General features: G+C 48.1%; 3 protein-coding genes across 8 annotated transcripts; 1 reads left to right on the top strand and 2 right to left on the bottom strand.

Annotated features, from left to right (window-relative positions):
• Positions 1-6,852: 6,852 nt before the first annotated feature.
• On the top strand, positions 6,853-8,752 carry LOC100491920 (E3 ubiquitin/ISG15 ligase TRIM25). The gene has a single exon (XM_031894623.1). The coding sequence runs from the start codon at positions 6,890-6,892 to the stop codon at positions 8,513-8,515; it is 1,626 nt and encodes a 541-aa protein (XP_031750483.1). The 5' UTR covers positions 6,853-6,889; the 3' UTR covers positions 8,516-8,752.
• A 4,316-nt stretch (positions 8,753-13,068) lies between these two features.
• kcnq2 (potassium channel, voltage gated KQT-like subfamily Q, member 2) lies at positions 13,069-47,053 on the bottom strand. Of its 5 annotated transcripts, none has more exons than XM_031894621.1 (17): positions 46,607-47,053; positions 31,392-31,482; positions 30,616-30,742; positions 30,351-30,526; positions 29,302-29,427; positions 28,836-28,946; positions 28,549-28,644; positions 27,432-27,526; positions 25,892-25,915; positions 23,977-24,045; positions 22,795-22,824; positions 21,573-21,614; positions 20,259-20,482; positions 19,386-19,497; positions 19,097-19,228; positions 14,579-14,702; positions 13,069-14,457 (listed from the first exon to the last, which is right to left on the bottom strand). In XM_031894621.1, exons 1-17 carry the CDS (start codon positions 46,894-46,896, stop codon positions 13,735-13,737), a joined length of 2,592 nt encoding a protein of 863 aa, XP_031750481.1. In that variant the 5' UTR covers positions 46,897-47,053; the 3' UTR covers positions 13,069-13,734. The 5 variants fall into 5 exon arrangements, with proteins under 5 accessions (XP_031750481.1, XP_031750477.1, XP_031750480.1 ...); XM_031894617.1 differs by lacking the exon at positions 21,573-21,614 and adding an exon at positions 17,690-17,797; XM_031894620.1 differs by lacking the exon at positions 21,573-21,614.
• Positions 47,054-49,585: 2,532 nt separating this feature from the next.
• On the bottom strand, positions 49,586-62,720 carry eef1a2 (eukaryotic translation elongation factor 1 alpha 2). 2 transcript variants are annotated; one of them, XM_031894067.1, is made up of 8 exons: positions 62,600-62,720; positions 56,174-56,353; positions 53,902-54,081; positions 53,445-53,741; positions 51,094-51,244; positions 50,759-51,015; positions 50,194-50,428; positions 49,586-49,934 (listed from the first exon to the last, which is right to left on the bottom strand). In XM_031894067.1, the coding sequence occupies exons 2-8, from the start codon at positions 56,315-56,317 to the stop codon at positions 49,807-49,809; spliced, it is 1,392 nt and encodes a 463-aa protein (XP_031749927.1). In that variant the 5' UTR covers positions 56,318-56,353; positions 62,600-62,720; the 3' UTR covers positions 49,586-49,806.
• Positions 62,721-71,053: the final 8,333 nt, after the last annotated feature.

Below are 71,053 nucleotides of genomic sequence, written 5' to 3'. Positions count from 1 at the left end.
TAGAGCAACCGTTGGCACGACTCCCGGCACGACTCCCCGGCACGACTCCCCGGCACGAGTCCCGGCACGACTCCCGGCACGACTCCCGGCACGACTCCCCGCACGACTCCCCGGCACGACTCCCGGCACGACTCCCCGGCACGACTCCCGGCACGACTCCCCGGCACGACTCCCCGCACGACTCCCGGCACGACTCCCGGCACGGCTCCCCGGCACGACTCCCCGGCACGACTCCCCGGCACGACTCCCCGGCACGACTCCCGGCACGACTCCCCGCACGACTCCCGGCACGACTCCCGGCACGGCTCCCCGGCACGACTCCCCGGCACGACTCCCCGGCACGACTCCCCGGCACGACTCCCGGCACGACTCCCCCGGCACGACTCCCGGCACGACTCCCCGGCACGACTCCCCGGCACGACTCCCCGGCACGACTCCCCGGCACGACTCCCCAGGACGGCTCACCGGCACGACTCCCCGGGACGGCTCACCGGCACGACTCCCCGGCACGACTCCCGGCACAACTCCCGGTGGGCACAGATGTCGGTGGCCCTCCTGCTTCCAACCGTTTGGCCTGTATCATGGCCATTCCTTATTTCTGTAGGGAGAACAGAGAATCTAAATAGAAGAAGATCAGAGTAGAGAGAGAAGGAGAATAAAGAGGCTGAGTGAAAGTGGGGCGTATGGAATAAGGTTTTCTGGGGGGCCCTGACGTCCCAGTCTGACACAGCTTTAGCATCAATTTATCTTTCCCCCCATTCCCCCCCTCTGCCCCCCTCTATCTTCCTTTGTACCTGTAAAGTTCCCACCCCCCTCTTTCCAGTCCCTTCTTCTCTCTCCATCTCCTTCTCTCTACAACTTCCCCCCAAACATCTGCCCCCTTACAGCCTCCTTCCCATTCCTCTCTACCTTAGTCTCCTCCCACCTACTTATGCCCCGCCTCTCCTCTTTACATGCCTCTTCCCTATCCCTAGCTCCAGCTTCCTCCCTGTGGGTGCCCTGTGCCCCTTCCTGTACTCTACAACCCCCTAAGCTAATTGCTTAACCTTCGTACTCTGCCCTCCTCCTCTTCCTCCTCTTCCTCCTCTTCCTCCTCTCTGCTTGGGTCTCAACCTTTTATTGTCCTCCAGTCAGACAGTGACATTAAGGGGCAGTTACTGATTACACATGTTAGAAGAGGGGCACTACTAAGTACCCCTGGACTGGCAATCTGTGTTTCCAGGCAAATAGCCATATACAGACACTATTTACTGGGCCAGTGGGGGGCTGTTTGTGCCTCTGGGTACTGGGAATGCCAGGGGGGCTGTAAGGTGCCACAGACAGTCACTATTTATTGGGCTGGGGGGGCTGTTTGTACCTCTGGGTACTGGGAATGCCAGGGGGGGCTGTAAGGTGCCACAGACAGTCACTATTTATTGGGCTGGGGGGGGGCTGTTTGTGCCTCTGGGTACTGGGAATGCCAGGGGGGCTGTAAGGTGCCACAGACAGTCACTATTTATTGGGCTGGGGGGGGCTGTTTGTGCCTCTGGGTACTGGGAATGCCAGGGGGGGCTGTAAGGTGCCACAGACAGTCACTATTTATTGGGCTGGGGGGGGGCTGTTTGTGCCTCTGGGTACTGGGAATGCCAGGGGGGCTGTAAGGTGCCACAGACAGTCACTATTTATTGGGCTGGGGGGGCTGTTTGTGCCTCTGGGTACTGGGAATGCCAGGGGGGGTGTAAGGTGCCACAGACAGTCACTATTTATTGGGCTGGGGGGGCTGTTTGTGCCTCTGGGTACTGGGAATGCCGGGGGGCTGTAAGGTGCCACAGACAGTCACTATTTATTGGGCTGGGGGGGCTGTTTGTGCCTCTGGGTACTGGGAATGCCGGGGGGGCTGTAAGGTGCCACAGACAGTCACTATTTATTGGGCTGGGGGGGGCTGTTTGTGCCTCTGGGTACTGGGAATGCCGGGGGGGCTGTAAGGTGCCACAGACAGTCACTATTTATTGGGCTGGGGGGGCTGTTTGTGCCTCTGGGTACTGGGAATGCCAGGGGGGCTGTAAGGTGCCACAGACAGTCACTATTTATTGGGCTGGGGGGCTGTTTGTGCCTCTGGGTACTGGGAATGCCAGGGGGCTGTAAGGTGCCACAGACAGTCACTATTTATTGGGCTGGGGGGGGCTGTTTGTGCCTCTGGGTACTGGGAATGCCAGGGGGGCTGTAAGGTGCCACAGACAGTCACTATTTATTGGGCTGGGGGGGGGGCTGTTTGTGCCTCTGGGTACTGGGAATGCCAGGGGGGCTGTAAGGTGCCACAGACAGTCACTATTTATTGGGCTGGGGGGGGCTGTTTGTGCCTCTGGGTACTGGGAATGCCAGGGGGGCTGTAAGGTGCCACAGACAGTCACTATTTATTGGGCTGGGGGGGGGCTGTTTGTGCCTCTGGGTACTGGGAATGCCAGGGGGGCTGTAAGGTGCCACAGACAGTCACTATTTATTGGGCTGGGGGGGGGCTGTTTGTGCCTCTGGGTACTGGGAATGCCAGGGGGGCTGTAAGGTGCCACAGACAGTCACTATTTATTGGGCTGGGGGGGGGGGCTGTTTGTGCCTCTGGGTACTGGGAATGCCAGGGGGGCTGTAAGGTGCCACAGACAGTCACTATTTATTGGGCTGGGGGGGGGGGCTGTTTGTGCCTCTGGGTACTGGGAATGCCAGGGGGGCTGTAAGGTGCCACAGACAGTCACTATTTATTGGGCTGGGGGGGCTGTTTGTGCCTCTGGGTACTGGGAATGCCAGGGGGGCTGTAAGGTGCCACAGACAGTCACTATTTATTGGGCTGGGGGGGCTGTTTGTGCCTCTGGGTACTGGGAATGCCAGGGGGGCTGTAAGGTGCCACAGACAGTCACTATTTATTGGGCTGGGGGGGGGGGCTGTTTGTGCCTCTGGGTACTGGGAATACCAGGGGGGCTGTAAGGTGCCACAGACAGTCACTATTTATTGGGCTGGGGGGGGCTGTTTGTGCCTCTGGGTACTGGGAATGCCAGGGGGGCTGTAAGGTGCCACAGACAGTCACTATTTATTGGGCTGGGGGGCTGTTTGTGCCTCTGGGTACTGGGAATGCCAGGGGGGCTGTAAGGTGCCACAGACAGTCACTATTTATTGGGCTGGGGGGGGCTGTTTGTGCCTCTGGGTACTGGGAATGCCGGGGGGGCTGTAAGGTGCCACAGACAGTCACTATTTATTGGGCTGGGGGGGCTGTTTGTGCCTCTGGGTACTGGGAATGCCAGGGGGGCTGTAAGGTGCCACAGACAGTCACTATTTATTGGGCTGGGGGGGGGGCTGTTTGTGCCTCTGGGTACTGGGAATGCCAGGGGGGCTGTAAGGTGCCACAGACAGTCACTATTTATTGGGTTGGGGGGGCTGTTTGTGCCTCTGGGTACTGGGAATGCCAGGGGGGCTGTAAGGTGCCACAGACAGTCACTATTTATTGGGCTGGGGGGGCTGTTTGTGCCTCTGGGTACTGGGAATGCCGGGGGGCTGTAAGGTGCCACAGACAGTCACTATTTATTGGGCTGGGGGGGCTGTTTGTGCCTCTGGGTACTGGGAATGCCAGGGGGGCTGTAAGGTGCCACAGACAGTCACTATTTATTGGACTGGGGGGGGTGTTTGTGCCTCTGGGTACTGGGAATGCCAGGGGGGCTGTAAGGTGCCACAGACAGTCACTATTTATTGGGCTGGGGGGGGGGGCTGTTTGTGCCTCTGGGTACTGGGAATGTGGGGGGGTTATTTTGAATCCCAGCTAATAAGAATAATCCACAGAATCAGCTGGGAAAGTTCACCTTGTTCTGCAATGAGCTGTTATTGCCCCTCTGTGGTCATGACTCCTCTCTTGCCCAATGAGTGACGCCTTTATGGTGAGTAAGTCTCTCCTGCCATCTAGTGGCCACTCTTGGGTTCTGCATCACTGATTAGTTAATAATGTTTTATGCAGTTATTCCAATTATTCAATGTTTTGTAGCATGAAAATAATCTGCGTTTTATGGAGTGGAATTAATTTGTGTTATGAGATTTATGGTGTTAAGTGAGCAGTGGTTACCGGGAGTATTGTACCCGCAATTGGCGGTTACCGGGCGTATTGTACCCGCGAGTGGCGGTTACCGGGCGTATTGTACCCGCGAGTGGCGGTTACCGGGAGTATTGTACCCGCGAGTGGCGGTTACCGGGAGTATTGTACCCGCGAGTGGCGGTTACCGGGAGTATTGTACCCGCGAGTGGCGGTTACCGGGAGTATTGTACCCGCGAGTGGCGGTTACCGGGAGTATTGTACCCGCGAGTGGCGGTTACCGGGAGTATTGTACCCGCGAGTGGCGGTTACCGGGAGTATTGTACCCGCGAGTGGCGGTTACCGGGAGTATTGTACCCGCGAGTGGTGGTTACCGGGAGTATTGTACCCGCGAGTGGTGGTTACCGGGAGTATTGTACCCGCGAGTGGCGGTTACCGGGAGTATTGTACCCGCGAACCCTGGGAAATTAGTTACAAATCCATGTCTGGCAAATAAATTCACTCATCACTACTGACAAGGAAATTCCCTCCAGAAATTCCTCTTTCCCACCCACAATAACAGAGAGATTAAAAAGGGGGAGGGGTTTGTCTCTATGTAAAGTCAGGTTTAAAGCCATGTAATAAAGACATTACCAATGAAAACGTTGAATCTCTTTGGGTAGAAATTTCAGTAGGGCTGCCCACCCTGACCCGGATCTGTTTGGCGCTGATCCTAATTATCCCCAGTTGTTTGCTCGGGCTCTCCGGCTGCACATAGGACATAGGCATAGTATTCCTTCTGAAAGTGTTGTTTTCCTTTAATATACCAAAAAGATGAACCGTGCATACGTACTAAAAAACAAAACAAAACAAAAATACATATATGAAATATACAGAAACCATAGAAAATCATAGAAGGAAAGTTTATCCTTCCCAGAATCCCTCAGAGGGCTGCTGAGTAGTGATGGGCGAAATGTGATGGGAAATGGGATGAAAACATTCACCGCGGAAAAATTCGCCGGCGTCAAAAAAGAATAGTCGCAGGCATCAAAAGAATAGCCACGTGACGAAATAATAGCCGCGGGCAACAAAATAATAGCGTGCGACAAAATAATAGCTGCGGGCGACAAATTAATAGCCGTGCAACAAAATAATAGCCGCGGGCGACAAAAAATTAGCCGTGCGACAAAATAATAGCCGTGGGCGACAAAATAATAGCCGTGTGACAAAATAATAGCCGCGGGCAACAAAATAATAGCCGTGCGACAAAATAATAGCCGCGGGCGACAAAATAATAGCCGTGTGACAAAATAATAGCCGCGGGCAACAAAATAATAGCAGTGCGACAAAATAATAGCCGCGGGTGACAAAATAATAGCAGAGGACAACAAAATAATAACCGTGCGACAAAATAATAGCCGCGGGCGACAAAATAATAGCCACGGGCAACAAAATAATAGCCGTGCAACAAAATAATAACCGCGGGCGACAAAATAATAGCCGTGCGACAAAATAATAGCCGCAGGCAACAAAATAATAGCCGTGCGACAAAAAAAAAGCAGCGGGCGACAAAATAATAGCCGAGGACGACAAAATAATAGCCGCGGGCGACAAAATAATAGCCGCGGGCAACAAAATAATAGCCGTGGACGACAAAATAATAGCCACGGGCAACAAAATAATAGCTGTGCGACAAAATAATAGCCGTGCGACAAAATAATAGCCGCGGGCGACAAAATAATAGCCGTGCGACAAAATAATAGCGGCAGGCAACAAAATAATAGCGGCGGGCAACAAAATAATAGCGGCGGGCAACAAAATAATAGCTGTGCCGCTTCGCAGATCTTTTGAAAGACTCGAAGCGAAAGCGAAATGGAACAGATTTGCTCATCACTACTGCTGAGGCGTGAGGTCTGATTGGGCTTAGCCAAATAGGTGGGTCTGGGAGTAATTGACTCTGGGAGTAGCAAGGGCTGGCTCCTAACTGCCCCCCTAAAGCCTTGGGGGACTACTGCTAAGAAAGCACAGGGAATCTCTAAGGGGACCCCCAATGGAACTGGGTTCCCAAGTATATGCTCCAGAGCCCCAGACCTCCACCCTTCTTATTCCCCTGCTGGGACATCTCGTTACCTATACAGGAGTGTGTCATTAGCGATTGGTATGCAAATATAGTGGCGCAGTCGGGGCCAAGAGGTGCAATGCGGTTGGGGCTGGGAAGGGTGGGGGGGGGTAGAAGGGACTGGTCACGCTGGGCCCTCTCAAAAGATTTTACCTGCAGGGAGGCCAGGTGTGACCCATCAGTTAATAGAGCTTCTCCAGCAGAATCCTGCATTGTAATCTGTTTTTCCCATGGGACTAGCCATATTCTTCATTTCCCAGGGTGCCACAGCCATGTGACCTGTGCTCTGGTAAACTTCAGTCACACTTTACTGCTGCGCTGCAAGTTGGAGTGATATCCCCTCCCCCCCAGCAGCCGATCATCAGAACAATGGGAAGGGAGCAAGATAGCAGCTCCCAGTAGGTATCAGAATAGCACTCAATAGTAAGAAATCCAAGTCCGGCTTGGGACTCCTCCAGTTACATGGGAGTAGGAGAAACAATAGGTTAGCTGAGATGGCGCCTAAAAATCCTGACAGAATCCATTTAAGGGTTTCTGGCAAAGCCTCAGATTAGTTGAAGATGATATTATTATGGAAAAATAAGTAGTGACAGTGTTAACAGGTTAAATCTAAAGTCCAGGTGACAACTTGTTACACCCTGTTTGTGTGTTTCTGTGGGGGGGGGGGGGGGGAGAAGAACAAAGTCTACTGGATTCAGAAAGAAAGAAGAACTTTCTGTTTCGTTTCCCTGTTCCTGCTCTGAGCGATGGCGGCTGCGGATCTGAGAGACGAGCTGAGCTGCTCCATCTGCCTGAGCATTTATACTGACCCGGTGTCCCTGCCCTGTGGCCACTACTTCTGCCGGGGCTGCATTGGGGCAGCATGGGACACCCAGGGGGGGTCTGGGGCTTATTCCTGCCCTGAATGCAGAGCCGAGTATCGGGAGCGCCCTGCCCTGCAGAACATCAGGAAGCTGAGTAACATAGCGGAGCGATTCCTTTCTACTCACCCAGAGCATGATGGGACGGGGATCCTCTGCACTTACTGTGTCCATTCCCCTGTCCCTGCCGCTAAATCCTGTCTGCAGTGTGAGACCTCCATGTGTGACGTGCATCTCGCTGCTCACAACCAATCAGTGACGCACGTCCTAACCGAGCCCACCGCTTCCTTCTGCGACAGAAAATGCTCCGCCCACAATGAGCCCCTAAAGTATCACTGCTGTGAGGATGGGGCCCCTATCTGTGTGTCCTGCTGCCTGGCCGGGGGGCACCGGGGCCACGGGGTGGAGCTGCTGAGTGAGGCCTCTGAGAAGAAGAAAGAGAAACTGAGGAAAGTTCTGGAGAAACTGAGCCCAGAGAGAGAGGAGACTGAGAGAGGAGCCCAGAGGCTGCAGGAGCGCAGGGGAGAATTAGAGGAAAAAGCCGCCATTGAGACAGAGAGAGTCACTGCCCTGTTTAGGGGCATCAGGGAAGAGCTGGAAGCCCTAGAGAAGCGACTCCTGAGTGACATCTCCAGGCAGAAAGAGGAGCTCACACTCACACTCACTGAGCTGATCCAACAGCTGGAAATAAAGAAGGACGAGCTGTCCAGGGAGATCCGGCACATTGAGGAGCTGTGCAACATGGCAGATCCACTCACTGTCCTACAGGAACAATGGGAATCCCATGGAGCTGCCTTTTGTGGGGCTGAGGGGGCAGATACTGAGGGCAGAGAGGGTACTGAGGGGGCAGATACTGAGGGCAGAGAGAGAGGGGGTATAAAGGACCCGGCTGTAGGGGATCTGGATGTGGGTGGGATCTCAGAGACATTACTCACAGGCTTAGCTGGGATTGTCACTGGGGTAGAGGGAAGGTGGATCTATGGGTTGGAGGCTACAGAGCTGGTACTGGATAGGAACACGGCTGGGAATAATGTATCTGTATCAGGGGACGGGAAATCTGCCTCCTACTCACATACAGACCAGTGTTACCCCCCGAAACCAGAAAGGTTTCAGATTTACCCCCAGGTTTTAAGCACCAGGAGTTTCCCCTCAGGGCGACATTACTGGGAAGTGGGGGGCAGTGAATCAGCGGAGTGGTGCATAGGGGCGGCCTATCCCAGTATAGCGAGGGGAGGGAGACAGTCCTGTATTGGGGATAATGGCAAGTCCTGGTGTTTGTGCATAGAGAACAATACCTACTCGGTCAGACATGACAGCAAACAAACCGATTTACCCCACGTCCCTTCCTGCAGGAGAATCAGGATCTCATTGGACTATGAGGCCGGACGCCTGTCCTTCTATGAGCTGAGTGAGCCAATCAGGCACTTACACACCTTCTCTGCCTCCTTCACTGAGCCCCTTCATGCCGCATTCTGGGTATGGTGTGATGCTTGGGGGAGAATAATCAGCTAAATCAGTGCTGTCCAACTTCTGTGGTACCGAGGGCTGGAATAGGATACAGGATAGATGGGTGGCTTCTAGAAGTTTCTAGAAGTCTCTCCTGATTGGTTCATTTGAATAATACTAGCATATACCAGTTGGTTGCAGGAAGTTACCCATCAGCCATTAAGGGTATTTCAGTCTCCATGTCTGCACCTTTCCAAGACCAATACCATTGTTTTCTAAATTATGGATAACTCCTATTGTTTGGACCAGACAACCAGGTTACAATATTAATAATAAAATGTAGGAACCCATATCATTATTAAAATATATGTATATTTTACAATAATTTTACAGTCCCCACCTAGAGGGTGAATGAAGCCTATGCGATATGATAAAATTGTGCAAATTGGAAGTTTTGAGGGAATATTCGGAAGTCAAAATCTGCAATTTTAGAAAAGCTTGCAGTAATTGAAATGACAGAAATGATACACCATATGGGGGTATTTTCATTTTGGGGCCCCTACATGCCACATACTTAGCTAAACCTATACATATTGGGCATCAAACTGTTCAGGGGACCCCTGGGGTACATATTTAGGGTGTTTTATCTTGGTACCTAATGATATGTGGGAGTTAAGAAGCTGTAGATTGGAAACTCTGAAACAATTTTTCAAAAATTTCACAACATTTTATTAAAACTGGTTAGGAAAGCATTGCAACTTGGTAGGTTGTGACAGTTATGCCCATTTTGGATTCATCACAATCTGTTCTTTCCAAAAATGTATATTTTTAGGGTAAACCTGCTCTAAGTGGAATATTTGGCCTTGAAATCTACAGCATGCAGCTTTCTGGAGCGGTGCTTTGGGGAGTTAGTAGGTACTGCTGGGAGTTACTTAGTGTGGTGATGGGAGTTTTTGACCTATACAAGTGAGAAATCTCCATAAAACTCTATATATTTGGTATTGGTGCATTCAGGAGACATGGGGCTTTCCAAATCAGTTGTATTTTCATGCATAAAATAATTCAAGTTTCTGATATATATGTTTATATTATGGAAAATATTATATTTCTTCCTTCAATAGCACCTTAAGCACTGAAAGTCTTCATTCCTTTAATCCAAATGCCTGGCCAAGGGTGCTGGGAGTTGTAGTTTAGAGCAGTAGTTGGACTACAACTCCCACAAGCAACACATACCTGCTCTTGTCTTTATCCTTTATTACTACGGATATTTTACTGCACCAATGGATAGCGGTAACGATTTCCCAGAATGCACGGCCAACCTCTTGCTCGTTACAGATCTCCCATTGGAGATGTTTCCAACCTGACCAGCAGGGGGCAGTAGAAAGAGAACGACACACACGACACACTGTATAAAGGTGTTTAATGTTATACAATCAATGCATTTGCAAAGCCACCTCTCTGCGCTCACAATGGCTCCGCCCACTCCCACATCTCTGGGTCACTTACTTTTATAAGGAACACAGCACTGATGGAGTTAAAATATCTCAACTGGACTGAGAGGGGAGTCTTATTCTAACCAGTAGGGGGAGCCCTATGGAATCTTTCTCTATAGCAGCGAATGGGTTAATAACAGTCTATCCTGTTCACATATTGGGGGGCTCAGTCCAAACCATAGAGCAAAGGAATAAACCATCTGTGATACCATTTATTGTGCTGACCCCGCCCCCCCCCCCAGCGCAGCCATTGGGCCCCCGGTGCCCCCGAATAATCTGTATGGACTAAACTCCTATAGAATCACTTACAGCTCCATGTTAAAGGGACATTGACATCAAATAAATAGGGTTCTCGTTCATCTCTCATTGGGTAACACAGTTCCTGGAAGTCATGTGACTTTCTTCCTCCTTTCTGGCATAAACACAGCCACCCAGTCTTGCTTTATGGCAGAGATTGAAGATCAACGCTGACTATTTCAACAAAAGGCTCATTTATGGCCCTGATGGACAGATGCCTAGGACTATTGATGAGCGAATCAATAGTGGCCCCTAGGGGCCAATGGGCAAATGACATAGGGGCCCCATGCAGAGCAGTCTCTGTAGGGACCCCCCAAATAGGTGATAGAGGTTGTTTATATATGTGGGTGACAGGTTCCCTTTAATAAGTTCTACAACTCCATTGATACAGCAGCCAACTCCCAGCATCCCCCCCTAACAAGCTGCGCTGGACATAATATAAATGGTATCACAGATGGGCGATTACATTGCATTACATTTCCCCGATAGGGAAAGGGGCGAGACTTTACCTTCCCACAGATTGTGAGCAGCTTAAACAGTGGGATATTTGGCGCATTAAAGGAGAAGGAAAGCTAAAAACTAAGAAAGCTTTATTAGAAAAGCTGTAAATACAGCCATAGGCTGTATGTGAAAACACCACATTTCTTTCCTTCTATTCTGTACACATGATCTTCTGTATCAGACTTCCTGCTCACATAAAAATCCTTCAGGGCACATCACAAGCATGCTCAGTTTGCTCCTGTCTCCCCCTCCCTTCTCCTCCTTCCCCCTCCCCTCTCTGCTGTAATCTGAGCTGAGAGCTGTTTTCTGCCTGGAAGTGACATTAGACCAAGCTGAAATAGCAGCTGCTACCTTAAACAAACAGAGGGAGCTTCTAGGGCTGTTACTCAGGCAGGTAAAGCTTTCTGTGGAATAAAGCGTTCTAGGTGGCACTAATGTGGGTAATCTATTGGCAGTAAAATGCCTCAGTAGCTTTCCTTCTCCTTTAATGAACTTCTAGCCCATCTGGCAGAATAAGGGGTGGAGCTGAGCTCATTATGCATGCAATTCTGGCTGCAAATGTGTCAGGCCAACAAATAAGAGAACTGGGCACCATGTCCCATCACCCCCCTTGCACGAGCGAGTCGCCGAGCACTGGCACACAAAACCCAAGATGCAGGTAGGTTGGCGAGGCTGCCATTGCCACCCCCACCCACGGAGGTACACAGAGCCATAAACCCCCTCTCTTAGAGAACTTGAACAATAGGCATTTGTGTAAAACATTTCTTTGGAGAGCAAAAGTGCAACAGAAGCCAAGGCCATAAAGCAAAGAAATTCAGGCAAAGCCAGAGAGCAGGCGTGGTGTGCACGTGGGGCGATTAAACAAAGAGGGGCAGGTAAAGAAAGCCCCCAAGAGTCTCAATAAGTAAAAAATTGGTTTCTCCCAACGGTCTCTTGAAGTCCCAGATGTAAGAAATGCCTGAAAACTTAGCAATTCCACAGCCGCTTGAGCAGCCAAAAAAACGGGTCCATGTTCCAACCCAACCAGGAGAACTTGCACTTTAGTGTTTTAACCATAAAAAAATCAAGGTGCAACCAAGTTCTCTGCGCGGTGGGAATTCTGGGGCTTTTGCTGCAGAAAATAGATGAAAATGAGAAGATGCCTGAATCTTTATGATTGGATATGTGGAATTGAGGTAAGTCATCTCCTGGGTCCTTGGAAGAGTTGGAAATATAAGTTCAGCTGGGATGGGCCTGATGGAATCTTCCTGGGGGCAATTAATAATATTGCAGGCCTGAAGGAAAACTCAAGGAACCTGTGATAAATTCTTCCAATGGGACAGAGGCTTTCATACATCTACTTGTAGAAGGAAAGAAGATCTTCTACACCCCCATCATTTAAGCATTACTCCCCACTAACTAGGGAGCAAAAATATCAGGTTGGTAAAATAATGTCAGATTCCAGGGTCCTGGCACCCTAATAACTTATGGAGGCACCAGTGGTCACACTTGTGGGAGATGGATGGGAAGGAGGAAGGGGAGATGGATGGGAAGGAGGAAGGGGAGATGGATGGGAAGGAGGAAGGGGAGATGGATGGGAAGGAGGAAGGGGAGATGGATGGGAAGGAGGAAGGGGAGATGGATGGGAAGGAGGAAGGGGAGATGGATGGGAAGGAGGAAGGAGAGATGGATGGGAAGGAGGGAGGAGAGATGGATGGGAAGGAGGAAGGGGAGATGGATGGGAAGGAGGGAGGGGAAATGGATGGGAAGGAGGAAGGGGAGATGGATAGGAAGGAGGAAGGGGAAATGGAGGATAAGAATGAGGAAGGGGAGATGGATAGGAAGGAGTGAAGGTGAAAAGAGAAAGAAAAGACATCAATGACTTTGGAGAGTGCAACCTTGGTTTAGTTTTCCTTGCTGGGCCCCTGGAATCCCCAACCTAAAACGTCTGGGAGCTGAAATTCAGACATATGTAAAGAGCCAAAATATTGGTTCTGGTTCCATCAGCCTTCCCATCCCTGATTTATAGTAAGTGGAGAAGGTACCTGCATGGGAGGGTGAAGCCTGAGAACATCAAGAAGGAACATTCCGAGGACCCAGCAGTTATTTTGGGGTAACTTATCTAAACCTAATGGGGATTTTCTTGGAATGGACAGCCAAGTCCTCCGTGGTCTGAGCTCCCAAACCCACAAGGTGCCCATATACTGGTGCACTGAGTAAATATCATAAGAAAATGTCAGTGTAGTGGGAACGGACAGCCAAGTCCTCCGTGGTCTGAGCTCCCAAACCCACAAGGTGCCCCTATACTGCTGCACCAAGTAAATATCATAAGAACAAGTCAGTGTTGGGGGAATGGACAGCCAAGTCCTCCAAGGTCTGAGCTCCCAAACCCACAAGGTGCCCCTATACTGGTGCACCAAGTAAATATTATAAGAACAAGTCAGTGTTGGGGGAACATTGAAGGAATTGGGAAGATTTGTATTCCGAGATCTTTATTATGGAACTAAACTCAAACGTCTGTGTAATATGTCGATATTAGGCACTATACGGAATCTCGATATCGGTATATATGGATGTGCTCTCGATGTGCGGAAATTCATCGTTTCCAAAACATATTTCCCAGAAATAATCTACATTCAAGAAAGAAGACGGCTGCCCCAAATACGAAACATGTGTGTATACAATAGCCCCGTAGGAACCTGGTCTTCCAAAGCCAATAATGGCAAAGATTAGACTGTTTAGTATATGAACAGAGACAGCAGTGGGATGTGCCCGTGGGCAGCTCATAGTAGCCACTAATAGAGATGATTAAGGGTTGCAGGACCAGCCTGAAATAAAAACCACCGATGCAGCACTGGATTCGCCCCCTCACCTGGTGGCAACTGGTGCCCAAGCCGCCTTTTCTATGGTTGCACCTTTTCTAAAGAAAAAAAGAGCTTGGTTAGGATGCATAACCAAGATGCAATGCAGGCTGCCAATGTTTATAAAACTTTCAACAAACCCCCCCCCAAGTTTTCACTTGCTACTGGGCCACCCCATATCACCGTATGGTCCTTCTCCAGTAGTTGACCTGGCCGGTGGGCCACAAGGGGTGCAGAGATCAGAGTCTGTGTCTGACTCGCCCTCGGCAATATAAGGGCGGACCTTGTGACAAGGGCCAGGACCTGCTACTGCTCCATTGTTCAAAATTTCAAGGTTTTCCTTCGACTGAGAGATGCTAAAGCCGCTGAATGAGCGCTCCAGTTCCTCGTGGTCCACAGATGGGATTGATATCGATGTGTCGCTATCTCTCAGGGCTGCCGGGTCCCGATGTTTGCCAGATCCTTCCTCGACTCCCACCATCCTGCTGACTCCATATGCAGAGAGCGAGCGCTCATGGGACGGGGGTGGTGGGATCCTGACCAGAGAGCCTGGATCCCCCACTGGAGAGGAGCCGTGGCTGTGCCGGTGATAGGGCTGCTGCTGTTGCCACGATGTCGATGGAGGGCAGTGAGTGGTAGGAGTCAACTGGGCAGGTGGAGCACTGAAATTCTTTTGACCCATTGAACTAGAAGAACGGATAATCTTTGTAATGCAGCTCTTGTCGACTGGATCCCTGCTGTCTTCTGGGCTGTGGTAAGGAGGTGCCGGTTCCCTATCCTTGGCCCCAAAGTAAGCTTCTGTCTCAGAAGGTGGGATTCCCATCCTCTGCATGTAGATGTTGACTAGAAAGTCCAGCTTCTTCTCCATGGACAACACCTTCAAATAGGGATTCAATAAGCAACAACTTTAATGTCCACATTAACCATAAAAATAACAATTTATTAGATTCCTTGTTGATTTGTATGTGCACCACTTTTATAGGTAGAAGATATCTCACCTGCTTCTCAACCTTGCCCAGTCGGCCCATCATGCTCGGGTCATCTGGAATCTCCGTTTCAGCGCCCCCTTTGGCTCTGTCTTTATCCGTGATTGATCCTCCTCGTCCAACAATCTGGTCAACTCTAACAGGAACACAAACACACCCCCAAATAGCCAACAGTTAGTCACAAACTAGGAAGACCCCCTCTTTCTGCCGCTTTAGTGGATGAAGAGAAGACTCTCATCTCTCACCCAGAGAGAAGTCCACCACCAAGAAAAGTAGCTCCTCTACACCAAAAGCTGCAGCAAATGATCACCCTAAAGGGCAGAGTGTTGGATTTTTTTTTTTTTCTCCATGAAAATTTATCACTGGACTTCATCTCAATAGGTCCTTCAAAAGCTCATGGAGAAAAGTGGACACAAAGCCAGCTATAAATTTTCATGTTTAATAGAATCTAGTTCATTGGGTGGACTGAAATTCCTAGATTCCACCAGTTGACTGGTGGTCTTCCCGGGGCTATGAAGAGTTAAACATGAATGCTTTGTCTAGGCAGTTCCAACAATAAATACATCTAATCACCAGCCTTTTCTGTAAACCTTCAACAACGTTGGAAAGCTGGCATGGAACGACTATGCATTAATGGATGGAAGCTTCATCTTTCTTAGTCATTGTCACATTGGGGTGAAACTGGAACCTTCTAAAGCATCTCCAAGTCCTTCATCAATGCCTAGCATTTCATGTGTAACTCTTCCAGCCCCTGCTCAGGGGCCACGGATGATGTTTAAGGGAATATATTTCCATATATTTTCGCAGTGCACTCTTCATTGGGTCTGTGTCACGCTCGGATGCATCACGGTTCCCACAGGCCACCGTTACATGTGATAGGACATCGTGCGCTAAATGGGAAGGTGAGGGAAATGCAGGATGAAGAGGACACAGACAAACACAGGGACAGCAGTGATAATGACGGGCCAAGGCAGAAAGCAAAAGCCTACACCAACTGCCTAGTTGGTCCATTGGGACAGCCATTGATGTGCGCCTAACTATGGCCAACAGCCAAGAACTCTTGAGAGGACCCATTGACTTTTCTCTTGTTACTAAGAGCCATAGATCTAACCATCACCACATACTGGTGAATTGTTGCCCCCGGGCTATTCCTTTGGGCTATTTTTATTGCATTTACCACCTAGTGATGCCTAAATATCAAAGAAACTAACATTTTTAAAAAATGAGATGAGATAACAATGAAATAACATCTATTTAACGTTGCATTTTCCTGTCTATTTGGAGATGGATTTAAGTGAAATGGAAAGTCCTCAAGACCTGGAGGTAAATTTTGGGGTTATTATAAGAGCGTGGAACTAAGGGGGCAGTTGTTTTGGGGCCATACCCAGGGAAATGGGACGTGCTAGACCTGAACGTTAGTCTGAAAATGGAAACATGAGAGTTTATGTGCTGAGCTACTGCTTCCCATTGGGTTTAGAACTGACTACAATGTATTTGAAATGATGTCATATCAAAGGGGCAATTTATATGCAAATTGAAGCGTCGCCATTGGAAGCCAACCGCAACCACTTTCATTTGTAGCTAAAAAATTCATCTGCTAAGAGTAATTATGTTGAGTAATGGCTACGCGGGAACATATTAAACTGTATTTGATTTGATAGAGATTCACAGGGCAAGATAGAGCTGAAGGATCTCCAAGATCATAGGCCTCTCAAACCCAAGGCTGCATTTGGCTGAATTACATGTTGGCTTTCATTATCTCAACTGCCCTGAATGAATAAATAAAAAGCATCAGATTTACTTTAGTTGATCTAAATTGCATTTTCATGCCACGCTTGACCTAAAATGATCTTCAATTGCTTGTTGAGATGCTTTCAGTGGAAGGTCACAACAAACTGGAGACAACAATTCTCTTGGATGGCTTTGCTTCCAAGAAAACAGTCGCAACAAGTAGTAAATGCCCGAGGCTTATGTTTCCCAGGTGATACTACCCACTCAACCTTAACTCAAACCTTACTCCGGCCAATTCAATGGCTGTCAGGGTATTTGAGATGTCCTCTTCTCCAGTAGAGAGTGGGTAATGTACTGTAGTAGGTGCACATGAAATACAATGTGTGTTGGTGTAGATCTAGACATGGCTACATGGGAGCTTATAGGTGGATATTATCTCCCACTCATCCAAGTTTGAGGACTTGGAAATCATTCTTGGTCGGATCCCAAGACCTAATTTTTGGAAAGCTAAAAGAAAAACATAAAAAATACTGCAGCCACGATGCCATCTCTGTCATGCTGCATATATCACATGCGGGCATGCAAAAAAACAAGGTAAGACCCCCAGAGCAGATAATGACCATCACCAAACTGCTAGCAACAACCAAAAGAAAAGGATGCTCGTCTTATGCCCTCGATGCAGCGCATTCAGCAAACCCCTTTCACCCACATTTGTGATGGACACTTGCCTCTTGCTTGGGGGCACATAGGAAGGCTCTATCTGACCATTTAGCTTGTATTGATTTGTTCATGACCTCATGAGCTTGTCCACCCCCAACATTACTGCTCATATTTATAGGTACATCCCCCCATACCTCCATTTCTATATATCCCTTCCCTAGATCCAGCAGAGGCATGTTCTTGGCTGCAGTAGGTGCTTATTGGACATTCTTGGATACTGTTCAACACCTGCAGGGGGTTGGCCAACATTCTTTAAAGATACAGAGCTTAGGGGACTAACCTATACTTGCCCTAAACCCAACAAGCCACCGATTATCTAATGAAATGTGTTACTGCCAAGAACTTTTGATCTAACCAATAGTATAATAGTAATACCACATTTTGTATAACTAGACTGAGTGGTGATATCTCTTAATTTGATACCCAAGGCAGATCAGTCCAACCCTCCTTCTCACATGGTGGACAACCCCTACATAAGACATGACCCTATCTGATTCTGGATAGGTTATACCAGTTGGGAGTCGAGCCTTTTCCAGCTGTGCTGCCCATCTCTGTGCAATTAGTGCCCTGGGTATTAGATGCCATCACATTCCGTGGACTGGAAGGGGTTCACTTTTAAAGAAAGAAAATAAAAAGAAGTCCAGACAAAGAGGCATTTTGCTGAATCCTAACCTAGGAGAGTGCTGGGGAGATTCTTTGGTAGAATGGATTGATCCTTTGGTTGGATACTTCTTATGCCGGGGTGTTGAAGGGGGTGGGGGACCCACAATCATATCTATCCTGGCAAAGTAAATAGAAAACAAAATACCAGCAAAATGCATAATGAAGCAACGTGGGAGAAGGAGAGGGGGAAAAAACCATGTTTGTCTCATACTGTGTTCCACCAGGCTACGATGAGCTGTGTCAATGTGTCGGTCGTTGGAAGCCCCACCAATTACGAAAGGATGGCTTACAATGCTGGAATATATTTGCAAATGTCTATGTGGCAATATCCAGTGGGGAATATTGGATATAGATCAGCATATATTCCTGGGTTTAGCAGTGAAGGAAGCCTCGTACCGTGTAGAAAGGGCTAGAAACTCTCGTGACAAAGGGCGGACAAAGAACAAGTATGGCTCCAACTCAAACAAAATTGGTCACAAGAGACAGAGTGTTTAGTACACACGTGTATGCCAGAGTGTTCCGGGTGATGGAACCATACATTGAACTGGTACCGTCTCTCACACCCTCAACGCCAACAAGAAAAAACACCATATCAAGAGGTGTTTCTCATGCAGCTTTTGGCTCATCGTCAACCCAAGTCTTCGTCTTGCTGAGATCAATACCAGAAGCAGTAACCATTCAACATATGTACTTACTAACCCCTTTTACAGATATCAGATTCATTATATTGAATCTTTTGGTACGACCCACCCATGATGCCCTGCTCTCTGCCCAGTCCAACCTATACATCATCGGCTTACTTACTACCTTTGTAGAGAAGACTATTGGCACCTTTGACTCGCCCAAATTAACATTACAATTTGATATCTCTCAAAAAGTTGTGTGATCTCTCAACTCTTCAGCTTGTCCAATGTAAAGGGTCCGTTATCATCTATACCCTGATACTTGCTAAATGGATCCTATAGAAAGAACTATGCTCTACAGATCTATAGAACTCTTAGCTACAACACAGAAAACCCTTCGGCAACACCATTGTTCAGTTTCCATTCACCCAAACACTCTGATATGCACAGACTCCCACAATGAACAATGTGAGGAAATTGTTATGATACAAAAGGTAATATGCAACCCATTTATATCCATGGTGCGACGGCCATTTGCGCTCTGGTACTGAAGCAGAGTAAATTACTCCTGTAGTTGGGGCAATAATTCTCACCCCCCAAAATCAGTACCAACTTTACTTTGCTTAGTACACTGTGATAGTTTCCCCAGCATTACATGGCCCATAACAATTTGACTCCATTTTACTGGAAAAATGGTGTTACTACAATGGCACGTGGCATGGATGACCACTATATACGTTTTTGTGTGCTTGTGTGACGTGTTGTAAATGTAAAGTCCGGGAGGATGCCTTGCCTTGACTGAAGGTTTTTGATCCTGGCAAGCATGTCCAGGTGTCCTGCTGAGTACTGCTCTATCACATCCATTACGTCATAGGGTCTAAGGCTCTCTTTGAACTTGCGTTTGGCCACCAGAAAACGCATGATGCTGCAATGGAAGAGAATGGCTCAGAAACTCAATCACACCAATTCAACACTATACTTCTCTCTAGTTGACAGAGTGGAGGATCTGTCTTCAAACCTTAAGCTGCTGAGATATTCCTTATTCTTCCTCAATTGCCCCTCTTGGGATCATTGGGACTCACCACACAGCTCGGATGGAAGCCTTGAGACCGGGAGTTAGATCTTCCGCCAGGAATTCACAGTTACAGCTCCTGTTCTCTTCAGGCACAGCCACCTCTTCTTCAGGGAGACTTACTATAGAGGGAGACATATCCATCAATAATTGAAAGAAGTAAAGACTATGTTCTTTAGCTCAGGTACTCTACCCGGGGCTCATATTATTTCAATAACCAACCAGCCTTGACCATTCCAAACCACTGCCAAAATGACTACTTGGGTTACGATGTCTGCAAACAATACTATTTCTTTTTCTGTCCTACTATTGCTCTATTGGTGGGTGCAGCCAACAACCAGGCCAAGGTCTGTTTGGATAAAAATGTTGTGTTCCTCAAGCCCAGTGTCAGAATCAGAGAAAAAATTAAAGAAGCCTCTACCGAGTCTGGTTGTAATAAACATTAGACAACGGCTCCTTCAAGAATTGACACTTTTGTGCCCTAGGGCAGTTTTTATTATGATAAGTATAAAAGAGATGTGTTCCCTCCTTTCATGGGGTAGTTTGAGTATTATGTCAATTTTTGAGGGTGGCATGTAATGAAGATAGAGTATCTACCCCCTCAAAACATCAACACCCATGCAGACTGGTTGAATACCTGGTTAACACCCATTGGCATTACTGTTGGCCTTCTTGCTTGCCCCTCTTACCTTCAGAATTTTGCATGGATGCTGAGATGTGTTCCCTCCTTTCATGGAGTAGTTTGAGTTGAATGTAATATTTTTGTGGGTGGCATGTAATGAAGATAGAGTACCTACCACCTCAAAACCCATTCAGACTAGTTGAATACCTGGTTAACACCCATTGGCATTAACATTGCCCTTCTTGCTTGCCCTCTTCTCACCTTCAGAATTTTGCCTGGATGCTGACCCCTTGATGCGGAACGCTTGCCGTGTACGGCTCCTGTCTCCAAAACTCCAACTCTTGGGCACCTTGCTAGGACTCTCCTCCAGGCTCTGGTCAGCACTCGGTGATCGACGCATCCCTTGGGACTGGGGTGAGCCTTTGCCCTTAGTCGCAACCCCTCTGGGGCTGGAGAAAACTCTCTCCTTGAGGCTCACCTTCTGGCTGTTGGCAGATATAAGAGAAAGACTAACCAAGAGGTCAGCAGTTTTGGAGAACATTCATAGAGACACAGTGAGGTTGAACCTATTGTGATGCTCTCAAGCAGTGATGTACAAACATGGGCTAAGGGTGCTACGGTCTTCTTCATGTCTTTCTGATCTATTGTCACCCTTATCTATCAAAACTGGGGCTGTGGGGAGGATTGGAAACGAATATAAACCACCCATGCATTCAGCCATGATAATTCTTCTGTCCTTTGTTCCCCTAGACCCCCAGTCATGGCCTTGGGGTCTTCCCCCTCTATAGTCATGTCACTGTTGGTACTGGGCTTTTTCATTATTGGGCATCACAGCATGAAAATATTTTATATGGGTATCAGTGTTTTCTCTGATCTAGTTGCCCGGTCAATATGCCCCAGGCACCTTGGGTTGAGTTCACATGCAAGTCATCCTCTCTATGTACGAAGGCATTTTCCTTTGTAAATGACAAAGTTAATAATAAATGGGACATAATGATGGAGGATTATTATTTAGTAGGGTAAAGCCGTCATGCAAAATACAAGGAATTGTCTCAGAGCTGGTGGGATGCTATAACTGCAGAAGTAGCCGATAGGTCCAGATGGATTAAGTAGACCTGTTAGTTAGGGGGACATCTACCTTCTAATTTGCTGCATTTCCCTACTGGAGAACCTTAATCGTCTGCATAATACTATAAGCTAATGTTATGGTGAAGCCCCCGTTGTCCTATTTGAGCTTCTTCTTTAGTTCTTGATGATGACGAAGAACCTTTGAAGGCTACCAATCCCCCCAAGCTCTGTTCAACCAGCATGCAATATGAGAAGCTTCATACCCTTACATTAGTTCCTTAGCGAAGGGCCAGTGGGGTATTTGTATATTTAGTGGAGGGATATTCTATTGAAGACCTGAGAAAGGACTAAGGACTCTGGATCGTGTTCTCTAAGATCTGGTTGAGGACGTTAGAGAGTGGAACAAGGAGATATAGGAGGGCAGGTTAGCGGGGGGTAAAGGAGATAGACGGGGGTCCACATGGTTAGTAGGGCAGTTCGTGCAGCAGGAGAAGGATCTCACAGTACCTATTGTCCCCTGCACAGCAACCGCACAGCTGTTTCCCTTTACTGGAAACCGAGGGGGGGGGGTGGAGAGTAAAATAATTAATCTCAAAGAAAAGAGACAAACTGTGAATAAATCAAGGAGAAACAAGTGAGTGAGGAGAGATTGTCACACAAACACCTTTGAGTCATGACCTGAAGCTCATTGTACCTTCAGGTTATTGCATCGCGGTGTTTTTCTAAATAAGGTTCATGTTTAATTAAACGGTCTCACTAGATCCTTCCTTATTGTCACCCATAGCCCTCCTGATGTGTTATAATCCTATTACAAGATGCCGGGCAGGGGATGGAGGCTAATAGTTCATGGTTGCGGTTGGACTCGACGGGAAGTCTCAGTAGGAATAATCCCCTGTACTCTGATTGGCAGAAATCTGCACCCACCCACATGATATTGACAAGGGGGTCACAGAGGGAGGGGGGGCAGTCTATTTCATAGAGGATCTGTCCCTTTAGTCATTACTCTGGGAAACAGTGAGATTCAGCTTTTGGCTCAGCTCTATTTCTGCAGCTGCAGATACAGTTCATGGCACCAAAAAGAATCACCAACTGCCGGCCTAGGAGCCCCAGCAATCCCAATAGCATCATGGGACAATGACCAAGGTTGCCTACGGCCGGAGGAACAAACTTCTATCAGTTATGGATCATGAACTTGAACCTTTTGGTTTCATCCCCAAATCAGCTCCGTATCTCCAGCCCTACATGGACCTTACAGACCCCATGCCCAACTGAACCGTCAGCTCTTTGGACCCTCTGTCTGGACTTGAAGCACAAGTCTCTTTACTTTATTAGTTTTGGTACCAGCAAAGACCCCCAGTGTTATAGATGAGCAAATATTCATGATCTGACAGTCACAGTAGACAAGGCTACTCTAGAATCTGGAAGGTGAAGGACTGAATTGTTGCTGGTAGAACAGAAAAGGGTTAAGAACAGTTGACAAATGGAGGGGTGGGGGCAGAAGAAGAAACAGAGGAACAGCAGAAGCAGAATGAGGGGGGGATGTCCAACCTGCGGCCCTGTTGTTGACCCAAGACTACCAGCCCTCAGGTACGAAGGTTGGACTTCCCAAAGAAGGCAGTAAATGGAGGTTACGTAGATGACAAACAGCCACCAAAGGCAGTTGAGGGTTAGTAGATTAGTACAAAGGGAACACAAAGATGGGATGAAGGCCACTCCGGGATATACCAACCTTGAAGGAGGCTCAGCCTGCTGCTCTTTCCTTAAAACAAGAAGCAATATCGTGTTAGATGAGATGCCATGAAGGATGGAGCCGTCTTGGTTAATATTCTACTGCCAACAAAAACTCCAGGCAGAAGCACATTGAGGCTGATGGACATCGGGGGAAGAAAGGGAGGGCAGGGAGGAGGCAATGGGCAGACTGGGAAATGTCTGTGTAACTAAGACCAAGTACAAAGCTAGGGTTTCTAGAAATATAGACGAGATCGGCTTCACCTTGGCTGCCCTATTGCATGTTGGGTAATTCAGCCCTGGCCCTAATCTGATATCAGTCCCAAAGGCTTCACGCTGGGGGTGGGGGCCTCTTTCTTGGCTCCACACTGGTCCCCTCTCAGCACAAAGAGCTTGGAGACGGACGTGATCATTCGCTGAATGAGGAGGCTGCATTGTCATGGAAACAACTCTAACCGGGAGCCATGGTAACAGCATACCGATTGGCTGACACGGAGAGAACCTAAAGGAAAACTTTTAGCAAAACTCCTATTTCCGTGTCTGTTCCTCTAGAGGCCAAAACCGAGACAGGCTGTCTCTAGACTGTCTAATCTGTTACCTGTATAACCACCAGGTGGCAGCATTCATGTTGTGCAGGGATTGGGGGCTACAGCTACAAGATGTTAATGCACACAATAAGCTGTACCCCCATACTGTACTGTCTAAGGGAAAAACTATGGCACCTCATACCCATATGTATAAATACAAATATACAGAGAAGGAATGTTCTGGGCACACAATAAGCTGTACCCCCATACTCTACTGTCTAAGGGAAACACTATGGCACCTCCTACCCATATGTATAAATACAAATATACAGAGAAGGAATGTTCTGGGCACACAATAAGCTGTACCCCCATACTGTACTGTCTAAGGGAAACACTATGGCACCTCCTACCCATATGTATAAATACAAATATACAGAGAAGGAATGTTCTGGGCACACAATAAGCTGTACCCCCATACTGTACTGTCTAAGGGAAACACTATGGCACCCCCTACCCATATGTATAAATACAAATATACAGAGAAGGAATGTTCTGGGCACACAATAAGCTGTACCCCCATACTATACTGTCTAAGGAAACAATATGCAAGCAAAGGACACTCCAACATTCACTCACACTCCCCCGGCCCATCTGACCTGAACGTGAGTCCTGATTTGCTCTTCAAGTTGCGCAGAAGGTCCAGCTGGTTCAGGGGGGGAATCAACCTGCAGTGATTGAGTAAAAAACAACTGGTAAATGCCCGGCCTATCAAAAAAGTATAATTAACAATCAATTTTAGTGAGTAATGGAGAACTTATGATGTTCCTATGTAGATATGGAGAGAATTATTCCATATGACAAACAGACAGGCAACAACTTCTCACAAATACACGGTCCCAATGGAGAGCGGAACCCATGCAGGGACTACAAGCGACGCTTGCGTTTGCCCTCTGGATAAAGGAGGCCGGGGGCTGTCTCTGAATGAGGCCTCTTTATTCCTGAGTTGGGAAAGAGGAATTCTGAGAAGTGAAATGGGGTGGAATTCATTCCATGACCAACGCGTTCAACCAGGAACATTCGCCGTAACACTCAACTCAATGGGAATCTTCTAAAGCTCGGACCAGTCCAAAGTTAGTGGCTCACAAATATAAATAACACTAATGAACAAAAATAAACCACAGAGTTACAACACAAACAAAAACCAAATGCATTTACACAACGTCACAACAGTAAAGCTGGCCATACACCAGAAGATCTGCTCATTGGGTCCATAAATGAGTAGATCTTTCCAAGAACTTGCTCCAAATTGAGCTTATCCAGTCGTTTGGCCTTTCTGCCAACTCTCAGATCACATGGGACCTTGTGCAATCAGTACCCAACCGGATTTTTTAGCTTTACAACGTATATTTGGCCCCCATGTTCAAGCAGAAAACCATTGTCACCAACCCTTGCCCTATATGGACAGCTTTAGACCATTTCATTTCTGGGGTTAGTAGATCAATCAGTTACAGAAAAAACATTCCCCAAAAAAAGGTGAGCCATTTTGCCCCAGGGCATTAGGGTACATTGAGTGAGGTCTCCCTACAGTGATCTACAAATTAGCTAAGGATGAAAGTCTTCCACCAGATTTGGTTCGGGATTCGGATCCAATTCATGTTGATTTATCCACACCTCTCTTTTTGAAAATTCACGGGAATCCCAGGGTCCTACAAAACTATTTTCATTCCCATTTTCAGAAATTCCTGGCATTAACTATCACGCAAACTACTGTGAATTTTTGTAGGATTAGACTAAGTCTAGAATCTAGTTTGGGATTTTATTTTTAGGATGAATCGTTATGATCTCCCTAAGCTGAAACAATTTCCTCTGGGAGACATTTTTTATTGGGTCGTTGGTATCGACTGAGCTCAAAGTTTAACATGCAAACTATGATTTGTATAGGGATGCACCATATCTACAATTTTTGGATTTGGGCAAATACTACAGTAGATTCAACCGAACACCAAATTGAATCCTAACCTTAATTTGCATAGTCCAATTTAAGTAAATTACCATAGGGGCTTTAGAGTAGGGATGCACCGAACCCACTTTTTTGGGTTCGCCAAACCCCCGAACCCACCCTGACGGATTCTGCCGAATGCTAATTAGGATCGGGAAGGGTCAAAAGTTTTTTCCCCTTACCATTTAACCCTTTCTGAATGCTAATTAGCATATGCTAATCCATGCTAATTAGGATTCCGATTTGGTTCGGCCAAAACTGAATCCATCGAAAAAAGGCTGGATTCGGCCCGAACCCCAAACCGAATCCGGTGCATCCCTACTTTAGAGTAACATAAAGAAAGTTGGTTCAGTAACCCTTAGTAACAGGGGTGGGGGGATACAAACAGTCAAAAGTGGTAGAAGTACTGTGCATGCTTTTGAACACGACTTGTGTCATCTGTACGATAACGGCAATAATCACAAATTTCACAATTCTTGTGCAAACACAAACCCACAACTGTGACACGACAACAGAGGCACAACGCAAGGCACCGGTGAGGAAAACAGCCCCACATACGAGCGCAAGCATACCTGGATGCACCGTACGTTTGAGAGCTGCTCACCCAACAGAGGTGAAGTGGGAGTGGAAGATTGTCGTGAAAGGAAAGAAAAATAAAGTGAAAGGATCAGAAGTGCTCGTGGCTCGGAAATGTCCTCATATTGTAGGACAGACAGTGGGACAAAATCCAGACTTGGCGGTGAAGCAGTGCAGTCCTAATGCCAAACTCTATGTGGAATTATCTAAGGTGTGATCAAACTTTGGGTTGTGAGAAGGTCTTATCAGAAATGTCAAAAAAGTAGGAGAAAAGCATTGTGGGTATGGGGCACGTCCAATCTCTGGCCAGCTTAGCTTTAACACCTTCCTACTTCTCTTATTTCTTAATCCATTTGCCCATGGCGCCACCCACGTAACACCCTCTTGTTATTATCTGTCTCAGTGACTAACAAAAAATAGAATTTACAAAAAAGTCTAATTTTACCAAATAAAAGGAAAAACATTTTCAGAAAATATTTTTAAAATTGATTAACAATTCAGTCCAAGTTTTTGAACCACTCAATCAATCAATTATGCACATACACACAAAATCCATGTTACAGCAACGGGGTTGAAGCGTACATTTGAAAGCATTAACATGAAAAAGAAGACCAAAAACTGCAGTGAAATTGACTTTTCCAGGAAAATTTGCCAAAAAGTAAAGGTAGGAAGGTCAACTCTGTGACTGGAAAGGCCAAATAAACATTTTTCTAGGATGGTATCAAATGAAATGTCTACTTTATAGTATTAGTTGCAAGAAATAGAGTTTTAAAAACTCTGACTTTGCCAAATAAGAAAATTAAACAATCAAAAAAATGTGCAGAGTTCACAAAATTCTACCCTCATTTTTTTCTAAACCAATAATAGAAATGGAAAATAATTAAAAATTCTGTCAAAAATTCTTCTGTTTGAATTAATCACAGGAAAGAACAGACTTAATGTTGCAAGAACTGGGTTGAGCCATACATTTAAAAGGATTAACCTTCATTAAAAAGTATATGAGAAATGGGCGTAAAATTGACTCTGAATCTTCCCAAAAGCAAAAGGAAGAAAAAGTCACCTCTGTGGGCAGAAAAGAAATATAATTAACTGAAATGGGCTTTTATCACTATAAATATTTATTATAAGCCAATTATTATGGAGACCAGTTTCCACAGCACACATACCCTATAACTTGATGGGGAGTTACCAAGAATCCAATGTTGGCCGAGACGTCTTCAGATGTAGGAATGATAAAACAAAAGGCTACGAGCAATGGGGGGAGGTGAGAAGAGCAATGGGGAGAGGTGAGAAGATGAAAAAAAGAAACAAAGAAAGGAAGGAAAAGGGAAAATTAAGGGGAAACAAACGAAAAAAAAAAGCAGAAAATTAATGTAATGTTCTCAACAAAACAAGGATGTAAAAACACAGAATCAAATTAAAATCAACTTAAAATGATTATAAGATTGAAGGTGTGGCCACCGGCAACAAGGATCATGGTGCAGGTAACCTATTGGGAAATGACGTTAGAGAGGGGCGGGATTTCGGATGGGTTACCTGTACATCGGCACAGTGACGGTGCGCTCGTAATACTGCCAGGTGGAGTGGAGGTCCATCCGCGAGAGGTTAGTGGCATAAAATCTCCATGCACACTAGAAAGAGAAACAACACAGGAGCGCTGAGCATGATGGGATTGCAAACACTGCCCCACAATCCCATGAAGCCTGGATTTGGCCAAAGTCCACCAGTCTGCAAGCCTTGGCACAGAAATCTCTGGACTCCACATTAGTCCTTGCTGTTATAAACCCTTTTCTTATCCTGCCTTTTTCCATGTTCTCCTGATGAAGACCCCCTTGATTTTGCGGGGTCGAAGCGCGTTGGGTCTATTTATATATTTTTTGATGTAAATAAAAGATTTTTTTATTGAATACCCAAGTGCCCTGCAATGTCTCTTCTGTGCTACAAGTGGGGACCCTCCCTTCCTACACACGGAGTAAAAGCAGGTAGTAGCAGCAGAACCCCTGAACCCCAATACTTACACATCAACCCATTGCTTATTCTGTTTTCTTTTTCCTGATTGGGTGAAAACACTTTAACCAGTCCTAGGCTAAATGGCAGAAACTGCAATGTTTTCAAGTATCTAAACGCCTTTTTTGAGTGGGGCTTATGCGTTAAGTGTAGTAAATCCCTCCTTCTCCTAGATCTTGGCAGCTATTCTAGATATATCCTCAGCCTCACAGCCTCTCACCAACCACGAAGCAGAATAAATTGCTTGTAATCTGATCTGTAATGATTATTTCTGTTAACTACAAGGCTGGTTTCACAGGTCAGTGACTCAAGGAGCTCGGGGAGTGGGAGGGATACGAATGATCTTGGCTGGGGCAGAACAAACACTACGCGGTGCCTTTTCATGTAATAAATGCTTATTTCTTAATTATTTTTATTATAAAGCAGTAACAGTAACTATTTCAATAGCGGATTTGGTTGAACTAGAGATACTGAGCTTTGTATAAACAACCCCCTGCCTTGACCCTTTATTGTGTTATGGATTCTGAAGAGAAAGCTCTATGCTTAATCCCTTGGACAATGGCAATGGTGCAAAGGCTCCAAACAAGGAGATGAACACATTTTTATCTCCTGGGACATCCAGGTTGCACTTTCATATTGCCCCTACCTGTATGAGTCCAGCAGCTGGATTTCGCCTCTTCTCAAAATGCTTCTGCCTGTGCTGTTCTTGAACCTTCAGGGCAAATCCAGAGCCCAGGATCCCCTGCAGTCACCACAGAAACATTGTAACAAACCTAGCTAAGAGGAAAACTACCAACCAAGGTTTCTCTCAATGCCCAACAGAACTTGTCTGATCATCTGACCCCAGATGGGATAATAAGACCATGTGCTACAACTCAATTCATCCTTGAAGAAGGACAAAACATAGCCCTGAGGAGCCTAGCAAGGACTTACCGCAGGAAGAGCAAAGAACGAGACGCCAATGAGAGTAAACGTGGCAGCCAGGAGACGCCCATTCCACGTCTTTGGATACTTATCTCCATAACCAATGGTAGTCAACGTGATCTGGGGAAAAGAGATGAATGGGGGGGCGTTTTGCACTATTTGTCTTTCCAAGTGATGGATTTGGACCTAAAAGAACCTCATTAAATGTTTTCAGAAGACACCATTATCAACTTCAAATGGCTTGGGAGCTGCCTTTGGTCTTGGAAGGTCAACCTGTATCATGATTGGTGCTCCACTCTTCCAATGGAAAGCTGTACACTCTTAAACCCTGTAATGCCAAATATTCCTGACCAAAAGCAAGGAATCTTGGGAACCATAACCATCTCTACAGTCTGCTACAACCAGCCGAGGCTCCATCCTGCCAAGTTCCCATAACCCTATCTTGTTCTGCAATAACCAGAGGTCAACGGCTTACCAAGCCCCACCACAAGGCATCTGCGTAGGTATCGAACATGTCGTTGTCCTCTTTCTCCGCCAGATACACCAGAAAAGAAGCCAGAATGAGGCACAGAAATCCGATGTACCAAGCCGTTATCAGTTCCTGCAAGAGATGAAGAAGGCAGTGGGCAGAGAGACCATTATCGGATAACCATGGACATTCTACGTAGAGAAGCTTCCATTGGGGTGGATGTATCACTAAGTGTCTTCTACATTTCCAGAAAATTGGTCTTCATTTTTTTTTATTTGGCATAGTTTTTGAATGATTTGCCTTCTTCCTCTTTGATCTATCTGATTAGATAATTCTAAGCAACTTTTCAATTGGTCTATGTTATTTATTTCTTGTAGTTTCTTCTTCCAACTTTTTGCAGCTTTCAAATGGGGGTCACTGACCCCGGCAGCCAAACCCTATTGCTCTGTGAGGCTCCAGTTTTATTGTTATTGTTACTTTTTATTCCTTATCTTTCTATTCAGCCCCTCCCCTATTCATATTCCTGTCTCTCATCCAACCCACTGCCTGGTTGCTAAGGTAACTTGGACCTTAGCAACCAAAACCTATTGCTCTGTGAGGCTCCAGTTTTATTCTTATTGTTACTAGGGATGCACCGAACCCACTTTTTTGGGCCAAACCTCCGAACCAACCCAGCAGGATTCATACGAGTCCCGAACCAAATCCAATTCGGCCAGAACCGCAGATCCGGCCGAAACCGAATCCTTAAAAAAACGCCGGGATTCGGCTGAATCCCAAACCAAATTCGGTGCATCCCTAATTGTTACTTTTCATTACTTATCTTTCTATCTGGGCCCTCCTCTTTGTATATTCTTGTCTCTCTTTCAAACCACTGCCTGGTTGCTAGGTTAAATCGGACCCTAGCAACCAGATAGCTGCTGAAATTCCAAACTGGAGAACAAATAGCTAAATAATTCAAAAACCACACAATAAAGACCAATTGCAAACTGGATCAGAATAGCAGTCTGTACCCCCTTTAATGGACTTTAGCTGAGCCGTAACTCCCTGCCGGTTACCTTGCTATGTGCGTAAACTACAGAACCCAGAAGCTTCCATGTCCCCCCTCTTCGGTCCATCCGGATCATACGGAGAATCTGAAGGAACCGGAGACTCCTGAGGGCTGATGTGGCAAAGACATTCCCCTGGGAGCCGGCGGACAGGACGGCTATGGACGCAATCAGCACCATGATGTCTGTACAAAGGGCAGAAATTGGCCTTTTTTAATTTAATTTCTCCAGTTTCTTTAATTTGAAATTTCACAGTTGCAATAAAATATCTCACCGATAACGCAGAACGGTTTGCGGGCAAATTTCAGCCTCCCCCTCCAACCGCGGTACCGACAGCAGCATCCGGCGGCCCAGATACGCACAAAGTATTCCACCCCGAACACCACAATGGTTATAATTTCCTGGTAAAAAAGAAAAAATTAATAAAGGGGAACTTTTCCAAATGGAATCATTTGCCAAGGTTTGGAATGTTTTGGTGTTGGGAGTCTCCCATTGGTCCCATTAGTCTCAGGATTCAGGGGCTTTTTTATGTTACCTGGCCAGTTGGTTTAACCCCCCACAAGCAATTAAACACATTATCAAGGTTCTAAGCATCCCGGGGGGCTGTAGTACCCCAACATCAGGGTTGTATTGCTTTGAAGTAATTACATGATAGGGTACTGTTACCCTGCGCTGGTAAAAGGCAAATAGATCAGTTTAACCACTATATTATATTTTATTTACTTTCAATTGACGCCATTACTGTTCCTTTACAGTACAGGGCTCTCTAGTGTTCCCATTAATATGCATTAACAGCAGTCTGTTCTCCCTCCTGATGTCGGATTCCTGAGTCGTATCATGGGGCCGTAATGGTGCTATAATGTCACATATACAGAGATGCTTATAATAATAAAGCAATATTCTCATTGGTCGATTCTCTGACATCTGTAATTGAAAAGGGGATTATCTGCTTTAGGGAACAAGGGGGTGCGGTAGTTTATTGGAGGGATGGGCCCCCCTTTTTCAATCACAGTTTGAAGTTAAAGATAAGATATTTTTTGTGGCACTTACCAGGATATAAAGGGCTCCCTCCGAGCTGCTCTCATACTCCTTAATGGTAGAGAATACGGAGAGAACAAGGCAGGAAAAAACCAGCAGGAACCTACAGAGACATTCCTTATTAGTGTAATATATATATATACCCCCCCCCACTGTCACAGTGTAACCCCCATATCATATATGCACATAATGTAACTGTATAATATATAGGCACAGATATACCCCCATCTTTCCCCCAGCCCCCCCCCCCCACTGTCACAGTGTAACCCCCATATCATATATGCACATAATGTAACTGTATAATATATAGGCACAGATATACCCCCCCATCTTTCCCCCAGCCCCCCCCCCCATTGTCACAGTGTAACCCCCATATCATATATGCACATAATGTAACTGTATAATATATAGGCACAGATATACCCCCCATCTTTCCCCCAGCCCCCCCCCCCACTGTCACAGTGTAACCCCCATATCATATATGCACATAATGTAACTGTATAATATATAGGCACAGATATACCCCCCATCTTTCCCCCCCCCCCCCCACTGTCACAGTGTAACCCCCATATCATATATGCACATAATGTAACTGTATAATATATAGGCACAGATATACCCCCCATCTTTCCCCAGCCCCCCCCCCCACTGTCACAGTGTAACCCCCATATCATATATGCACATAATGTAACTGTATAATATATAGGCACAGATATACCCCCATCTTTCCCCCAGCCCCCCCCCCCCACTGTCACAGTGTAACCCCCATATCATATATGCACATAATGTAACTGTATAATATATAGGCACAGATATACCCCCCATCTTTCCCCCAGCCCCCCCCCCCCCACTGTCACAGTGTAACCCCCATATCATATATGCACATAATGTAACTGTATAATATATAGGCACAGATATACCCCCATCTTTCCCCAGCCCCCCCCCCCACTGTCACAGTGTAACCCCCATATCATATATGCACATAATGTAACTGTATAATATATAGGCACAGATATACCCCCCATCTTTCCCCCAGCCCCCCCCCCCCCCCCACTGTCACAGTGTAACCCCCATATCATATATGCACATAATGTAACTGTATAATATATAGGCACAGATATACCCCCATCTTTCCCCCAGCCCCCCCCCCCACTGTCACAGTGTAACCCCCATATCATATATGCACATAATGTAACTGTATAATATATAGGCACAGATATACCCCCCATCTTTCCCCCAGCCCCCCCCCCCCACTGTCACAGTGTAACCCCCATATCATATATGCACATAATGTAACTGTATAATATATAGGCACAGATATACCCCCCATCTTTCCCCCAGCCCCCCCCCCCCCACTGTCACAGTGTAACCCCCATATCATATATGCACATAATGTAACTGTATAATATATAGGCACAGATATACCCCCCATCTTTCCCCCAGCCCCCCCCCCCCACTGTCACAGTGTAACCCCCATATCATATATGCACATAATGTAACTGTATAATATATAGGCACAGATATACCCCCCATCTTTCCCCCAGCCCCCCCCCCCCACTGTCACAGTGTAACCCCCATATCATATATGCACATAATGTAACTGTATAATATATAGGCACAGATATACCCCCCATCTTTCCCCCAGCCCCCCCCCCCCCACTGTCACAGTGTAACCCCCATATCATATATGCACATAATGTAACTGTATAATATATAGGCACAGATATACCCCCCATCTTTCCCCCAGCCCCCCCCCCCACTGTCACAGTGTAACCCCCATATCATATATGCACATAATGTAACTGTATAATATATAGGCACAGATATACCCCCCATCTTTCCCCCAGCCCCCCCCCCACTGTCACAGTGTAACCCCCATATCATATATGCACATAATGTAACTGTATAATATATAGGCACAGATATACCCCCCATCTTTCCCCCCCCCCCACTGTCACAGTGTAACCCCCATATCATATATGCACATAATGTAACTGTATAATATATAGGCACAGATATACCCCCCATCTTTCCCCCAGCCCCCCCCCCCACTGTCACAGTGTAACCCCCATATCATATATGCACATAATGTAACTGTATAATATATAGGCACAGATATACCCCCCATCTTTCCCCCAGCCCCCCCCCCCACTGTCACAGTGTAACCCCCATATCATATATGCACATAATGTAACTGTATAATATATAGGCACAGATATACCCCCCATCTTTCCCCCAGCCCCCCCCCCACTGTCACAGTGTAACCCCCATATCATATATGCACATAATGTAACTGTATAATATATAGGCACAGATATACCCCCCCATCTTTCCCCCAGCCCCCCCCCCACTGTCACAGTGTAACCCCCATATCATATATGCACATAATGTAACTGTATAATATATAGGCACAGATATACCCCCCATCTTTCCCCCCCCCCCCCCACTGTCACAGTGTAACCCCCATATCATATATGCACATAATGTAACTGTATAATATATAGGCACAGATATACCCCCCCAGCCCCCCCATACAGTGCAGTAGAAATGCTGTGAGTGAGTCAGGGAATTGGCTGATAATGGGAATATTACAGAATATACAGAGATAAATATCACATGTTTGTGCCAAACTAATATAATTGGATAATGAAAGAGGGAAATTATTTTGTGGTTTTAATAAACAACAAGAAATGAAATTTTCGACTTTTAGTAAAAACGTCAGTTCAGCCACAAGAATCAGGATAGTGAGCGGAAATCCAGCGTCGTTTTTAACTATTGTGACTCCAAATCATTTACTGACTTTTTTATGTTATTAATATTTCTGTCTATACATTCAGTTATGCACCAATTTTCCAAAAAATCTATTAATACTTATCCCTCAATCCCATAACCTGACTGCCCTTACAGTAAAGAACCCCTTCCTATGCTGATGGTGAGATCCCCTTTCCTCCCCACCCCCAATGTATCACTCAATCCCCCTCTCTGGGTAGGGAACCCCATAACCTGACTGCCCTTACAGTAAGGAGCCCCTTCCTATGCTGATGGTGAGATCCCCTTTCCTCCCCACCCCCAATGTATCACTCATTCCCCCTCTCTTGGTAGGGAACCCCATAACCTGACTGCCCTTACAGTAAGGAGCCCCTTCCTATGCTGATGGTGAGATCCCCTTTCCTCCCCACCCCCAATGAATCATTATATGGAAAGTTATGTTGCACAAATGAAGATTTATTTCCAAGCTTTAGCCCAGAAACACATTGAGAGCCCCATCAGCCCAAAAAGAACCCAGTTCTGATGCGCAGAGATAAATTGCTCCGCTGTCCTCATTCTGTGAGCTCTGCGAGGGGCATTTATCATGTTACTGCTCTGCGTCAGCGAAACCATCCGATCCCCGAACCCTCATTATCCTTCCCTTCCTGTCTCTGTATATCTGTAACCTTGTTATGGGCTAAGGGGGCCCAGCCTGAAGGCCAGTTAGGGGGGATTTGGGGTGAGTGCTTATTTGTGCCCTGGGTACCCCTGGAACTATAGCGGGGTGACTGTTACCCCAATGTTTCTATATATCTGTAACCTTGTTATGGGCTAAGGGGGCCCAGCCTGAAGGCCAGTTAGGGGGGGATTTGGGTGAGTGTTTATTTGTGCCCTGGGTACCCCTGGAACTATAGCGGGGTGACTGTTACCCCAATGTTCTATATATCTGTAACCTTGTTATGGGCTAAGGGGGCCCAGCCTGAAGGCCAGTTAGGGGGGGATTTGGGGTGAGTGCTTATTTGTGCCCTGGGTACCCCTGGAACTATAGCGGGGTGACTGTTACCCCAATGTTTCTATATATCTGTAACCTTGTTATGGGCTAAGGGGGCCCAGCCTGAAGGCCAGTTAGGGGGGGATTTGGGGTGAGTGCTTATTTGTGCCCTGGGTACCCCTGGAACTATAGCGGGGTGACTGTTACCCCAATGTTTCTATATATCTGTAACCTTGTTATGGGCTAAGGGGGCCCAGCCTGAAGGCCAGTTAGGGGGGATTTGGGGTGAGTGCTTATTTGTGCCCTGGGTACCCCTGGAACTATAGCGGGGTGACTGTTACCCCAATGTTTCTATATATCTGTAACCTTGTTATGGGCTAAGGGGGCCCAGCCTGAAGGCCAGTTAGGGGGGGATTTGGGGTGAGTGCTTATTTGTGCCCTGGGTACCCCTGGAACTATAGCGGGGTGACTGTTACCCCAATGTTTCTATATATCTGTAACCTTGTTATGGGCTAAGGGGGCCCAGCCTGAAGGCCAGTTAGGGGGATTTGGGGTGAGTGCTTATTTGTGCCCTGGGTACCCCTGGAACTATAGCGGGGTGACTGTTACCCCAATGTTTCTATATATCTGTAACCTTGTTATGGGCTAAGGGGGCCCAGCCTGAAGGCCAGTTAGGGGGGGATTTGGGGTGAGTGCTTATTTGTGCCCTGGGTACCCCTGGAACTATAGCGGGGTGACTGTTACCCCAATGTTTCTATATATCTGTAACCTTGTTATGGGCTAAGGGGGCCCAGCCTGAAGGCCAGTTAGGGGGGGATTTGGGGTGAGTGCTTATTTGTGCCTTGGGTACTAGTGGGTTAAAGTAACACATTAATTGAATTATGACCAGGAAATAAGAATTCCAATGTACCAAATGCAGGATATATAATTATATAATTATTTCTAATAAAGGCAGAACAAGATTTAGCGAATTCCATGTAATTAGAAGTCGAGATACAAATCCCGGAACATTCTGTAACATCTCGGCTGTAGAACAAACACAGTAACAGAGATTCCCAAGTTATGAATCAGAATCTGCGGTTGGACAGTCTGTGCCCAGTTTGTACCAATCTCTCTCACATTTATATATTTGCTGCTGGAGTTGATTCATTTGACTCTTTGTTCTTTGTCTCTAATTACAAGAGAAGGAATGTGGCCCCTTGCAGATACCCCCCATGTATCCGGGGTACATGCCAGGTCTCCGGGTGAAAAAGCCCCCCCCCCGTGGGGCCAGCCCTTGGCACTAAATGTTGCCCTTCTTCTGACACAATGGTGGTCATTTATCAACCCTGGGCATATTTGCCCGTGGGCAGTAACCCATGGCAACCATTCATGTTGTTACATTCATTGTTCTACCTGCAGCTGGCTGGAAAAGCCAATCACGGATAGGTTGCTATGGGTTACTGCCCATTGGCAAATTTGCCCAGTGCTGATGAATGAGCCCCGTTGTATAAAGTCCAATAGAAACACAGAATCTAAAGCTATTTGCCCCACCCCTCCATATTAAATATTTTATTATAGTTTAGAGTAATTATATATCACCCCCATTCTTGTCTGAACCCCTTTATGGGCCGGATCCCACCAGGCTGTTCCATGTCTTTATCCCCTTTATTTCTGTTGCCTCTCTCCAACTTCATGTTGTGGCCCTTGGGTCCCTTCCTATCATACTTACTATATCCCCTCTCCCCTTCTCTTCCCTCAGACCCGTATATTAAGGGTCTGGGACCCTCTCAGTTGAATCCCCCCAGCTGCCTCAATGGACAGTTTCTATTTTATTATTAACCTGAACCCAATATAGAGGGGGGGTCTCACTATTGCCCTATAGACACAACCCCCTCTGATCCCTCTTCTTGCCCTGATATTTCATTTGCCCCCCTAAAATGATATTCCCTTCCCTTTGCCCTAAGTCCCCCCCAGTCTGTGCCCGGCGCTGGCATCGCTGCGCCCCAAATCTGCTGATTCCACATTAAATTAAACCCCAGTCTGTTCCTCCAGTTACAATAAAGCCATTAGCCAGTGTCGCCCCATCCGGTACCGGATCTGCAGATCAATATCAGGAACATTTGTTAACTCTATAACCCACAGAACCTTTAACCCAAACTGGATCCAATATCCCATTAATGTAACTGTATAATTATGTATCCAATGGGAGGGGGGGTGGCGCCTCTCTGCGATTGGTTTTATTTAACGATGAGGGTTTTGGGCTCATAGGGACATAACTGCCTATATATAAGGGTACGAAACGCGTGAGGCGGAATGGGGGTCAGTATGTTTGACTGGCCATTTATGACCCCTATTGAGAATGGATCCCGTTGCCCCTTGGGGCAGGCAATAGTTAAGTGGCTACACAAACAGATATCTGGGCTTTGGCAGAACAAACCCCCCCCCCGGTTATACGAGAATGGGATAAATGCAGATTAAGTAGGAAAGTTTGAGGCGGAAACGCGGCGGGGAAGGGAAACGCGAGCCAATCAGGAACAATGAAACCGCATCCCATTGATTTAGGGCTCGGAAGCTCCATTCAGCCGGCAAGTGACTGACAGGGACACTGAATTGAAAGAGATCCAATTAGAACCCAGAACTTCTGATCATTTGGAGAAATAGTGTTTAGGCCAAAAGGGGTTGTAGCCCTTTAAATTAACCATTAGTATGACGTAGAGAGTCATATTCTGAGGCAACTTGCAATTGGTCTTCGTTTTTTTATTATTCGCAGAGTTTGAATTATTTCGCTTTTTGTTCAGCAGCTCTCCAGGTTGGAATTTCAGCGGCTACGTGGTTGCTAGGGGCCCAGTTTAACCTAGCAACCAGGCAGTTGCTTGTAAAAGGAACAGAAATATGAAGAGAAGGGCAGAGAATGATAAACTAACAATAAAACTGGAGCCTCACAGAGCAATAGGGTTTGGCTGCCGGGGTCAGTGACCCCCATTTGAAAGCTGCAGAGAGTCAGAAGGCAAATAATTCAATAATTGGAAATGACAGAATATCAATGTTCTAACTGGATACAGTCCGGTCCCATCTAGGGCTCCGATTGGCTAGAAGTTAGTCTAGCAATGGGAATAATCTGATTGGCTACAGACTTTTCTACATGCAACTGCTCTAACCGGTTACAAAATCCAATAGCCATGTTGGCTTTCTAATGCTCTGATTGGCTACTGGTTTTTCCAAGCTATTTGTACCTACCAATAATCTGATTGGATAACTCTAAGCAACTTTTCAACTGGTCTATGTTATTTATTTGTTACAGTTTCTTCTTCCAACTTTCAAATGGGGGTCACTGACCCCGGCAACCAGAAACCTATTGCTCTGTGAGGATTCAGTTTTATTGTTATTGTTACTTTTTATTCCTTATCTTTCTACGCAGCCCCTCCCCAATTCATATACCTGTCTCTCATCCAAACTGCTCCCTGGTTGCTAAGGTAACTAGGACCCTAGCAACCAAATACCCGCTGAAACTCTAAACTGGAAAATTAAATAACTAAAGAATTACAAATAAAAAATGAAGACCAATTGCAAATTGTCTCAGAATATGACTCTCTACATCGTACTAAAAGGTAACAAAGGTGACCAATCCCTTTAACCAAAGGAAAGCCAAAGGATTGGCTGGGATAATCCCAGAGGCCGGGGATAATGGATTCCCCATTAATGGAACGTTCTGGATCACATTTCAGGGCTATCCCAATAGTGTAGAATAGCGAGCCAGCTCTACAGCACGTTGCTAGGCTGCGTTTCTAGGGGGAATTGGATGGATACGGGAATTCAGTCCCCAATTATAATGATATAAGGGGAATCATATAAACCCAAGGTACAGGCCTGACATATTCCATGTAATAAAGCTGTTTGGTGGGTCCCATTTGCCCCCGGTGTGTGCAGTTTGCTGGGTTCTACCCATCTGCCCCATGAATCCCGTCTCCCTATCGGAAACTGCCGTCAGCAAATCAAGCAAAGTGCACAGTATATTGTTTTCCTGCCCCCGGGGACAGGGGATCTATACAGACTGCAATAATGTTCCGCTCTTAGCATGAAACACTGTAACCTCTGCTCCGCAATGCATCAACCCGTATTGCCTTACGTGCTCTGCAGTGTCTGCCGCCGGGTTACCCCCACGGGGCAATATCCCAGGGCATCTGGGTAAGAGTGAAACAGGGTCCCATGATATCAAATGCAATTCAAATGTTGGACTACAACACTAACAGCCCCCAATTCCCCCGAGAGGCTTAGGCTGAATAGAAAGTCTAAAACCAATCGATGGGCTGCGGGTTGGGAAATATTTATTTAATGTGTTACTGTCACCACTTTGTCCCAAGCTCTCCATCTTGCCCTACTGTCTCCATCTTGCCCTGTGGTCTCCATCTTGCCCTACTGTCTCCATCTTGCCCTACTGTCTCCATCTTGCCCTACTGTCTCCATCTTGCCCTACTGTCCCCATCTTGCCCTACTGTCTCCATCTTGTCCTACTGTCTCCATCTTGCCCTACTGTCTCCATCATGCCCTACTGTCTCCATCATGCCCTACAGTCTCCATCTTGCCCTACAGTCTCCATCTTGCCCTACAGTCTCCATCTTGCCCTACAGTCTCCATCTTGCCCTACAGTCTCCATCTTGCCCTACAGTCTCCATCTTGCCCTACAGTCTCCATCTTGCCCTACAGTCTCCATCTTGCCCTACAGTCTCCATCTTGCCCTACTGTCTCCATCTTGCCCTACTGTCTCCATCTTGCCCTACTGTCTCCATCTTGCCCTACAGTCCCCATCTTGCCCTACTGTCTCCATCTTGCCCTACTGTCTCCATCTTGCCCTACTGTCTCCATCTTGCCCTACTGTCCCCATCTTGCCCTACTGTCTCCATCTTGCCCTACTGTCTCCATCTTGCCCTACTGTCCCCATCTTGCCCCTACTGTCTCCATCTTGCCCTACTGTCCCCATCTTGCCCTACTGTCTCCATCTTGCCCTACTGTCTCCATCTTGCCCCTACTGTCTCCATCTTGCCCTACTGTCCCCATCTTGCCCTACTGTCCCCATCTGCCCTACTGTCTCCATCTTGCCCTACTGTCCCCATCTTGCCCTACTGTCTCCATCTTGCCCTACTGTCCCCATCTTGCCCTACTGTCTCCATCTTGCCCTACTGTCTTCATCTTGCCCTACTGTCTCCATCTTGCCCTACTGTCTCCATCTTGCCCTGCTGTCTCCATCTTGCCCTGCTGTCTCCATCTTGCCCTACTGTCTCCATCTTGCCCTACTGTCTCCATCTTGTCCTACTGTCCCCATCTTGCCCTACTGTCTCCATCTTGTCCTACTGTCCCCCATCTTGCCCTACTGTCTTCATCTTGCCCCACTGTCTCCATCTTGCCCTACTGTCTCCATCTTGTCCTACTGTCCCCATCTTGCCCTACTGTCTCCATCTTGCCCCACTGTCTCCATCTTGCCCCACTGTCTCCATCTTGTCCTACTGTCCCCATCTTGCCCTACTGTCTCCATCTTGCCCCCACTGTCTCCATCTTGCCCTACTGTCTTCATCTTGCCCCACTGTCTCCATCTTGCCCTACTGTCTCCATCTTGCCCTACTGTCTCCATCTTGCCCTACTGTCTCCATCTTGTCCTACTGTCCCCATCTTGCCCTACTGTCTTCATCTTGCCCCACTGTCTCCATCTTGCCCTACTGTCTCCATCTTGCCCTACTGTCTCCATCTTGCCCTACTGTCCCCATCTTGCCCTACTGTCTCCATCTTGCCCTACTGTCTTCATCTTGCCCTACTGTCTCCATCTTGCCCTGCTGTCTCCATCTTGCCCTGCTGTCTCCATCTTGCCCTACTGTATCATGTTCTACTGTAAATGGCCTTGTAAAGATCTAAGTGTAAGTTCAGCAGAAAGGGCAGGGGATGCTGAGCCCAAACCCAAAGAGTCTTTCCAGCACAGCATATTGGACCAATCCATGTCAGTCAAAACCTCAGGAGAGGTAATTAAATCTCTGCCACGTTCCCCCCGACAGGCCGTGGGGCAATAAATCTCTGACTGGAACAGAAGCAGATGCTGAGCCGACACTGAGAATGGCAGAAAGTGCTGAGCTCATTTGGCTTCATGGAAATCACATGTGGGAATGGGCAGCACCGGCACCGTGTGGATCACAAACACTCACACAAAGCAGGTTCTGGCCCAATTCCACGTGGGAAACCAATTGCTCCCTGACCCACTTTCCTCCGGCGCTGAAACCTCCGCTCTCCATGAATTATAAATAATCAGGCAAAGTGCAGCTTCTACCGACGGAACATTCCGGCCCCCCAGGCCCACGGCACCAACACGCGTGTAAATCTCAGGCACGGAGAGAGAAAATACACCTGTGTGTGCAGGTACGAGATCTGTTATCCAGAATGCTCAGGGACTGGGGTTTTCCAGATAAGGAGTCTTTCTGTTATTTGGATCTCTATACCTTATGTCTAATAAATAATCATTTAAACATTAAACACAGGAGCATTGTTCTAATTTCAGAAAGGATTATATACATAAATCATGGTTAGAATCAAGTACAAAGAACTGTTTTATTATGATATTAATAAATATATATTAATACTATAATTGTTTGATTGAATGGAGTCTATGGGGTCTTTCTGCAATTCAGAGCGTTTTGGAAATGAGTTTCATAAAGGATAATGTACCCCCTACTGTAAATGATAAGGATATTAGCAGTCACTGAGGGGTTCTGTGCCCCCCATATAAAGGCACAAGGCTGCAGGCTGAGTTATACAGGGAACTCTGAGTATCACTCATGTATTATAAGGGATAATGTACCCCCTACTGTAAATGATAAGGATATTAGCAGTCACTGAGGGGTTCTGTGCCCCCCATATAAAGGCACAAGGCTGCAGGCTGAGTTATACAGGGAACTCTGAGTATCACTCATGTATTATAAGGGATAATGTACCCCCTACTGTAAATGATAAGGATATTAGCAGTCACTGAGGGGTTCTGTGCCCCCCATATAAAGGCACAAGGCTGCAGGCTGAATTATACAGGGAACTCTGAGTATCACTCATGTATTATAAGGGATAATGTACCCCCTACTGTAAATGATAAGGATATTAGCAGTCACTGAGGGGTTCTGTGCCCATATAAAGGCACAAGGCTGCAGGCTGAGTTATACAGGGAACTCTGAGTATCACTCATGTATTATAAGGGATAATGTACCCCCTACTGTAAATGATAAGGATATTAGCAGTCACTGAGGGGTTCTGTGCCCCCCATATAAAGGCACAAGGCTGCAGGCTGAATTATACAGGGAACTCGGAGTATCACTCATGTATTATAAGGGATAATGTACCCCCTACTGTAAATGATAAGGATATTAGCAGTCACTGAGCAGCTTTCTGCACTTATTACTTATACCTGTATATATATATATACACTGACTCTTAGGAATAACATAGGGACACCAAGCCATTGGACAAGAGAATACTGTATCAGACTCATTCTAACCCACAGTGATAATGACTGAACTGCCCCCTTCCCAAACCCCCAGAGGGCAGATTTTCCGGATAATTACAGTCTATGGCTGAGCTATTAGCCCATTAGTCACTGCCTGGCCACATAAAATCAAATAAACACCAGATAGGGGGTACTGGGGCCCTGTAAAAGGACCACAGGTCGGAGGGAAATCCCTCAGACCCAACAGGTTTCAGCAAATCAATTAAACAATCTCGAATATCACTATAACAATACAATGGAGTTATATTAATATATGAAAAAAAAAAAACATTTTTATTGCCTGACGCATTTCGTGCCTTATGGTACGAGGCTATAAATTAACACTGTAAGTGCTGTAATGTATGAAACATACCTGGCGCCATGGTAACATCAATAAATGGTATTTTTATATTAATATATGAGATTTGGGAATTTAATCCATTTCACACAGACAATGGGAGAGGAGGAATCACTGACACAATGTACATATCCCTGAAGTAAACAATGAGAGGATTGTGACAGTGACGGTTCTGGGGCTCAACCAATAGGATTCTCTGCCTTTGTGCCAGTACAGGGTTGGGCTCAGGGCACAAGCACAATTTGCACTCACAGTTTCTTTATGTGTTCTGTGATAGAATGCTCTGTTATACAGATAGCTAGAATCTCAGCCATAAAGCAGGGCAGGACTGCTGCTTACAATGGGGGGATCAGATAGGATCTGTGCCACTGTGACAGAATGCTCTGTTATACAGATAGCTAGAATCTCAGCCATAAAGCAGGGCAGGACTGCTGCTTACAATGGGGGGATCAGATAGGATCTGTGCCACTGTGACAGAATGCTCTGTTATACAGATAGCTAGAATCTCAGCCATAAAGCAGGGCAGGACTGCTGCTTACAATGGGGGGATCAGATAGGATCTGTGCCACTGTGACAGAATGCTCTGTTATACAGATAGCTAGAATCTCAGCCATAAAGCAGGGCAGGACTGCTGCTTACAATGGGGCATATGTAAGGCATATGTGGAAAACTATGAGAAGCACTGAACCCCCTATAATTACCCTTGGGACCCCAAGACTCACACTGGGTAAGTTACAATATACAGTATGTAAGAACATTTGAAAATATCTCTTTGGTCACACTAGGGTGCAGGGCATGGGGGGGCTCACACATGGTGAAGGGGGGGTACAATAAACACACATAGTACAGTATATTGGGGTTCATAAGGGCTTACTGAACACTGCAGAAAAATACGGGCCCCTTTGGGCCCCTGGCACTGCCACCCAGGCATGGCACTATACACACAAAAAGGCCCCCTGGGGGGCACAGTAGGGTACAAACAGGGGCTATATGAGGGCTCTAGTGCCCCCCAGGTACATCTCTCCCCCCACACACACACTGGGGGGCACAGTAGGGTACAAACAGGGGCTACATGAGGGCAATAGTGCCCCCCAGGTACATCTCTCCCCCACACACAAAGGCAAGGAATAGTAGGGCCCCTGACTCAGGGCCCCCCAGTACTTACACATAGGTATGATAGATAAAGGCCCCCCCGGTACTTACACATAGGCATGATAGATAAAGCCCCCCCCCAGTACTTACACATAGGCATGATAGATAAAGCCCCCCCCCCAGTACTTACACATAGGCATGATAGATAAAGCCCCCCCCCAGTACTTACACATAGGCATGATAGATAAAGGCCCCCCGGTACTTACACATAGGCATGATAGATAAAGGCCCCCCCGGTACTTACACATAGGCATGATAGATAAAGCCCCCCGGTACTTACACATAGGCATGATAGATAAAGGCCCCCCGGTACTTACACATAGGCATGATAGATAAAGGCCCCCCCCAGTACTTACACATAGGCATGATAGATAAAGGCCCCCCCGTACTTACACATAGGCATGATAGATAAAGGCCCCCCCGGTACTTACACATAGGCATGATAGATAAAGGCCCCCCCCGGTACTTACACATAGGCATGATAAGATAAAGGCCCCCCGGTACTTACACATAGGCATGATAGATAAAGGCCCCCCCCCAGTAACTTACACATAGGCATGATAGATAAAGGCCCCCCCGGTACTTACACATAGGCATGATAGATAAAGGCCCCCCGGTACTTACACATAGGCATGATAGATAAAGGCCCCCCGGTACTTACACATAGGCCATGATAGATAAAGGCCCCCGGTACTTACACATAGGCGATGATAGATAAAGGCCCCCCCCCGGTACTTACACATAGGTATGATAGATAAAGGCCCCCCCAGTACTTACACATAGGCCATGATAGATAAAGGCCCCCCCCGTACTTACACATAGGTATGATAGATAAAGGCCCCCCCAGTACTTACACATAGGCAATGATAGATAAAGGCCCCCCCCCCCGGTACTTACACATAGGTATGATAGATAAAGGCCCCCCGGTACTTACACATAGGTATGATAGATAAAGGCCCCCCGGTACTTACACATAAGGTATGATAGATAAAGCCCCCCCAGTTTACACATAGGCTGATAGATAAAGGCCCCCCCCCAGTACTTACACATAGGCATGATAGATAAAGGCCCCCCCCCGTAACTTACACATAGGCATGATAGATAAAGGCCCCCCCGTACTTCACATAGGCATGATAGATAAAGGCCCCCCCCCAGTACTTACACATAGGCATGATAGATAAAGGCCCCCCCCAGTACTTACACATAGGCATGATAGATAAAGGCCCCCCCCTCAGTACTTTACACATAGGCATGATAGATAAAGGCCCCCCCCCCAGTACTTACACATAGGCATGATAGATAAAGGCCCCCCCCCGGTACTTACACATAGGCATGATAGATAAAGGCCCCCGGTACTTACACATAGGCATGATAGATAAAGGCCCCCCCGGTACTTACACATAGGCATGATAGATAAAGGCCCCCCGGTACTTACACATCGCAGTAGATAAAGGCCCCCGTACTTACACATAGGCAATGATAGATAAAGGCCCCCCCGGTACTTACACATAGGCATGATAGATTAAAGGCCCCCCCCCCGGTAACTTACACATAGGCATGATAGATAAAGGCCCCCCCGGTACTTACACATAGGCATGATAGATAAAGGCCCCCCCCCGGTACTTACACATAGGCATGATAGATAAAGGCCCCCCCGGTACTTAACACATAGGCATGATAGATAAAGGCCCCCCCGGTAACTTACACATAGGCATGATAGATAAGGCCCCCCGGTACTTACACATAGGCAATGATAGATAAAGGCCCCCCGGTACTTCACATAGGCAGATAGATAAAGGCCCCCCCGGTACTTACACATAGGCATGATAGATAAGGCCCCCCGGTACTTACACATAGGCAAATGATAGATAAAGGCCCCCGGTACTTACACATAGGCATGATAGATAAAGGCCCCCCGGTACTTACACATAGGCATGAATAGATAAAGGCCACGGTACTTACACATAGGCATGATAGATAAAGGCCCCCCCGGTACTTACACATAGGCATGATAGATAAAGGCCCCCCCGGTACTTTACACATAGGCATGATAGATAAAGGCCCCCCGGTACTTACACATAGGCATGATAGATAAAGGCCCCCCTGGTACTTACACATAGGCATGATAGATAAAGGCCCCCGGTACTTACACATAGGCATGATAGTAAGGCCCCCCCGGTACTTACACATAGGCATGATAGATAAAGGCCCCCCGTACTTACACATAGGCATGATAGATAAGGCCCCCCGGTACTTACACATAGGCATGATAGATAAAGGCCCCCCCGGTACTTACACATAGGCATGATAGATAAAGGCCCCCCCGGTACTTACACATAGGCATGATAGATAAAGGCCCCCCCGGTACTTACACATAGGCCATGATAGATAAAGGCCCCCCAGTACTTACACATAGGCATGATAGATAAAGGCCCCCCCGGTACTTACACATAGGTATGATAGATAAAGGCCCCCCCGGTACTTACACATAGGCATGATAGATAAAGGCCCAGCCCCGGGGTCTCTCCAGCACATTGTAGAGGAAATTCTGCAGTTTGCGATAGAAAGCGTTGCGCTTGGGGGGCTTCCCGGTGCCTGACACCCCCGACCGCTGTTTGATAAGGATACTGCTGCGCTTGTCGGAGCCATCTATAAGGAGCGCCCCGTCCCTGCTTGTGTCTGGGGGTCCCGCATCCAGTCCCACAAAGCCCACCTTTAGCTTCTTCTCCCCAGTGGGGCCGGGATAGACCCCCCCATTGCGGGATTTCTGCACCATGTTTGGGGGGGTCTCAGGCTGGGGGGCCTTCCGAGGTGCTCATGCTGCCAGGATGGGGGGGCTAGGGGGGGGCTGGCAGTGCCAGGGTGGGAGTGGGTCGGTACCAGGGTGGGAGTGGGTCGGTACCGGGGTGGGGGGGTCCTCTCTCTCCGCAGCTCAATGGGAACTGGTTCTGAGCTGAGTGAATCTCTGCAATCCGAGCCCGAGAGGCTCCTCCCTATTAACCCTTTACTGGCAGTGCCTCCCCCTCCTACTCCTACTGCCGGGAACTACAACTGCCTTGGCTGCCGGGGATGCCGGGAAGGGTAGTACCTTGGTCTCTGTGTTATAATAATGTGATTGGTTATCAAGGCAAGAGGTTGCTGCCCCCCTGTCCCCATACCCCTGTTATTAGCCCCAATACACAGGGTTTCTACTTAATATTTAATGCCCCAAAAATAATGATTTTCCCTAAAGCAACATTTGTGTTTGGGGCTAATCAGCCCATTGGAGACATCTGGCAGCACTTCTATTGCCTCCGGGCTGAGGCTGATGATCATCTTTATGGGGCTTTAAACTAACACAAACCTCCTGAGTTACGTTCCCAAATCCTCTGCCCCCGGGTCTGTAACCATCCAATGATCTGCCTTTAGGGGGGCAGGGACACCTCAAATAGTGGGGGGCTGCAAAACAGGAAAGACAGGGGTAATGGCATTAGTAGGGCAACACCAGAATTGCACCTATAGTTTGAGATGGAGATGGTAGGGCAAATAGAGGCAGTAGGACAAGATGGAGGCAGTAAGGCAAGATGGGGACAGTAGGGCAAATAGAGGCAGTAGGACAAGATGGGGACGGTAGGGCAAGATGGGGACGGTAGGGCAAAATGGAGACGGTAGGGCAAGATGGAGACGGTAGGGCAAGATGGAGGCGGTAGGGCAAGATGGAGGCGGTAGGGCAAGATGGAGGCGGTAGGGCAAGATGGAGGCGGTAGGGCAAGACATGGAGGACGGTAGGGCAAGATGGATGACTTCTGTGTCTGACGTAGTCGTTTCCTGTGTCGTGTTTTAGGGGTAGGCCAGACGGGGTGTGTGTCCGTTTAGATCTGGCCTTTCCTCTTACATGGATCTATCTGCAGAACATTCCTTGTGTCGGCTGAAGAAAATAATCAACCCAAATCATTCTGTTATGATGCCCAGAACATTCCTTCTCTCTGTATTGTTATTAATACCTATGGGTTAGCACGGCCCTATACGTGGTACAGTATAATAGTAAGACTTATTGTGTGGCCAGAATACAGAATATTGGCCTTTTGGCCGAGATCAAGTGGAGCGTCTGTTCTAAACATTGGGGAGACGCCAACCCCACTGAGAGAACAGAACAGGATTTGTATCGGTGCAATGATCTCCTTAGTCTTGGGCATGGATCTAGGGGGAGATGTGTGGCCCTTCTCCCCATGAAACCTGGCCCTGCCGAGGGGGCAAACAACTTGGGACCTCTTTGGAGGTCATTTGTTCATCCTTTCCCTTTAGAGCAACAGGACTATAGGATTGGACAAAGGGACCCCCTAGCCTTGTGGTGAAGGGCGTCTGAAGACCCTTGCCTCCCTAGCCTTTAAAGTGAAGACTCTTGAAGACTCTTCTGGTTATTTTGTGCATTTTGGCCAAGTGATTGAAGAGTTTGTCTTTAAGACTTAGTCTTAAGATTTAGTCAATTGCACTGGTGTGTGACACTTTTTTTGCACTTGATTGACACTTTTCTGATTTAGAAGCACAACTGGGGCTTCAAAAATAATAAAATGTGACATACGGTTTCCCTTAGGCACCTAGACAGTACAGTGCGGGAGAAGCTCAGGGAGATACTGAGTTCTACTGGGATCTTCTGGCCTGGGGTATTTCCTCGTTGGGGAGACCAAGAGACTGGAAGTAATGCAAATTGATGGTCTGAAACCCATTGAGACGTGTCCCCCCAGTAGGGCAGTCTGACACCCTGACTCAGCCACTGGCATGGAATGGCACTCGTTGCTCCAAGCCGCTATCATTGGCTCCTATCTGCCATGTCCTTGGTTACAGCTGACAGATACCCAGATACATTATGTTCTGATTTATGACAACTTGGCAGAGCAAAATACATGGACTCCATCCCCTGGAACCCTAACAGAGTAATTTATCAGCGAGATACAAACTTGTGCTCGGCTTTCTGACTCCCTGCAGTACATGCAGAATAAATAGCAGTTTTCTACTCAATAAGGATAACACTCACTGTTATATGAATCCTTCAGGGCACAACACGAACATGCTCAGTTTGCTCCTCTCTCCCCCTCCCCTCTCTGCTCTCTTCCCCTCCCATCTCTGCTCTCTCCCCCTCCCCTTTCTGCTGTAATCTGAGCTACCAGCAGCCAGAACCACAGCAGGGAAGCTACTGAGACCAAGCTAAAATGGCAGCTGCTATCTTAAACAAACAGAGGGGGCTTCAATGGCTGTTTACTCAGGTAAGGTAAAGCTTTCTGCAGAATAAATATAACATTCTAGCTTGCACTGATGTGACTATTGGCAAAATAAAATGCCTTTCCTTCTCCTCTGTCTTGAGTGAAAGCAACCTTTTGTTCTATAGCTGCTGGAAGTCTGCCTATTTCTATTTCTCAAGGTTCAGTGGACCCCCGAGTTTCTACCAGCCACACAACCCATGGAAAGAACCCCACAACGTCACATTATGAATGTTGAACCAGTTTAATTGGTAAAATGGACACTAAAGATTACAGAGCAGGAGCATGCTTTTCCTCTTAAAGAACTTCCACTGGACTTTAATGGTGAGCATCCAGTCGTTGACATACAGGCTTTTACAAGCAGATGGGCTGGCGTGCACCTCAAAGAGAAGGGGACGGACCTTCCCAGAGGGGCAGGGCTTGTGTGCCAGACGGAGGGAACCGGCAATTCATTTGCCAGCCTTCTGGGCTTTCTGTGCGGACTTGGTCACCTTGCCGGCTCCTCCGCTTTTCTTCTCCACGTTCTTAATGACTCCCACGGCCACAGTCTGCCTCATGTCTCTCACTGCAAAGCGCCCTAGAGGGAGAATAGTGACAAGGTGACAATGACCTGTGCCATCTCATCACGCACCTAATGTCACTTAAGCCAAGACGCAGTGGTTATGGGCTCAGGTCAACAGATTTGGTGGACATTTATAAAAATGGCACAGCAACCAATGCACCTCCATATCTTTCCCAAATACTAATCTTTCAATCTTCTTGGCACCCAACAATGTCCACCTGTAACAGAATAATATCGTTATCTCGCCCCGTGCCATGGCATTTGAGATACTTACCAAGAGGTGGGTACTGGGAGAAGCTCTCTACACACATAGGCTTCCCAGGGATCATCTCCACAATAGCCGCGTCTCCAGATTTCAGGGACTTGGGGTTGTCCTCAAGCTTCTTGCCGGACCGGCGATCGATCTTCTCTTTCAGCTCTGCAAACTTACAGGCGATGTGGGCAGTGTGGCAGTCAATGACTGGGGAATATCCAGCACTGATCTGACCAGGGTGGTTTAAGATGATCACCTGAGGATAAGGAGTAAACACGTTTGTATGGACCACCATCTTATCCCGTCACAGGTTTTTCACTTCTGTACCTGCCTGAACCTGCAGCTTACTGAGCCTTACCATTGTAATACCATGGAAGGCTACATGGACCTCCATCTGTCCCCTAGTTCTGGTGATCACCCAACACTTCTCACTACGTCCTTGTCTATTCTCCTCATTAAAAGCGTGTGGCGCCCTTATTTGTCAATGTGGGGTCAAGACTTTTAGACCTGCTGGCAACTGAGTAGCTAAGGGTTTCTCCTATAGAAGAAGGGACATCTGTAGGAGAAATGGGACACGGTTTCTTACCTGAGAAGTGAAACCAGCAGCTTCCTGGGGTGGGTCACTCTTGCTGTCCCCACAAACGTTGCCTCGGCGAATGTCCTTTACTGACACGTTCTTGACATTGAAGCCAACATTGTCCCCAGGCAGAGCCTCGCTCAGAGCCTCATGGTGCATCTCAACGGACTTGACCTCAGTTGTGATATTGACTGGAGCAAAGGTCACCACCATGCCCGGCTTTAGAATGCCAGTCTCTACACGACCCACTGGAACTGTGCCGATTCCTGAATCACAAAGGCAGGTTGGGAATACAACTGGGCAGAATGCAGATGGGGAGGCCATACAGAAGAAATATTAATTACCTCCAATTTTATAGACATCTTGCAGGGGAAGACGCAGAGGTTTGTCTGTTGGGCGAGTTGGGGGAAGGATGGTGTCCAAAGCCTCAAGCAGGGAAACTCCATTGGCATTGCCTTCCTTCCTCTCCACTTTCCATCCCTTGAACCATGGCATCTAGAGGCCCAGAAGCACATTGGGGGTGAATAGGAACTAAAATAGGATGAAGGGGGGCAAAAGAGGGAAAGCGAAGATAGAGTTGTACTCGGGGAAGGGTAAGTGGAATGGGTTAGGGCCAAGAGAATGGAAAGAACCAACATGGTGAGAAGGAAAGGGGTGCAATAGATAGGGGAGGAAATGTGTGACTGACACAGCTGAGAGAAGAGGTGCATGCAGGGAAGGGGCTATTGGGTGGAACTAATGGATCAAAGGGGAAGAACAACCATAATCAGTGGGCCCCCTGCAGGGAACAAACTCCATTTATATCACAATGGCAAAAAGAGAGGAAATCTGTCCAGACTGGGGAAAGTCAACTGGGAACTGCAATAACCTGCACCCCATTGATAAGCTCCCATAGATGAACTACAGTTCCCAGCATGCTCTGGAAATGAATAACTGCTGCAGGGTGCTGGGAGTACCAGAGGCCAGAAAGGCTTTTCTATATGTTCTAAGAACAAGAACTCAGTAAGTGGGTTTGTTCCATGCTCCATATGAGAGGCTCTCTCTACTCAAATTTAAATATTAGCTGCCACTCCCCCTGATGTGACATCACCAGCATGACATCATGACCAGGATTACATAAACCTTATATACAAAAGTCGATTTAAAGAGGTGTAATTGATTAAAATCCCATGAGCCACAAAGCCTTATGGGTAATATATCATTGTTCTAGTATAACCTGCTCACAGGAGCTCGATGGGAAGGCCATGTTTGGCCGGCTACACTTGTCTTTTGGCTCACAGACCCAATCTTTTTATAACTGGGTTTTATAGGATCTGATGAGCATGGGATTTTTGGACCTGGTGACTCACGGTCACAGATTTCTAAATGGAGATGGGGGGCGGGGGGGGGGACACGGGGGAAGCCACGTGCAACACTCGGGGTTAAACCTGACACTGACAGGGGAGGTCGGTCCGGTCCTAATGCAGGAAAGTTACACTGGGCCTCACTGTGGGTCAGAACCTGCACAAAGGTACTACAGGTGAGCAAGACCCAATAAAACAATAACAGATTCAAGGATTACCAATCGCTGATCATAGTGATTGCATATCTACAGCTTTAGCATTGGAAACATCTACATAACCCAAATTCTATTTTGCCTTGAAGCCAACAGAAACTTTATCTGACCAATCAGGTCCCACTATGTCAGAATTTGAAAAACAACCCTCTTATCTTTAGCCAATCACCAGCCAGTTCCACAACACCAACTATTAGTCTGAAACTGTTCTTAGTCTTTGTGCCATTGGTCAATAATATCCCAATTATGGCTTTAGCTCTATCATTCTGGTGGCCTCATATCCCACCAGAGTCTTGGTCTCCAGTAAACAACACGGAGAGATACAAAATGGCCACTAAGGTAATAAAGAGAATGTAGAATCTCAGCTATGAAGAAGAACTGGCTGATTTAGGACTAGTCAATGGAGGAGAGAAGATATGATCACCATGTATATAACTCTTTGATGCTTTATTTACTAGAAGATCCTTCTATAGATCAAGGCTGTCTGACTGGAGGCCCACGGGCCAAATGTGGCCGTCAAAGAATTTTTATGGCCCCCAGTCTGCTCAGAGACTCCATAGACTTCACTATATGACATATAACTGGCCCACTACATGTAATGAGCTGGAAAGCACTGTTCGTAAAGAATCCAGAGGACAATGGGGAATCTTCTGACATCAGAATAATGAAGGTTCCACCTTTAGGTTCTGAAAAGATTTTTTTCCTAGATATGGCAGATACTATAGAAAGTCTCAAGAAAGAGTCGAGCGCTTGATTAGCGTTTGAGAAAATACTTTGGATATGAGCATTCATACTCATATAATCATACTCATTGCAGTAGGTTGAGTGTTCTAAGGGAATGTTTCCCTTCTGAGGGATCCTCTGGATCTATAAGACCAAAGGCTTATACTTTATGAATGGATCTATTCTCAAACATGACTGTTCCTGTGTTGTTATGATGACATGAAGGTTTTCCAGTCCCTGGACTCACCAAACATCACTTGTATGTTCTCCTATTAGTTGTGTTATCTCTATAACGTTCCACCATTACATTCATGGTCTCTACATACCTCAACCATCACCGGCCTAAGACCTAGTCAAACCAAACCTATGGCAGATTCATTCATTATTCCCTTCCTTCATGAACAAGACTCCACTTACATTGGGAGAGGGCTCCAACATGTTATCTCCATGCCAGCCAGAAATGGGTACGAAGGGAACTGTAGCTGGGTTGTAGCCAATCTTCTTGATGTAGGCGCTGACCTCCTTGACGATCTCATCATAACGTTTCTCGCTGTAGGGAGGCTCGGTGGAGTCCATTTTATTGATTCCCACGATGAGCTGTTTGACTCCGAGGGTGTAAGCCAGGAGGGCATGTTCACGGGTCTGTCCATTCTTGGAGATGCCAGCTTCAAACTCACCCACTCCGGCTGCCACTATCAGCACTGCACAGTCTGCCTGGGAATGAGGAGAGGGAGAGAAGTGAGTAATGTGGCACCAGAGATGGTCTCACCTCCCCCAACAGGGAAAACCCTTCTCTACGATATTTGGTGGAACTTGAGTACCTTCCACTGGAACCTTGGTAAGGGCCTCTCCTCCTCCTCAATCTCTCTCTTACCTGAGAGGTTCCAGTGATCATATTCTTGATGAAGTCTCGATGTCCGGGGGCATCAATGATGGTGATGTAATATTTGTTTGTCTCAAACTTCCAAAGGGAGATATCAATGGTGATTCCTCGCTCCCTCTCAGCCTTCAGCTTGTCCAAAACCCAAGCGTACTTGAAGGAACCTTTCCCCATCTAGAAAAGAAGAACACATGCGTGAAGGCTTAATAAATGTTGGACTTCCAGTTTCTCTATGGTCGGTTTTATACCTGAACGTTAAGACAGTTCTGGTGGCCACCTACATATGGGTTTTGATGAGAAACTTGAGTGGACATCAGCTTGACTAGGACGGTCACCAATAGAATATAATAAACATAACAGTTGTACAGTAACGGGAGGACAATGAAAATATCACCAACCTAATGTTTAGTCAATGGGGGAAGTTGAGTCTGACCTACTGAGACAATGTAGCAGCAACTGTATTCTACTTACATCTGGTTGTTGGGACTGAAGCAATGTAGCGGTAACCCTATCTCCACTAGGTGGCACTTAGCTCTGACTGTCAACAGCAACATCAACAGTATTACTATTGCCTTATTAACTGTGGTACGAAGCAAACCATGATGTATGTGCAGGTCAGCAGGATCAGTAGCCTACATGCATCTGCACTTTTCTATCTGAAGGTTGGCTTCCCCTTTAATAGTATTAACCAATGTTCTCCCTGTACAGAAGGTGGAGCTGGCATGGGCTGCACACAACTGACAGTCCGTGCATTTACCCTGAATATTTAAGGCCAAGGGGACACATTCCAGCATGAAGGAGGCCAGTAAGACATGAAGGAGGCCAGTAGGACATCTCCCAGACAATCTCCATTTCTCGGGCGGAGAGGACAGCTTGCCCTCTGTACGAGCACACAAAATGGAGTCTGCCAGCTCGCAGCAGCAGCTATAATTAAACCCTGGCAGAGTCTCTCTCTCTCTCTCTGAGGTCTCCGCTCGCAGCTGATCTCGGATATCATTGGGACTCGTCCTGCTGTTGAACAACACAAAGCTCTGAGAGAAGCCTCCAGGGAATTCATGATAGAGCGTTACTGTTGGAAAGGGAATCAGACACCTCCCAAATTCACCCCCTGAAAAGAACAATGAAGACTTTTATGGACTCCGCATACACAATGTATTTCTTTCCATCCGGGAGGGGGTGCCCCAAAGTATTGTGACATCATCAGTGTCCCCACTGGGCCCTCTGTGCTCCCCACCCCCAGTCATGGACTTCTCCTCCCATTATCAGATCCATTCTACGTTCCATACATTGCACATTACACATTACACAAGCAAGAAACTCACCAATGGAAAGAAACAAGGATCATTCAAGGTTACCCCCGGCAACCCATCAGCAGTTAGCTTTACAAAATTTAGTGCAGTTATTCAAATAAAACGAAAAATATGATTGGTCCTTTATGATTTCTGCACCAAGAAAGTCCCAATGGTATAACTAAAGGCTTACAGCTTACTACAGGTATGGGATCTGTTATCCAGAATGCTTGGGACCTGGGGTATTCCGGATAAGGGGTCTTTCTGTAATTTGGATCTCCTACCTTAAGTCTACTAAAAAATAATTTAAACAGTAATTAAACCCAACAGGATTGTTTGGGCTCCAATAAGGGGTAATTATATCTTAGTTGGGATCAAGTACAGGTACTGTTTTATTATTACAGAGAAAAGGGAATCATTTAACCATTAAATAAACCCAATAGGGCTGTTCTGCCCCAATAAGGGGTAATTATATCTTAGTTGGGATCAAGTACAGGTACTGTTTTATTATTACAGAGAAAAGGGAATCAGTTTTAAAAATTAGAATTATTTGCTTATAATGGAGTCTATGGGAGATGGCCTTTCCATAATGCGGAACTTTCTGGATAATGGGTTTCCGGATAAGGGGTCCTGTATTAGGGCAGGGGGACTTTGCACCGGACATCCTTCCCCTCATACAACCAATGCCATTGGGGCAGGAGGCCCTGGTGTATTGCCCTGCCCCCTGGTACTTACATCACAGTTTGGACCTTCATATTGCAACGTTGGGCAAATATTGACTTGAGATCTACAGTGAGGAAATGATCCCAGAGTTGTGATATCTGGTTGCCATATTAAGAACAGAACTACCCAACTCCAGACTCCGTATGCCGCCAACCAATGGATTTTATTGCCCCCCCCCCATACAACATATCTGTATGATGTCACAATTGGGGGTACGCATGGTTGTGAAGAAGACAGGGGACCACTGTGCTCACCTCGGCCGCTTCCTTCTCAAACTTCTCTATCGTCCTTTTGTCGATGCCCCCGCACTTGTAGATCAGGTGGCCGGTGGTTGTGGACTTGCCAGAGTCCACGTGGCCAATGACCACGATGTTGATGTGTGTCTTCTCTTTCCCCATCCTCCTGGGGTGACACTAGCGAGAGTGCAAGGAAGTCTGGGGGGACAGAATGGAAAGAACATGAGGGAACAGTTGGTTGGATGGAGGCCCAGTTAGATACAAAAGCACCAAGGTACCCAGCTGGGGCAATGGGGCAACTGCAGGTTGAGTTAGCTTTTAGTATGATGTAGAGAGTGACATTCTGAGACAATTTGCAATTGGTCTTCATTTTCTATTATTTGTAGTTTTTTAGTTTTTTCATTTTCAGTTCAGCAGCTCCCCAGTTTGGAGTTTCAGCAGCTATCTGGTTGCTAGGGTCCAAGTTACCTTAGCAACCAGGGAGGGGTTTGGATGAGAGACTGGGATATGAATAGGGGAGGGGCTGAATAGAAAGATAAGGAATAAAAAGTAACAATAACAATAAAACTGGAGCCTCACAGAGCAATAGGGTTTGGCTGCCGGGGTCAGTGACCCCCATTTGAAAGCTGCAAAGAGTCTGAAGAGGAAGGGAAATAATTCACAAACTATAAAAAGTACTTAATGAAGACCAATTGCAAAGTTGCTAGGGAAAGGCCATTCTGTGTGTATGTGTGTCAGTGTGTGTGTGTATCAGTGTGTGTGTGTGTCAGTGTGTGTGTGTATCAGTGTGTGTGTGTGTGTCAGTGTGTGTGTGTGTGTATATATATATGTGTGTGTGTGTGTATATATATATATATATGTGTGTGTGTGTGTGTCACTGTGTGTGTATATCAGTGTGTGTGTATCAATGTGTGTGTGTCAGTGTGTGTCACTGTGTGTGTATATCAGTGTGTGTGTGTGTGTGTGTGTGTCAGTGTGTGTATCAGTGTGTGTGTGTGTATCAGTGTGTGTGTGTGTATCAGTGTGTGTGTGTGTGTGTGTGTGTGTGTATCAGTGTGTGTGTGTGTATCAGTGTGTGTGTGTGTGTGTCAGTGTGTGTGTGTGTATATATATGTGTGTGTGTGTGTGTGTCACTGTGTGTGTGTGTGTGTGTGTGTGTATATCAGTGTGTGTGTGTTTGTGTGTGTGTACCAGTGTGTGTGTCAGTGTGTGTGTATCAGTGTGTGTATCAGTGTGTGTGTGTGTGTGTGTGTGTCAGTGTGTGTGTGTGTATCAGTGTGTGTGTGTGTGTATCAGTGTGTGTGTGTGTGTGTGTGTGTGTATCAGTGTGTGTGTGTGTGTGTGTGTGTCAGTGTGTGTGTGTGTGTATCAGTGTGTGTGTGTGTGTCAGTGTGTGTGTGTGTGTGTATATATATATATGTGTGTGTGTGTGTGTGTGTGTGTGTGTGTGTGTGTGTGTGTGTGTGTGTCACTGTGTGTGTGTGTGTGTGTGTGTGTATATCAGTGTGTGTGTGTGTGTGTGTGTTTGTGTGTGTGTACCAGTGTGTGTGTCAGTGTGTGTGTGTGTGTGTGTGTGTGTGTGTGTATCAGTGTGTGTGTGTGTGTGTGTGTATCAGTGTGTGTGGTGTGTGTGTATCAGTGTGTGTGTGTATCAGTGTGTGTGTGTGTGTGTGTATCAGTGTGTGTGTGTGTGTGTATCAGTGTGTGTGTGTCACTGTGTGTGTATCAGTGTGTGTGTGTGTGTGTGTATCAGTGTGTGTGTGTCACTGTGTGTGTATCAGTGTGTGTGTGTGTGTGTGTCAGTGTGTGTGTGTATATCAGTGTGTGTGTGTGTGTGTGTCAGTGTGTGTGTGTGTGTCAGTGTGTGTGTGTGTGTCAGTGTGTGTGTGTGTGTGTGTGTATCAGTGTGTGTGTATCAGTGTGTGTGTGTGTGTGTCTGTCAGTGTGTGTGTGTGTATATCAGTGTGTGTGTCAGTGTGTGTGTGTCAGTGTGTGTGTGTGTGTGTGTGTCAGTGTGTGTGTGTCAGTGTGTGTGTGTGTGTGTCAGTGTGTGTGTGTGTCAGTGTGTGTGTGTGTGTGTGTATATCAGTGTGTGTGTATCAGTGTGTGTGTGTGTGTGTGTATCAGTGTGTGTGTGTCACTGTGTGTGTATCAGTGTGTGTGTGTGTGTGTGTGTGTGTGTCAGTGTGTGTGTCAGTGTGTGTCAGTGTGTGTGTGTGTGTGTGTGTCAGTGTGTGTGTGTGTGTCTGTCAGTGTGTGTGTGTGTGTGTGTGTGTGTGTATATCAGTGTGTGTGTGTGTCAGTGTGTGTGTGTGTGTGTATATCAGTGTGTGTGTGTGTGTGTGTGTATCAGTGTGTGTGTGTGTGTGTGTCACTGTGTGTGTGTGTGTGTGTGTGTCAGTGTGTGTGTGTGTGTGTCAGTGTGTGTGTGTCAGTGTGTGTGTGTGTGTGTATCAGTGTGTGTGTGTGTGTCACTGTGTGTGTGTGTGTGTGTGTTGGTGCCACTGTGGGTACATTTACATTCTGACGCTGTTGCTACCTGGGTATCAGTGTCGGCCTGTGCCCACTCCCCTCCCACCGCTGCCTGCCATGGATTTCGCATTACGCCACAATCATCTCACACAATGTCACTGTTATTGGAACAACTGAGACTGGCGCCTCCCCTCCCTGCCCAGCCTGTGCCCCTCTCCCCTCCCTGCCCAGCCTGTGCCCCCTCCCCTCCCCTGCCCAGCCTGTGCCCCCCTCCCCTCCCTGCCCAGCCTGTGCCCCCCTCCCCTCCCTGCCCAGCCTGTGCCCCCCTCCCCTCCCTGCCCAGCCTGTGCCCCCCTCCCCTCCCTGCCCAGCCTGTGCCCCCCTCCCCTCCCTGCCCAGCCTGTGCCCCTCTCCCCTCCCTGCCCAGCCTGTGCCCCTCTCCCCTCCCTGCCCAGCCTGTGCCCCCCTCCCCTCCCTGCCCAGCCTGTGCCCCTCTCCCCTCCCTGCCCAGCCTGTGCCCCCCTCCCTGCCCAGCCTGTGCCCCTCTCCCCTCCCTGCCTGTGCCCTCCTCCCCTCCCTGCCCAGCCTGTGCCCCTCTCCCCTCCCAGCCTGTGCCCCCCTCCCCTCCCTGCCCAGCCTGTGCCCTCCTCCCCTCCCTGCCTGTGCCCCTCTCCCCTCCCTGCCCAGCCTGTGCCCCCTTCCCCTCCCTGCCCAGCCTGTGCCCCTCTCCCCTCCCTGCCCAGCCTGTGCCCCCCTCCCCTCCCTGCCCAGCCTGTGCCCCTCTCCCCTCCCTGCCCAGCCTGTGCCCCCCCTCCCCTCCCTGCCCAGCCTGTGCCCCCCCTCCCCTCCCTGCCCAGCCTGTGCCCCCCTCCCCTCCCTGCCCAGCCTGTGCCCCCCTCCCCTCCCTGCCCAGCCTGTGCCCCTCTCCCTCCCTGCCCAGCCTGTGCCCCTCTCCCCTCCCTGCCCAGCCTGTGCCCCTCTCCCCTCCCTGCCCAGCCTGTGCCCCTCTCCCCTCCCTGCCCAGCCTGTGCCCCTCTCCCCTCCCTGCCCAGCCTGTGCCCCCCTCCCCTCCCTGCCCAGCCTGTGCCCCCCCTCCCCTGCCTGCCCAGCCTGTGCCCCCCTCCCTGCCCAGCCTGTGCCCCCCTCCCTGCCCAGCCTGTGCCCCCCATCCCCTCCCTGCCCAGCCTGTGCCCCTCTCCCCTCCCTGCCCAGTCTGTGCCCATCTCCCCTCCCTGCCCAGCCTGTGCCCCTCTCCCCTCCCTGCCCAGTCTGTGCCCCTCTCCCCTGTATGCCAAGGCTGGGGGGCTCTAACTAATATATATATATTACAGGGGGATGCAGGAGGGAGGAGCTTGCCAGGGTGGGCACATAGGGGGCACTATCGGCCTGTAGCAAGGGTACGGGCAAGGTGACAGTGTGGGCACAGACAGACTTCCATGCAGGCCCATACATGGCACGCCAATAGCACAGGAACCAGAAGGGGGGGGGGGGGCAGAAAATGGCACAGGGAAGAAACAAGGCATTAGGGGCATAAACCCTGTAGATTAGGCCTATGGGCTGGGTGATATGACTAATGGGGGGGAAACCTAGGGGGCAATGGGTGAGGTGCACATGGAGGCAAATGTGGTGCCAACTTGGGTTAAATTGAAGGAAGGGAAGGAAGCCCCAAGGGGGGGGGGCTAGAGAAACAGGGGTACCATGGAGGGACATGGGGAGATGGACCCCAGAGATGGAAAGGGGGGCACAGAGTCATAAGAGAGGATGCAGTATAAGGAGGGCACAGGGGGTAGGGGTATTATGTACTGGGCAAAGGGTAACAAAGAGTGAATGATAAGTCACTTGAAGGGGGATCTGGGTTCCATGCAGCACATACCATACAGGGACTAGGGGTTCCAAGGGTCACCCCAAATATAAGGGCACCATACAGACTGTACCTATGGGGGACACTTTACAGGGCATAGGGGCAACCTGCAGGGAGTAGGGGTACCATGCTGGGAGTTGGGGTGAGGGTAATATATAGGGGGTAGGGGCATCATGCAGGGAGTTGGGGTGAGGGTAATATACAGGGGGTAGGGGTACCATGCAGGGAGTTGGGGTGAGGGTCCCATGCAGGGAGTAGGGGTACTATGCAGGGAGTTGGGGTGAGGGTACCATTCAGGGGTTAGGGGTACCATGCAGGGAGTGGGGGTGAGGGTCCCATGCAGGGAGTAGGGGTACTATGCAGGGAGTTGGGGTGAGGGTACCATTCAGGGGTTAGGGGTACCATGCAGGGAGTTGGGGTGAGGGTACCTTTCAGGGGGTAGGGGTACCATGCAGGGAGTTGGGGTGAGGGTACCTTTCAGGGGGTAGGGGTACCATGCAGGGAGTTGGGGTGAGGGTACCATTCAGGGGGTAGGGGTACCATGCAGGGAGTTGGGGTACCATGCAGGGAGTAGGGGTGAGGGTACCATGCAGGGGGTAGGGGTACCATGCAGGGAGTTGGGGTGAGGGTACCATTCAGGGGGTAGGGGTACCATGCAGGGAGTTGGGGTGAGGGTACCATGCAGGGAGTTGGGGTGAGGGTACCATGCAGGGAGTAGGGGTGAGGGTACCATGCAGGGAGTTGGGGTGAGGGTACCATTCAGGGAGTAGGGGTACCATGCAGGGAGTTGGGGTGAGGGTACCATTCAGGGGGTAGGGGTACCATGCAGGGAGTTGGGGGTACCATGCAGGGAGTAGGGGTGAGGGTACCATGCAGGGGTAGGGGTACCATGCAGGGAGTTGGGGTGAGGGTACCATTCAGGGGGTAGGGGTACCATGCAGGGAGTTGGGGTGAGGGTACCATGCAGGGAGTTGGGGTGAGGGTACCATTCAGGGAGTAGGGGTACCATGCAGGGAGTAGGGGTGAGGGTACCATGCAGGGGGTAGGGGTGAGAGTACCATGCAGGGAGTAGGGGTGAGGGTACCATGCAGGGGGTAGGGGTACCATGCAGGGAGTTGGGGTGAGGGTACCATTCAGGGGGTAGGGGTACCATGCAGGGAGTAGGGGTGAGAGTACCATGCAGGGAGTTGGGGTGAGGGTACCATGCAGGGAGTTGGGGTGAGGGTACCATGCAGGGAGTTGGGGTGAGGGTACCATTCAGGGAGTTGGGGTGAGGGTACCATGCAGGGAGTTGGGGTGAGAGTACCATGCAGGGAGTTGGGGTGAGGGTAACATGCAGGGAGTTGGGGTGAGAGTACCATGCAGGGAGTTGGGGTGAGGGTACCATGCAGGGAGTTGGGGTGAGGGTACCATGCAGGGAGTTGGGGTGAGGGTAACATGCAGGGAGTTGGGGTGAGGGTACCATGCAGGGAGTTGGGGTGAGGGTACCATGCAGGGAGTTGGGGTGAGGGTAACATGCAGGGAGTAGGGGTGAGGGTAACATGCAGGGAGTAGGGGTGAGGGTAACATGCAGGGAGTTGGGGTGAGGGTACCATTCAGGGGGTAGGGGTACCATGCAGGGAGTTGGGGTGAGGGTACCATGCAGGGAGTTGGGGTGAGGGTACCATGCAGGGGGTAGGGGTACCATGCAGGGAGTTGGGGTACCATGCAGGGAGTTGGGGTGAGGGTACCATGCAGGGGGTAGGGGTACCATGCAGGGAGTAGGGGTACCATGCAGGGAGTTGGGGTGAGGGTACCATGCAGGGAGTTGGGGTGAGGGTACCATGCAGGGGGTAGGGGTACCATGCAGGGAGTAGGGGTACCATGCAGGGAGTTGGGGTAACATGCAGGGGGTAGGGGTGAGGGTACCATGCAGGGAGTTGGGGTGAGGGTACCATGCAGGGGGTAGGGGTACCATGCAGGGAGTAGGGGTACCATGCAGGGAGTTGGGGTAACATGCAGGGGGTAGGGGTGAGGGTAACATGATACAGGGGGGTAAGTAGCAATGGGTGGGGCACCAACAAGAGGGACTGGGGGGCAGGGGGGCAGGGGGGCAGGAGGGCAGCTCTTACCTGCAGCCGGGCTCTCAGACAGCAGGGCAGGCAGCTCCGGATCAGGCAGTTTTATCTCTCCGGGAGGGGTCCACCTACTGACGGGCCGGCGCAATGCAGTCACCCCTGCAGCACAGCAATGCGGTACCGGGCTGGGGAGGGGGGAGGAGCAGGGAGAGGGGGGAGGAGCCAGGGACAGCCCCGGGGATGAGCTCATATCAACCGGGAGATTTGCCCAGTCTTTTGTGTTATTGTGTCTGTCTGTGTGTGTCACTGTGTGTGTGTCACTGTGTGTGTGTGTCACTGTGTGTGTGTGTCACTGTGTGTGTGTGTGTGTGTGTGTGTCACTGTGTGTGTGTCACTGTGTGTGTGTGTGTGTCACTGTGTGTGTGTGTGTGTCACTGTGTGTGTGTGTGTGTCACTGTGTGTGTGTGTGTGTGTGTGTCACTGTGTGTGTGTGTCACTGTGTGTGTGTGTGTCACTGTGTGTGTGTGTGTGTCACTGTCTGTCTGTGTGTGTCACTGTGTGTGTGTGTGTGTGTGTCACTGTGTGTGTGTGTGTCACTGTGTGTGTGTGTGTGTGTCACTGTGTGTGTGTCTCACTGTGTGTGTGTGTGTCACTGTGTGTGTGTGTCACTGTGTGTGTGTGTATGTATGTGTATCAGTGTGTCTGTGTGTCACTGTGTGTGTATGTGTATCAGTGTGTGTGTGTATCAGTGTGTGTGTGTGTATCAGTGTGTGTGTGTGTGTATCAGTGTGTGTATCTGTGTGTGTGTGTATCTGTGTGTGTGTATCACTGTGTGTGTCTTTGTATCAGTGTGTGTGTATGTGTATCAGTGTGTGTGTGTGTATCAGTGTGTGTGTGTATCAGTGTGTGTGTGTATCACTGTGTGTGTCTTTGTATCAGTGTGTGTGTATCAGTGTGTGTGTATGTGTATCAGTGTGTGTGTGTGTATCAGTGTGTGTGTGTATCAGTGTGTGTGTGTATCAGTGTGTGTGTGTATCAGTGTGTGTGTGTGTATCAGTGTGTGTGTGTATCAGTGTGTGTGTGTGTATCAGTGTGTGTGTGTGTATCAGTGTGTGTGTGTGTATCAGTGTGTGTGTGTGTGTATCAGTGTGTGTGTATCAGTGTGTCTGTGTGTCACTTTGTGTGTCTTTGTATCAGTGTGTGTGTATGTGTATCAGTGTTGTGTGGTGTATCAGTGTGTGATGTGGTCACTGTGTGTGTGTGTATATCAGTGTGTGTGTGTGTGTATCAGTGTGTGTGTGTGTATCAGTGTGTGTGTGTATCAGTGTGTGTGTATCAGTGTGTGTGTGTATCAGTGTGTGTATCAGTGTGTGTGTGTGTGTATCAGTGTGTGTGTGTGTGTCACTGTGTGTGTCTTTGTATAAGTGTGTGTGTATGTGTATCAGTGTGTGTGTGTGTGTATCAGTGTGTGTGTGTGTGTATCAGTGTGTGTGTGTCACTGTGTGTGTCTTTGTATCAGTGTGTGTGTATGCGTATCAGTGTGTGTGTGGGGTGTATCAGTGTGTGTGTGTGTGTCTGTGCATCAGTGTGTGTATCAGTGTGTGTGTTGTATCAGTGTGTGTGTGTATCAGTGTGTGTTATCAGTGTGTCTGTGCATCAGTGTGTTGTTGTCTGTGTGCATCAGTGTGGTGTGTGTATCAGTGTATCGTGTGTGTATCAGTGTGTGTGTGTGTGTATCAGTGTGTGTGTATCAGTGTGTGTGTGTGTATCAGTGTGTGTTGTGTGGTATCAGTGTGTGTGTGTATCAGTGTGTGTGTGTGTGTATCAGTGTGTGTGTGTTTCAGTGTGTGTGTGTGTATCAGTGTGCGTGTGTTTCAGTGTGTGTATCAGTGTGTGTGTTTCAGTGTGTGTGTATCAGTGTGTGTGTGTATCAGTGTGTGTGTGTATCAGTGTGTGTGTATCAGTGTGTGTGTATCAGTGTGCGTGTATCAGTGTGCGTGTGTATCAGTGTGCGTGTGTTTCAGTGTGCGTGTATCAGTGTGCGTGTGTTTCAGTGTGTGTGTGTTTCAGTGTGTGTGTATCAGTGTGCGTGTGTTTCAGTGTGCGTGTATCAGTGTGCGTGTGTATCAGTGTGTGTGTGTATCAGTGTGCGTGTATCAGTGTGCGTGTATCAGTGTGTGTGTGTATCAGTGTGTGTGTTTATCAGTTGCGTGTATCAGTGTGCGTGTATCAGTGTGCGTGTATCAGTGTGCGTGTATCAGTGTGCGTGTATCAGTGTGCGTGTATCAGTGTGCGTGTATCAGTGTGCGTGTATCAGTGTGCGTGTATCAGTGTGTGTGTGTATCAGTGTGTGTGTGTTGTATCAGTGTGTGTGTGTGTATCAGTGTGTGTGTGTATCAGTGTGTGTGTGTATCAGTGTGCGTGTATCAGTGTGCGTGTATCAGTGTGCGTGTATCAGTGTGTGTGTATCAGTGTGCGTGTATCAGTGTGTGTGTATATCAGTGTGTGTGTATCAGTGTGTGTATCAGTGTGTGTATCAGTGTGTGTGTGTGTATCAGTGTGTGTATCAGTGTGTGTATCAGTGTGTGTATCAGTGTGTGTATCAGTGTGCGTGTGTATCAGTGTGCGTGTGTTTCAGTGTGTGTCACACACAGCCACTTACTGCTCAGCTTCTCCCTCAGGAATCAGTATCCGACAGAACCCAATGTGTCTGTTTCTCCTCCTGTGAAATCACACGAGTCTGGGGCACCAGGTAACATTCCCACCGGCAGTGAGGGGGCAACAAGGGCAACAAGGGCAACAAAGAAAGGTAATGAGGGGCCACAGTCTGCCCCTCCCACCCATGGGAATCTCCATTCTGGGGTGAGAGAACGGAAGAAATGGAGGCGTTAGAGAGGCTGGATATGGGGGGGTCCAAACTAAAGATTCCTGATTGTGGGCCAGAACCTACTGAGGCTTTAGGAGATGATCCCCCAATACCATCAGGGGCTCAGAGACTTGGGGATCAAGGGGGAGAGAGCAGCCAGGAAGGGAAAAGGAGGCGGAGAGAAAAGGAGGCAGAGGAGGAGACTAATTATGGCATCGTTACCTCTCAGAATAATGTCCTCCAATGTGTCAAGCATAAAGGCTCCCAGAGCAACGTCCCCAGCCTTCCAGACCCTCGGAAACTCCTCAGCTGATGGAATATTTACCCAGGAGACCAGGCTGACCACCAGTGCAGATGGGAATGGCGTTGGGCTACAGCTTTCTTCTCCATTGTTGCAGAACCAGGTGCTGGAGTTGGAGGTTTCTCGGGAATAAAGGTACATCGTCTCGTGGAGGTGGAAGAGGTCCTTTTATTGGATGTTTCAGTAGCGGGGCGCAGGCTGAGGCTTATTAATATCTATGGGCCGCCGTCTATGCTCGAGAGGAAAAACTTGCTTGAGGAGGTCCAACAATATCTCTACCATGGCTGGTGACTTCAATCAAGTCCTCAGTGCTACAGACCAATCAGCACAGACTTTCAACAAATATGAGAGTAGTTTTTTGAGGAACATCCTGCAGCAATCGGGCATGATTGATGTCTTTACCCATGATGGGCGGAAGGCCAAACATACCTTCTATTGTGCCAATCGGAGCAGTAGGATCGATATGGCTTTTCTTTCCACAGGGGAGGTTTTTACAGGGGTTGAGGAGATCTTGGTTGATTATTCAGACCATTTTGCCTTGTCCTTCCTGTTGGGAACCTCCTCTGTCCCAAAGAAAGGCAGAGGGTGGTGGAGGTTGAGTGTTGACTCCCTGTAGGGAGAGTCTGAGCGGGACTCCTTTGAAGCACTCCTTCAGTGTGAGATGACAAGGATACTGGATTATGACTCAAGAAGAACAGGCCAAGAAGTCATTTTGCACCTTCTTCTGCAAACTATCTGTCATTAGGGAGGACAAGAAGTATAACAAGAACCTGTCCCTACGAAGGAAACTTGAATCCTTAATTTCGGATGGGGTGGTGGGGAAAAGATCTCCCAGCTAAAGCTCCAGATCAGAAAGCATCAGTACAGTCATCAATACAGGTCTCTGGTTCTGGGGAGAGATTACAGAGGGTTTCAATCCCCGGACCCCTTTCCGGAATTGCAGAGAAGCTGTAGCGAGAAAGTTCATCACTGGTTTGAAGGACTCCCAGGGTGTAGAGCAAGACGCTAAGGGAGGGATCCTGGGAGTTGTTGGAACCTACTATGCCGATCTGTTCAGGAGTAAGGCTTTGGATGGGCAGAGGATGAAGGCTTTCCTGGAGGGAGGTCAAAAAGGCCCAGACGCCTTACTGACGAGTTTTAGAAGACCTTGAAGGATCTTTTGACTCCAATTCTTGTGGAGGTCTTTAGAGACTGCCTGGGAGGAGGTGTCTTGCCTTCTTCCATGAGAATATCCTCTTTGGTGTTGCTATCAAAGGGCAAGAATCCCGTAGATGCCAAGAACTGGAGGCCCATAATAGGGGGATGTATGTCCTAGGTCTCCAGGCCAAAGCTTTTGATAGAGTAGATCACGAGTACCTATGGGCCACCTTGCGTAAGTACGGCATCCCGGGTCAGTTCATTGAGTGGCTTAATGTTTTGTATAGGGAGGGAGAGAGCTTCCCACTTGTCAATGGCTGGTGTGGTGAAAGCTTTGGGTTTGAGGCCGGGGTGCATCAGGGTTGTCCTCTGAGTCCATTACTGTATATGCTTGTGATAGATCCATCCCTGCGTAGTGTGCAGGCTTTGGACTTGGAGGGCTTCCAGGCCCCTCGTTGCCTGCCCCTGAAATTAGTAGCCTACACAGACAATGTCTCAGTCATCATTTTGCGGCCTGAGGAGGTCAGAATGTTGACTGGGGCTATCTAAAGTTACTCGGAGGCCTCTGGGTCTCTGGTCAACACCGACAAGTCGGAGGCTCTCTGGACTTTGGATGATGAACCAGACTTTCCATTTTCTGGATTTCATATTGCCTCCTCTGTAATTAAGATTCTTGGGGTCAAATTTGGGAGGGAAGACAATGCCAGGCTAAATTGGGAGTCAGAACTGGATACGTAAGGGCACATCGATGGATAAACTGGAAGCTGTCCTATAGGGAAAGGGTGAAGCTCCTATAGGGAAAGGGTGAAGCTCCTGTAGGGAAAGGGTGAAGCTCCTGTAGGGAAAGGGTGAAGCCCCTGTAGGGAAAGGGTGAAGCCCCTGTAGGGAAAGGGTGAAGCTCCTGTAGGGAAAGGGTGAAGCTCCTGTAGGGAAAGGGTGAAGCTCCTGTAGGGAAAGGGTGAAGCTCCTGTAGGGAAAGGGTGAAGCTCCTGTAGGGAAAGGGTGAAGCTCCTGTAGGGAAAGGGTGAAGCTCCTGTAGGGAAAGGGTGAAGCTCCTGTAGGGAAAGGGTGAAGCCCCTGTAGGGAAAGGGTGAAGCCCCTGTAGGGAAAGGGTGAAGCTCCTGTAGGGAAAGGGTGAAGCTCCTGTAGGGAAAGGGTGAAGCCCCTGTAGGGAAAGGGTGAAGCCCCTGTAGGGAAAGGGTGAAGCTCCTGTAGGGAAAGGGTGAAGCTCCTGTAGGGAAAGGGTGAAGCTCCTGTAGGGAAAGGGAGAAGCTCCTATAGGGAAAGGGAGAAGCTCCTCTAGGGAAAGGGAGAAGCTCCTCTAGGGAAAGGGTGATGCTCCTCTAGGGAAAGGGTGATGCTCCTCTAGGGAAAGGGTGAAGCTCCTCTAGGGAAAGGGTGAAGCTCCTCTAGGGAAAGGGTGAAGCTCCTCTAGGGAAAGGGAGAAGCTCCTCTAGGGAAAGGGAGAAGCTCCTCTAGGGAAAGGGAGAAGCTCCTGTAGGGAAAGGGAAAAGCTCCTGTAGGGAAAGGGAAAAGCTCCTCTAGGGAAAGGGAGAAGCTCCTCTAGGGAAAGGGAGAAGCTCCTCTAGGGAAAGGGTGAAGCTCCTCTAGGGAAAGGGAGAAGCTCTTCTAGGGAAAGGGAGAAGCTCATGTAGGGAAAGGGAGAAGCTCCTCTAGGGAAAGGGTGAAGCTCCTCCAGGGAAAGGGTGAAGCTCCTGTAGGGAAAGGGAGAAGCTCATCAAAACTTACCTGGTCCCTCTCCTCCTGTATGTGTCTTTTGTTTACCCCCTGCCAGAAGCTTTCTATGCGAGGATCCACAGCCTGTTCTTCCAGATGCTCTGGGGGACCAGGCTGAACCCTGTAAAAAGAGGGATAACCTACCTGCGGACAAAAGAGGGTGGGTTGGACATGTTGTGTCCTGTGGCCTTCTTTGGCACCATTTTCCTGAAGTTTAACTTTGGGCACCTGGGTCGAAGAACTGAAGTTCCGTGGCAAAGCAGTGTCAGGGCCTGGGTATTCCCTTTCGTAGGTGACTGGTTACAGGGCGATAGGGTGAAGCAGGTGCGGGTGCGACATAGTCGTCTCCCATCATACTTTGTCCTTGCGCTAAAGCTTTTGAGGAGATGGGATATCAGAGTAGATGATCTCGGTACAGCCTCCAGGCGTGCTCTTTATATGAGGGTGCTAGATGTCTACTTTGCTATTCCGCTCGCCTTGAGGGACTGCGTTGGGAACACTCTGGTCAGGAGCTTGCGTTTCCTCAATAGCAAGAGGTTGCCTCCCAAGTTATTTGACCTATCCTGGGGTGGGTGAGGGCTTTGGACATTTTGCTTTGGTGGAGGGGAATGGAAGCCAAACTGGACAGAGACAAGACTTTGGAACTGGCTATCCATTGGGTGTTGTGGGATTGGTGAGGGTGTGGGGAGGGGAGGCGGTCAATATGGACAAAGGGGTTGACTTTGATAGTTGTCCGTCCTCATGTTGGTGGAACGGGGAGGGAGTCACAAGTGAACTGTTTATGGTCAATTCAACAAAACTGTTAGTTTTGTATTGTTAGTATAAGAATTGTATTATGTTTTGTTTCTTTATTGTAAGCATTTTTATTTTTAATAAAAATTCCTATATATTAGGTACCTACCTAGTGCTACCAACCCCTATTTCTGTAGGGAAATGAGAGCAGGGCAGGCAGTAACCCTTCCAACACTTTCCCCTGTCTCTGCCCCTATATATTAGGTACCTACCTAGTGCTACCAACCCCTATTTCTGTAGGGAAATGAGAGCAGGGCAGGCAGTAACCCTTCCAACACTTTCCCCTGTCTCTGCCCCTATATATTAGGTACCTACCTAGTGCTACCAACCCCTATTTCTGTAGGGAAATGAGAGCAGGGCAGGCAGTAACCCTTCCAACACTTTCCCCTGTCTCTGCCCCTATATATTAGGTACCTACCTAGTGCTACCAACCCCTATTTCTGTAGGGAAATGAGAGCAGGGCAGGCAGTAACCCTTCCAACACTTTCCCCTGTCTCTGCCCCTATATATTAGGTACCTACCTAGTGCTACCAACCCCTATTTCTGTAGGGAAATGAGAGCAGGGCAGGCAGTAACCCTTCCAACACTTTCCCCTGTCTCTGCCCCTATATATTAGGTACCTACCTAGTGCTACCAACCCCTATTTCTGTAGGGAAATGAGAGCAGGGCAGGCAGTAACCCTTCCAACACTTTCCCCTGTCTCTGCCCCTATATATTAGGTACCTACCTAGTGCTACCAACCCCTATTTCTGTAGGGAAATGAGAGCAGGGCAGGCAGTAACCCTTCCAACACTTTCCCCTGTCTCTGCCCCTATATATTAGGTACCTACCTAGTGCTACCAACCCCTATTTCTGTAGGGAAATGAGAGCAGGGCAGGCAGTAACCCTTCCAACACTTTCCCCTGTCTCTGCCCCTATATATTAGGTACCTACCTAGTGCTACCAACCCCTATTTCTGTAGGGAAATGAGAGCAGGGCAGGCAGTAACCCTTCCAACACTTTCCCCTGTCTCTGCCCCTATATATTAGGTACCTACCTAGTGCTACCAACCCCTATTTCTGTAGGGAAATGAGAGCAGGGCAGGCAGTAACCCTTCCAACACTTTCCCCTGTCTCTGCCCCTATATATTAGGTACCTACCTAGTGCTACCAACCCCTATTTCTGTAGGGAAATGAGAGCAGGGCAGGCAGTAACCCTTCCAACACTTTCCCCTGTCTCTGTCCCTATATATTAGGTACCTACCTAGTGTTACCAACCCCTATTTCTGTAGGGAAATGAGAGCAGGGCAGGCAGTAACCCTTCCAACACTTTCCCCTGTCTCTGCCCCTATATATTAGGTACCTACCTAGTGCTACCAACCCCTATTTCTGTAGGGAAATGAGAGCAGGACCATGTGGTATTGAGTGAGCTCAGTACCGGGGCCCCTGGGAGCCCGGCCTCAGTGAGAGGCTTCTCAGGGGGGAGTTTGCCTGTGAGGGGAGAGGCACCATGGGACCGGCAGTCAGTGCCAGTGAGCGGCTCTGTAATGTCGTTACCTGGCGCAGGTGTGCCCCCGCTGTATGTGCAGCTCCATCTGGTGCAGAAACCATAAGTGTCTCTGTTGGTGCAGCTGATGTGTTGGGTAATGCTGGTTCTGAGCAGGAAAATGCCAAACAAAACTTTTGTGGCAGCCATG

This window comes from Xenopus tropicalis, chromosome 10 (genome assembly GCF_000004195.4).
Source record: "Xenopus tropicalis strain Nigerian chromosome 10, UCB_Xtro_10.0, whole genome shotgun sequence".
Lineage (NCBI taxonomy): Eukaryota > Metazoa > Chordata > Amphibia > Anura > Pipidae > Xenopus > Xenopus tropicalis.
This window is presented reverse-complemented; position numbering and strand designations above follow the sequence as displayed.

Bases quoted from the DNA above. Each gene is read 5' to 3' on its own strand.
- LOC100491920 (XM_031894623.1), top strand. From the start codon at position 6,890: ATGGCGGCTGCGGATCTGAGAGACGAGCTGAGCTGCTCCATCTGCCTG.
- kcnq2 (XM_031894617.1), bottom strand. From the start codon at position 46,896: ATGGTGCAGAAATCCCGCAATGGGGGGGTCTATCCCGGCCCCACTGGG. The intron at 31,483-46,606 runs GTAAGTACCGGG...ATGTCTCTGTAG, and splicing joins TTTATCTATCATGCCTATGT to GTTCCTGCTGGTTTTTTCCT. The intron at 20,483-22,794 runs GTTGGTATATCC...ATCTGCCAACAG, and splicing joins CAGGCTGAGCCTCCTTCAAG to CCAGAAGGTGAGCCTCAAGG.
- eef1a2 (XM_031894067.1), bottom strand. From the start codon at position 56,317: ATGGGGAAAGAGAAGACACACATCAACATCGTGGTCATTGGCCACGTG. The intron at 53,742-53,901 runs GTAAGAGAGAGA...CCTCATTCCCAG, and splicing joins TGATCACTGGAACCTCTCAG to GCAGACTGTGCAGTGCTGAT. The intron at 49,935-50,193 runs GTAAGTATCTCA...TTCTCCCTCTAG, and splicing joins CTCCCAGTACCCACCTCTTG to GGCGCTTTGCAGTGAGAGAC.